The sequence below is a fragment of the Empidonax traillii genome, unplaced genomic scaffold, assembly GCF_003031625.1.
Source record: "Empidonax traillii isolate 1590-97213 ecotype Southwest subspecies unplaced genomic scaffold, ASM303162v1 scaffold386:size1297806, whole genome shotgun sequence".
Lineage (NCBI taxonomy): Eukaryota > Metazoa > Chordata > Aves > Passeriformes > Tyrannidae > Empidonax > Empidonax traillii.
The window spans coordinates 947,164-1,019,252 of record NW_020955579.1 but is presented as its reverse complement, the minus strand read 5'-3'; the positions used below and the strand labels follow the sequence as shown (position 1 = coordinate 1,019,252).

General features: G+C 40.0%; 1 protein-coding gene across 2 annotated transcripts; it reads left to right on the top strand.

Moving 5' to 3' along the window:
* Positions 1-34,868: 34,868 nt before the first annotated feature.
* ENPEP (glutamyl aminopeptidase) lies at positions 34,869-67,888 on the top strand. 2 transcript variants are annotated; one of them, XM_027893359.1, is made up of 21 exons: positions 34,869-35,288; positions 35,319-35,772; positions 39,632-39,773; positions 42,294-42,425; positions 46,526-46,646; positions 48,806-48,960; positions 49,590-49,703; positions 51,349-51,483; positions 54,489-54,554; positions 55,940-56,005; positions 57,299-57,450; positions 60,289-60,368; positions 61,583-61,710; positions 61,827-61,882; positions 62,672-62,822; positions 63,409-63,482; positions 63,583-63,684; positions 63,793-63,963; positions 65,764-65,904; positions 66,722-66,800; positions 67,043-67,888. In XM_027893359.1, the coding sequence occupies exons 1-21, from the start codon at positions 35,111-35,113 to the stop codon at positions 67,178-67,180; spliced, it is 2,835 nt and encodes a 944-aa protein (XP_027749160.1). In that variant the 5' UTR covers positions 34,869-35,110; the 3' UTR covers positions 67,181-67,888. The 2 variants fall into 2 exon arrangements, with proteins under 2 accessions (XP_027749160.1, XP_027749159.1); XM_027893358.1 differs by having other exon boundaries at positions 34,869-35,772.
* Positions 67,889-72,089: the final 4,201 nt, after the last annotated feature.

The following is a 72,089-nucleotide window of genomic DNA, read 5'->3' as shown; positions in this document are numbered from 1 at the left end:
AAAATTTACTGGAAGAAATGATCCAGAATGAGGGTTTTTTTCCCCTAGATTTTATAGAATCTCCTAAAATCTCCTGTTCAAAATAAATCATACGTAGCTCTAGTTGAAGCAGTTGCTTCTGATGGCACCATACATTTGTAAGACGTATTAAACTCCAGCATTTTTTTCTAAGATGAAGCAAAGAACAGAGCAGTATCAAAACTCAGAGGTAATTTCAACTTCTTAATTACATCAGCTCATCTGAGTCAATACAATTGTACTGGGTTGAGAAGGGAAACAGAGACCTAGCAAATGAGATAACATTTTTCACAGTTTCATGATTTTCAGTGTTTTTCTCAGAACAAACAAAAGGCAAGAAGTCCCTAGCCAGACAGAACTGCAGGAGAATATCTCACCACATTTGTCTATAACTGACCTACCTACTGTGTTAAACCTTCCTGGAGTTAAGCAGCAAACACAGACACTACAGAGATTTTCTCTCAGATGGAACATTCCCAGCAAATGCACCATACCTCTATAACTGGAAGACGGACTTTTCTAGTACGGACTCCCATTAAAATTTACTAGTGAGGTATAAGCCTGAGTTTCACTGAGTGCTTATATGTCAATGAAGATAAAAAGTTCCTATTTCTTGTGGAAAATCAGCTAACCTTAAAGGTTTTTAACAAGGGCAACAAGCTGTGACATTCCATAAATGCACCATTCTGACATGTGGGAGTAAACCTATTGATTGAAGGTGCAGAAACCTTAGATTTTGCATCCATTTTCACTGAAAAGATCAACCATGGGCTCTTTTTTTTTTCAAGAGTAGTAGATGCTTCTGGAGTTTTATTTCTTCTCTAATAAACTTTGTGGAGGAAGAAGAAAAGGTCAGGAGCATTGGTGTAGAAAAGGCTACTGCAGCAGACTGAAAAAAGAGCACTGAAGAATGGGAATGAGAGTAGCCTCTGAGTATGTAAATGGTCTTCATCTGCTCCCAGTTCCTCAGAAGCTGCACAAAAGGCACTGAGCTTACACTGATTTAGGAGGATGGACTAGATAACCTCTCAGCCCTCAGCCCTATTATTTTCCATGAATCAGCAGAAAGAGAAACTCCCTTCTTGTACAAATCTCAGTTCTTGAGGCTCCATACTCCCATTTCTCTTTCCAGGTGTCTAAGTTATATAAACACAGGAATCTTATCATTAGACATAAACCAGACCCAACATAATTACAACACACATCAGTTATCAGTAGATTCTTGGTCCTGCCCCTACTGACTTTCTTAGAAGAGAAGTGCAAACGTAAAATATGCATGATGCAAATCTTGTCATACACACAAAAAAAATAGGAGTGATCACTGTGGTGATTCTGCTTGTTGGATTTGATAATCTGTAATTTTGCCAATTTTTTTCATCAAGGAAATTCCATTTTGCTCATACATTACCACTGGGAGCTAGGACACTTTCAAGATATCTAACAACTACTGCAAGTGTTTTGCATTTATTTGATGCCTAACAGCATCTTTATTCATCACAGACTACCCTGTAATTGCACATGTACAGAGACTTTAATAAACAGACCTTTTTCTGCCACAGCCATCTTCACCATAAAACAGATGTTTAGTCAGGCTGGCAAGCTTCCCTTTACTTAGAACTGTTTTTATTGGGTATTGAAAACGAGATCATAGGACATCAAAACCAGGTGAAATGGACTCTTGCTGTACACATATCGAACATAAGGATTTGATCCATTTTTCCTGACATTACCAGCTTTCCTCAGGCTGCATAATGTGATCATTCATGCAAGTCACTTTGTGATCATTTCTGGTAGTCCCAAATTAGTTTCTGCTGTTTGGTGCTGGAAGACAACATGCCAGTTCCTTGGAGAAGTAAACCAGCAGCACTAGAAATTATAAGCTTTCTGAAGTCAGACATATACACATTTCTTGTTTAAGCCTTGTCAGACAAGCTACAGAGATCTTTAACTTCAATTATTTGTAACTGCCTGGAAATCAGCATAAACTGTCCATATGGGAAACTTGACCAAGCTGTCAGTAGTGCCTGTTTCACTGCATATCTATGCCAAAGAACCTTCTGCTCGTACAAAATTAGACAATGGTCCTAATTTTTCATTTCAGTTCCCTACTAAGTATTTTAGGAAGAAAAAAGGAGCCTACAGTTAGGTAAAAATATAAGTCAAGGATGCAGGCCCGAAGAAAGCAGAGACAGCAATAAACGGGCAAGCGCAACGTGGTATCCGCTACTGAGCACATGCCCCCCAGGCACGTATTTGACTGGAGCTGCTTTGGGCAGCTCGCACATTTTTGCACACAATTTATAGTTGAATTACGTGTCACTAGTTTGGGAGTTTAGGCTGATTAAGTTTGGCAGCTGATTTTCTGTAACATGTAGGTAACACTAGAATAATTTACGCTTCTGTAGCATTACTGTACACCCAGAATAGTGCAATTTAAACCAGTAAAGTGTATGAGTTTGCATCTGGAATGCTGACTTAATTGACTGCATAGCTCTGCAGTTGATTTCTGAAGTAAAACTCAGGCTCTGTTGGAATCAATAGGAATTTTACCACCTGCTTCAGCATAGCCCAGATTTCATCCTTATGATACAGGCTTGCACAGCAGAGGGAAAGCAACAGAAAAGAGATCAATAGGATCTTTTCAGTTTCATACTCTTGGCTGAAAGGGTCAGAGCTGGAAAAAGGAGTCTCTATTTGACACTGCTAGTATACAGATTTGGTCAGGAGGTCTAGTTTGGTCCTCTGTGGCTGTGCCTACAGAGGGAGATCCTCTGTGGCCCAGGGAAGCTCCGTCAGCATAGGAAAAGCATTGCTCTCTTGGGAGCAGCTGCTGCAAGGGCTCCTTTGGGCTGTGAAGAGCTCAGCACATCCTACCAAAAGAGGGAGAAGGGAGAAATTGCCAGACAAGACTCATGCATCTTCAGGCCTGGAAGTGGCAGGCTGTGGTGTTTTCCAAGCAGACTGAGGTCTGTTTCTCACCGTGCAGATTTGGCACCAGCAGAGTGTTTTTCCTTGGCAGTGTCCATACTGATTAAGATTACTGAAGCAAACAGGGAAAACAGTCTTGTCCTCCCTGAAAGCAGTGTCTGCAGTGCTAGGGTTAAGCAATGCAGAGAAGCTGGATCCTGTGTGCTTTTGTCTGGGAATTACCAACACAGCTGCCTGAGTCCTGTGCCAATTTGTGCCTTCTAACCAACAAAAAAATAGTTTAAATGATGTGGAAATGCTCCTCTCCATGTGGTCACAGCCATTTTAATCACTGTGATAGAAGCACTTCTATGCAGAAAGCCCTGAAAAAGCTGGTTTTACCCAGAAGTTTTCCAAGCAAAAGTCAGCCATGAGAGCTAAACCACTCACAAATTTTGTCCAGAACTTGATGCATTTTCCTCATGGAGTCTCTCACATCCACTTAAGACCATAGAACATATGCAGTTGTTTCAACTGGACTATTGTACCTCGAGGAGCTTTTGATCCATGCACTGGTTACCCAGAGCAGGCACAGGCACATGCTGTGCTGAGCTGTACCTCACTGTGCTGCAGATATTTCTTGGCCTTTAGGGCTGTTCTGTGCTCCACATATCCCTTAAACCTAAACTTAACTTGTTAATCATAACGGAAGAGCCTGATGGTAACTCTAACCTGCCGCTATCATGATGCCACCAACTCGAAAGGAAGAAGCTTATTTTATTTCTAAGGAAACTCCTGTAAAAACTTCGAAGATCTCAATGCCAGTGAATCTCACCCCTGACAGGAAGTCTGAGCAGCATGTCATGCCCTGCCCATAGGTCAGTCTGATGCCATATCTATCTTGAGTTTCCCAGCATCAGAAGGGACACAAAATTTTATACCTTGCTACCAGCTTCGGTGCTGAACCAGCACTCCTGGTGTAAGACAATGTAGAGAAGTGATTTTACCATCCCTATTTTCTCCTTCTACCCAAATACTCCTGAAGGCCTATTAAGGAAGCCAATTAGTGCTATTCGGCAGAAGCAAGGACAGGAACACTGTAAAACACTAAACACTGCAAAATAAGTTAGCTTCCAAACTGTTTTCTCTCTTTACACCACATTTCCATCTGCTGCTTTGGAAACTTGCATACTTGTATCTAACCAGCCAATAAACCCGCCTTGCACTTTGAGAGCCAAATTTACTGGGTAACTCAGGTATTCAGGTGGCTCATAGTTCACTGAGATCAGGTTTGATACCAAAGCTTTTCGTGGAGTCAGATTGCAGGCTGCAGCTGGGAGAGCTATCCTCTTTTGAAATACATCCCACTGAATTTAGCAATGATACAGAAATACAATGCCAGAATGATAAACTCCTAGTCAACCCTGAACTTGTGTGGGATTTGCTGCTCCGGTTGGAACTCTGTAAGTCTATAGGGCCTGAGCAGATTCATCCAAGAGAATGCAAAGAGCTGGCTTTTGTCATCGCAAGAGCTCTCTCAATGATTTTTGAATGGTCTTGGGAATCTGGACATGTCCAAGTGGACTGGGAGCTGGCAAATATTGTCCCAGTTTTCAAGAAGGCCAAGAGGGATGACCCTGGAAATTATAGGTCTATCATTTGCACCTCAGTGACTGGTAAAATTACGGAGAAGATTATTTTGGGAGGTACTGAAGGGGAAGGCACTGATGTCTTCTCTCTGGTGACCAGTGACAGGACCCAAGGGAATGGCCTGAAGCTGTGTCAGGGGAGGTTTAAGCTGTATATTAGGAAAAAGTTATTCACCCAGAGGGCAGTTTGGCACTGGAACAGATTCCCCTGGGAAGTGGTCACAGCACAAAGCCTGACAGAGTTCGAGCATTTGGTCAATGCTCTCAGACACATGGTGTGATTTTCAAGGTTGTCCTGTGCAGAGCCAGTAGTTGACTTGATGATGCTTCCCACTCAGGATATTCCATGATATTTCCTGTGTCTTATGAAATAGGACTTTCATGCTGAGGAGCACAGACAGAATCCTTTGTGCTTATTGAAGTTGTTACTTGCAATGTAGAGGAGAAATGCCTGTGAGTTCATAAGAAGAAAGGATAAGTCAGAAAAAATACATCAGTACTTGCAAAGTTAACAGTAGACATGCACACATGGTAAACACATATTTTAGAATCATATCATATCCTGAGTTAGAAGGGACCCACTTGAATTTCTGGAAATCTGATTTCACCTCTAGTTTTAGACCATTTTAGTTTGCTGCATTTCAAATACTTCCCTTGTACTTGGAAAGGTTATCTGAGTCCCTAGTTCAGGAAAGAGCCTGAAATATCTTGAGAAGAGAAAGTCTTGATTGCTCATCTGGGCAGCTGAAATGTGGAAATTCAGGCATTTGTAAATGAGTTCCTGTGTTGTACCATCCCTCCAGTCCCTGCAGGCTGTGATCTGGAGAGCTGGCAGGATACTGCAGCTGGCAGAGATCCTGCTCCCTGAGCATGCGAGTGAGCAAGGCACACGCTGTCAGCTTCAACACCTGCTAACTGGGAGCAAAACTCACCACAATGATGCAATATCCATCCTATCACTTGCAAAAATATTCACATCTATATCCACGATAAGGCTGAAGTCTTGGGCTTCTTTTAGTCGGTTTTCCAGTGATAGCTAATGCTGCTTATCATCCCTGTACACCTCATGCCCTAAAAGTTCTCCGAGCAGCAGTGGATGTGAACTGCAAATTCTCTGTTGCAAATGCACTGTGAATAACTCACTGAAGACCTTATTAAAGAATATTACTTATGGTGAGAGTGGTACCAATTTTGAGAAATCTCCTTTGCCATAATGGGTTTTCAGAGGTACTTTCAAGCAGAATCTAAGATTATTACTTCAAAACATATGTGAGTGTATATATATATATGTATATATACACATATTATTACTGCTCGGTTTTTATTTACGCTTTTGGCATGGAAATGCTATGTCACAATCTGCAAAGAATCCTATTTTTCTCAAAAGAGAGCCTGAGCAACAGTTAGCACTTCTCAACAAATAGGCCCATACACCAGTCCTGACTATAAAACCAGCCATGAACAGTAAGCAGTTGGCCTTAGTTTATTGTTCTTCAATAGATTTTATCTTGGAACAAATGGTTTTTCAAAAAGGAAGCGCTTCAGGAAGCTTGAAAATCTTTTAAAGCAGGCATTTCTATTTTACATGTTAAACACAGAACTGCATTCCTGCCCAAAAACTTGTTAGCACAGCTGAGAAAAAAATGCTGATAGAAAGGCATAAGCCATCAGCTCTAAAGATGGGATCAGCTCTTAGCATATGGAACCGAATTCAAAAAAAAAGCTTCCAAAAATATTTGTGGGAGACACTGACTTTCTGTTCCTACTCTTCTTTAAAAGATTATCATGACTCTTTTCTTTCTTGTTAATTTGCATGTCTTTCAGTAAGTAGCTTCTTCCAACATTTTTTTTACTGCTAAGCTCCATATTATTTGGCATTTCCCCGTATTACTCACCTAGTTTTTCTTCTTTGATTTTCACCTTGTCCTTGCATTTTTAAATGTCCTTAATACTCCTTGAGGTTTATTCTTCCAGGCTGCTCACACCTTGAAATGTAAGACCTGACAGTTCAATGTGGTCATCCTTGTCTAAGAGAATATGGCTTTCCTTTCCTTATCATCCCAACTTCCCCACAGATGCAGAACATAGTGATCCTTTTCTTATTCCCCTTCAGAGAAAGAGCAAAACAGGGTGCTTTTTTCTGAGAAAGAGTGAGAGGGCTAACAGGCACTGCTTGGGTTTCTTCTCCTGCAGTGGCTCCAGTAGCCCCAACACTTTGTCATTTCTCCTGTGGTCTCTACTGCCTGGTAAATCTTCCCTCACTTCAGCACTGAGGGAGGAAACACTTCTGTTCACAGATGGTCAGAGGGGAAAAAAAAAAACCAACAAAAAAACCACAGTGGGATTAAATCTACTGCTTCTGACTTAATTATTTTAAGATTTGAGCAGTTGGTGCTGCAAGAAATCAGCCGTATGACCCCTTGCCTCTTGCTTTCAAAAGACTTTCATCTTGGATGCTGAGCACAACTCCATTTTCAAGCAGGAGTCTGAATTGTCAGGTTTCAGTGGAAAAAAAGTACTTTGAAAGTCTACCTCCTGCCTCCTAGACTTTCAGGTAACAGCATTTTGCAGAGGCAGGTGCAGAAACAAGCAAAACAAGCAGACATTGAGTGACTTTGTACTGCGCTGTTGTGGAAGAACAGCTTTTTCTCCAGACTTCCTAATCTATTAGTCTCTCTCGCCACACACAGACACACATTAGAAATACCTGTAGGCTAACATCACTCCTAGTAACACAAGGCAAATGTAATTATGCATTGACTGTTGAACAGTGTGTTATGCAACATGACACCACACACATGCCTGAGAGGAGAGTTCAGAGCAACAAGCATTTTGCTATTGCAGCTTGTTTCAGCTGAAGTGGCGGAGCAGAGAGATCAGCAGAGCAGTGCTGTTGGATGTAGCTGCACAGAGATTAATTGTGACCCCTGTGATTGGCCAGTCAGGCAAACTCCTGCAGCACTTCTCACAGAGGGACAGGCACCACATCCTGTGCAATTCATAGCAAAGAAACATTTTGTTACAGGGACAATGCAGCTCTTTTTGGTACACCATGCTCCCCATCTACTTCGATTACAGACATCATTGGCTGCATTTACATAGATATACATGTTCTCTCCCACTTTGCATTCTACTTAATTTCCCCACTAATATCAACCTGGAGACTTCCTGTTCACAGGCACGTATATTCCAGGTCCAGAAGAAGTCTTAGAGCTAAAACTTTCTTATATACAAGATTAAACCACTGAAGTGATGAGGTTGAGATGAAAGTAACCAGTCCAAAAGTCCTGTATAGCATCTCAACCCAATTTTCAGGTCAATAGGATACTATGAAAAAGACCAGAATTTAACAACACTGTTGTGATGGGAAAGTGCAGGAAAAGTTAAAAGTGGAAGAAGAGCTCAGGGTATAGGCCAGAAAACACACATGCTTATTTTAAAACTATTCCCATCTTAAACATACTGAGATATATGTTACTTAATATAGTGTCATGCAGCTGAATGCACATCTAACTCCTTCCATGCCCTTAGCATCCGGTTGCTAGCTGGTTACTTATCATTAAATCCAAAACACATTAACAGTATTTGCAATGCAATATGATCATGCTCTATTAAATGAGGCAGAGTTCTGGGCTGTTCTGCTGGCTTTGCAGTTGTCACAGTGTCACTGACTCCTCACTGCACCTTTGGTCTAATTGCAGTTGGAGAGTGTTGAGGAAAAGGATGATCCAGGACTTTGTCTCACATCAGTTGCTTTCTATCTAACACAGCATAGGCCATCTCCTACTTGAGAACTCCTGGAGAAAATTGAACAAGAAATATTTATAATTCTAAAAATCTCCAGGCTTCAGGGCTGGTTTTCCTGGATTCAGAACACTGGGATTTAGGCAGACCTACCACGAGAATACTGACTGAGGAGTATGCTTCACATCATCCCTGAAATTGAGTATTATGAAACTGACGGGACAGGGAGATCCCTGGTGTTAAAACTAGGATATTAATGCGCATTTGAAAACCCCATAAAAAGTCTAAGCTTATTATTTCCCTGTTCATCTGTAATGCCTATTGTTTATAAACTATTTTAATTTATTTTCCTGGAAGTGAGGTTGATGTTTTTTCCCTGTGTGATAGATACCAACAATTATCTTTGAGAGAAAGATTGTTTTGTGGTTAAAAGTGTGGTCTGGGACCCTGGAAATCTGCATTTGTATTCTGCTCTACTACAGGTAGAGCATCCTTATGATGTCAGGCAATTAATTTGATCTTGTCTTGGCCCATTTTCCCTTTGCCAAACTGAAGAAAATAATTTTTCCATACTTCATAGAAGAGTTATGGGCATAAATTAATTCATATTTATGAGATCCTAAAGGGATTCTGATGAGTACCATAAAAAGACTGACTTACAAATAAAACCTCTGTGTCCTGCTTTTCCACTGATATAGATGTTTTTCTCTACTTCTTAAAGCAAAGACCTTTCTTTTCAGAGTAATATTTCTTACTTGTGACACTTCTTGATTGTACCTTAGAACAATAAGTACTTGTACATTGCAGTTGCAGCAATTATTTTTATGCATGATATGCTATATATGAAACTTTCAGTGTCCTTTATAGACAAACAGAACAGAGTAGTTTCTTCAAAGATTTATTTTTAAAGCCTGTGAAAGAGCACCAGACTTGCAGCTGACAAGGCAGAAGCATAGCACCTTCACACATAAAGCAGGGGAGGATGGGAAGCAGAGAGAAGAACATCACTTATGATTACCATTCAGTCCTTAGGAGGGCTGACTCATGGGTGAGACAGCAGAATAACATCCAATATGTATAAACTCTGCCTTCCTACTGCCCCTGTAAAGCAGAGGTTTGTACGGCGTCACTCGAGCTATTTTCAAACTTCGTGTGACAACAAAAAAATAAACAAATCAAGTTAAAGTCTCTTGGAAGAAAGAAGAGGAGACTATTCTTCTGGTTTTAACCATTAACAGGTAAACTTGAAACACTTTTTTCATATGAAACCCGGGAAACCTTTAGCAGAATCTATCACACAAATATTAGACCCTGCAGAGAATTTTAACATCAGCTTTGCAAATAAAATCATGTGCATAAATTAAGTTTCTTTTGTTGACTGAATGTACTTATTTCTCTATGTATATTTATGATGTAACCCAAGCGTTATGTAGAAATAAGCTGTGCAGCACTATTCTAAAATTCATGTAGGAAATGCACAGGGAAAGAAATCTTTCTACTTCTACAGAAAACAGCTTTAAAAACTAGAGAAAAGAAAGCAATTCAAAATCTTTTCCTACGCTTGAGCAGCATCAGGAATGATAGGAAGCTGCGTGACACCATTCGGTTCGGACAAACAGGTTGTTTAAAGTCAGCTCCTAGTCAGGGCAATTCAGTCAGTCCTCCAATTGTCCTTCCCTTCGAATGTCATCGAGCTGGAAAGAGCCAATAGAAGAAGGAAGCATTTTAAGCCACATACTGCCACTTGCAGGTCAAAAGAAGTCCATGACAGCTAAATAAAGCAAGGATAGAAGCACACAAATTCATAGCCATGTAATGCAGGGTTTCAGAGGAAGATTTCTTAGAGGCACTCTGGAAGAATTTATTTGACATCCTTGAGAGAGAACAAGTTTGAACAAAGCTAGCTTTGTCACCAAGAAGGAAGTGCCCAGCAGTAATCATATCTCTTAGAGTAACTGGGGTTGTATGTTCAGGTGACTGGTGGCACCGCAGGATGTCCTGGTTTCCACAATACAGGCACAAGTGCATGGAAATGTTAGCATGTTGAGAAAATGCACTTGGACACAGCATGTTGTCAGCTTGGGACTGCACCAGGGTGAGTCCTGGGCTTGGGGAAAGGCAGTGTGCTTTTAAACCATCTCAGTTTCTCTTTAGGGCCTCTCTGGCTCTTGGTGTTAGTCCATGCTGCCTTGGGACTGCACTAACAGCAGCATTTCCTGTGGGGTGGCTCTGCTGGCTTGGTGTTGTGCTCTGTTCTTCCCCTTTGCTGAGGGAGAAGTATAGATTTGACCATTTAGATTTCTGCTCTGAGCTACTTTTCTGTAGAAAAGGTGTCTGTGAGACTACTCATGCCAAGGGCTTGACTCCTCACCAGAAGAAAAAGCAGCAGTTCAGGCTGTGGAATTCTCCAGGCAAGATGTACAGAGGAAGTGAGGAAGGACCAGCAGTCAGGAGGGGAAGGCGGGCGGTAAACCTGCCATTCCCTGCCCACCATGGTGCCTGGAGCCTCAGAAGCAGGCAGAAGGGCTGGGAGGTGGCAGAGCCAGGGTGACACTAGTTCAGTGTGTTTCACTTGGCATGTTCCCCAGGCTGAGGTCCAGCAGAATTTCATCTCAGGTGGCACTTTGAAGCTGCTGGTTGCATTTGAGCAGCCCTCCAGGGCTTCTGTGTCCTTCTGGGCTTGAGAAACAAATACAACAATGGTGGCCTCTGGGTCTACATCACAATTTATATTTGAAGGGAATTCACAGACTTTCTGCTGAGTTTGAAGGAGGCAGGGAGAGAAATAAAAATGAGTTCAACATATATGTAAGAGGTGGCTCTCATCTCACAGCAGGGATGCGTTCCTGCTGACATTTAAAATTAGTAACTTTTCAATGGTACCTCAATTTCTCCATAAATAACATATTCTGGCACATCCGTATTATGTTTGCATGATTACATCACAGCATCATCCTAGCCATAATTTGGGCTGGAGCAAAAAAGTAAAAGTAGTAAGAAGTATGAGATTATGAAAATATTAATTGCTTTCCAGTTAGCAGGGTGATCGAGCACTGGACCACATCAGGGATCTGTGCTCTGGCTCATGTGCTGCTGTACTCTGACCTGCTCAGACAAGTGGGAAAGAGAATATTTTAACTTGTGGAAAAGATGACTGAACCTTCTTGGCTTTGGTTTTTAAGTGCAAGGCCAGCTTATTGAACTGTTTCCCTGAAGTATTTTATATAGATGAGAAGCGAGGTAGCTTACATAATGTTATTCACTAAAAAAAGTTGAAGTAAGAAAAATACTGTGGAATTAACAGGACATACTACTGGATGTAAAACCTAATTTCTCCATTTTACTAATAGATTATACACATTTCACTCATTGACAGAGAGATAATAATCATAAAACTTGACCTCAACATCATTACTAACTATTTTCAGATCATTTCAGTCTTACAATCTTTGTAATCAAGTATTTTGTCTTAAGCATTCTAGAGCAGTTATAAATTGTTTACATTTGTACAGGATTTTCCCTTTGGTGGAAATCTGCTCATTTGTAACATGAGTTAAAATTCTGCTGAAAAGGTCTGAACTTTAATTATTTAAAAAAGAAAATTTGCTTCATGTACAAGCATACAACGTTATTTGAAGACTCAAAGCATTGTGTAGCTCCAGATTTATTTTGTTTGTTTTGTTATTATGAGTGTAGTACAGTATTCAAATGTAAAAGAATTTTGGCAAGTCTATATTAGCACAACTACAACAGCATCTTAGGCAAAAAAAGAGTATACTGGGATTTTCATCATTTTCTATCATTAGTCTTTCCAGAAAAAATACTTACAAGCTTGATATTTAAATGGAATAAATGTGTTAAACTGTTTTTTTAAAAAGTCTTGCGAGAGTGGATGAAAGTTATATTTGAATTTAAAGATTTGCACGCTTTTCAAGCAAGGCCTCACTTCTGCTTCCATCTCAGTCAGCTCCTCAAAGGTATAGACACCTGTCACTCAAGCAATTAATGGAGAGATAAACCACATCCTCACCATCTTTCCTGAAATGCTGTACTTTGCCTGGTTCTTTGTAACTCTCTGGTTAAGAGGGACACAAGCAGCATAAACACATTTGTTCTGCACATCACAAAGTTGCATTAGTGGGCTTCGTTTGCTCTCAGATACCTCAGACCACGTCTGGTTTGATGCCACAGGCATCGGAGAACTGCGTCAGATTTCTGTGACCAAAGGGTGTGGGAAAATAACAACAGTCACTTAAACCAAACCTTGCTCTGGAACCCGAGCATAAATTTGCTTCCCAGAGCGTGGCTAAGCCATTCAGTTCTCTAGAACCTACATTTGACAAAATTGCCTTCCACTTTCCTCATGTTATAATTTAGCTCCTTCCCATATCTTCTGTTTTGAGGTCTGCATATACGATGCCACTAATACTGACCCCACAAATGAAACAGAAAAAACCTTTCCAAGTTAAAAAAAAAAAAAATAAAATCAAGGACTTTGACCCCTACAAAGAAAAGCTAATGGGGAAATTTGGGAAAATAAGAGAGAAGTCCTGAGCACCTGGAATTCTTCTGTCAGGTTCTTAGATTGCTAACACAAATACAGACCAATTGAAACACAGCAGTATTCCTTCTGTTTTTGGACAGCAGTTACCATGTTTTTGAAAAATGTACTGTGTACATCTAAGTCTGGGCCCTGTCCCATTTCATCTGTGCTCAGGTCACGCTCTCAGCTGCCCACCCCAACGGAGAGTCAACTGTTAACCTCCGTGGACACATCAGGGTCCACTGTGCAGAGCTTATCCTCACACTTTCTTCTCCTTTCATGCCTTTCATTCTCCATCTGTAGCTTAGTATGCTGCATTACACATGCAAATATTCTTCTTCAGTGGTCCAACACTCTGTGAGCCAAAGAGGCCAGAGGTTCTTTTTGCGAGGTTAAATTTCACGGGATTTTTGTGCCATGAGGGGAGAGCTTGCTACTGACTAAAGAATTTGAAGTAAATGTACTCTCCACGAAGTAATTGGACAGGTTTTGGCCTTTCCTTGAAGCCCTAAGACAGTGCTGTAAAAATAAGCTGAACCCCCAGAAATATCAATATTCCTTTATCCATTTTCAAGTCAAAGCTGCCACATAGCCTCCTTTGGAGAATTATAGAAATACTGGATTATAGAAATATGTGCCAGCTGATCAAGATGCTTGTCTGGGACGTGAAAGAGGTGAAAACTTGAACCCAGGATTCCTCCATCACACAGGAAGCTGGAAGCTGTCAATTAAATCTTTGGAGGAGAAGGTTTTGTAGAAAAGATGTCTGAGAGTTTACAGTAAAACAGAAAATTAAAGTTAAAAGTTGGACACTTCGCAGAAAGAACAGGAAAAGTTCTCACCCTCTTGCACTGCCCCTGTTGCAGGAAGTACCTGCTTTCAGGTGCCAAATTTCTATAATTACATCTTTTCCTCTCTCATGGAGATTCTAGCTGCCCCCAATCCAGAACTGAGAAATCATTCTGAGTTTTTACACAGGTTAGTAAAAGTCGATTTTTTTTTTTTTAATGGAGGAAATGAAGAGAAGGCCATGAAGTTTCTATTTGAGCTATTGAGGACACAAACCAAAATATTATTACTTCATAAACTCAGACTAAGATATTAAAGGTTATACCAATTTTCCAGCTTAAATGTATGTTCAAGCCCTGGGCCACTGCATCTCTATTAAGAAAACTAAATTGGTTCCAAAGGAAGATTTGAAAAGAACAATAAGACAGGTTCACAGTGTGAATATGGCAACAAATGAGAAATGCCTCAAGCCCAGAAAAGTGGGACCCAGAAAAGTTTCAGGGGCAATTATAATAACCTCATGAAGTTCAGTAATCTCACAACCTAATAATAACCTCATGAAGTCCAACAAAGCCAGGTGCAAGGTCCTGCACCTGGATCACGGCAGTCTCATGCACAAATACAGGCTGGGTGGACAACGGATCAGGACCAGCTCTGGGGACTTGGACCTGGGGGTGTTTGTGGACAAAAAGCTCAATATGACTTGGCAATGAGTGCTCACAGACCAGAAATCCAACCACATTCCAATCCTGGGCTTCATCAAAAGAGGGGTCATGATTTCCCCCTCTACTCTGCTCTTTTAAGACCCCACATGGAGTGTTGCCTTCAGGTCTGGGACTCCCAACAAAAGAAAGATACTGAACTGTTGGAGCAAGTTCAGATGAGGCCACTAAGTTGTCCAGAGGGCTGGAACACCTCTCCTATGAAGATAGACTAAGAGACTTGCGGTTGTTCAGCCTGGAGAAGAGAATGCTTCAGGGAGACTTTATAGCACCTTCCAGTACCTAAATGGGGCCTGAGAAAGCAGGAGAGGGACTTTTTACAAGGTCATGTAGGTCTATGACAAGGGGGAATGGCTTTAAGCTGAAGGAAGGTAGGTTTGGATTGGATATTATGAAGAAATCCTTTACTGTGAGGGTGGTGAGGCACTGAAACAGGTTGCCCAGAGAAGCTGTGGATTCCCCATCCCTAGAGGTGTTCAAGACCAGGCTGGATGGTGCTCTGAGTAACCTGTCCTAGTGGAAGGTTCCCTGCAGGATGATTGGAATTAGATGGTCTTTAAGGTCCCATCCAACCCAAAACATGCTATGATTCTATGATTCTAATTCTTATGAATGATATGCAATTTCATTGGCACCATTTAAAGATAGAAATATAGTGGTGTAGTGTGGCAAGAGTCAAAATCCCTATTAGCCAAGAAAGAAAGAATCAGTTCAGAAGCATGTGGTGCTGGTTTTATTTCAAGTCTCACAGATACTGATGCATTACTTAGCACCCCAGTTCCTGGTAGCAAAACATCGGGTTCTGTTGCATGACAAGGAAACCTGTAGCCTTCCTAGTCTGGAATTCCATCAAGTACACCTGGAAGTTTCCAAAGGCAAGGAGAACCTAACATATCTCAGAACACTAGTCTGAACCCTGATATTTGAACACTTGCCTCTTCAGGCTAATGGTTCGAATTCAGTTTCTTTTTGCAGTTACATAGAGCATCATTTTCCTTCTGCATCCGGCAGGACTCAGCAAGACTGAGTTACAGGCAGTGTTCCACTGCTTCGTTTTTTGGACCGTCAGGGAGCCGAGTCCTCTGACTTTTTCTCCTGTGCAGTTAACACAAGAGCACAGGCCAAAGACACTGAATCTCTCTGAACGAACAACTGAGAGCTCCACTCATGCCGATGTGGCCAGCTCCAACCTAGATGTATCAAATCCATCTGGACTTGTCCTGACTTCTGCAGAGCTCTTTGGCTATAGCTCCACCTTGTTCCCTCAGGTTTAAGATTATGGTCCCTCAAAGCCAGCTTTGGGCCAGTGCTGCTTCATTTGATCTCTACTGAAGTTTAGCTAGTAAGCCCAATGGGACCTGAACTGCTCTACACAGGTTTGTATCCAGTTTTTCAGTCAGTAGTTTAACAGCTACAATGGAGAGCTGAGTGTCCCAGTACTAAATCTGGCCAGGTACTCAGCACCTTCTCTCTCAGATACTGTTTTTGAGGCCCCAAATGTCCAGCCCTTTAAAGAACAGGACAATGTCCCATTTATTTCATTTTTCTAGTTTTAAATCCTGTATTAATGCTGTACTTGTTACTTGGCCAGCCAATTAAAACTGACTATTATAAGTCAATGGCTTGGAAGCCCAGGGTTTAGTACTTCATATAAATTCTGGCACCACTCAATTTCCTCAACAACATGTTCTCAGATTTGACTGAAATTCCAGGGGGGAAAAAAGAGTTTCCCATATATTAATGGGATATGGAAAATGCCAGCTCTGCCTCTGAAAAAGTTTTTTTAACCAGATGTATAATTTTTCCCATCAGCAAACTGAAGAGGTATGCATTTTCTGTTGCAGATGCAAATGTAACATTTGTTTGGATCAGTAAATACTTTTCCACTGCAATGTAAATAGGCTTGACAGTTTGAATCTGCCATGAATTTCAGGGATAATTATGCAAATACCACACAAACCAAAAGTTTCTTAAATATTCATTGTTACGTTACAATTATTATAGCAAGATACATAATATTCAAAGTATACTGACCACAAAATGCCTGTGACAGCTCTATTCTGCATGAACAGTAAGGAATACTCAGTGCCATCCTTCATACTTGTGGCCACAATAATTATTACAAATCATTCTTGTTAATCAGTATCCAGGGGTGTGGCTGTGTAGTCCATCCACACGAGCTCCAGCAGCTAAATATGTACTGCCACGTAGACTTCCAGAATGTGTCACTTTGTATGTGTCACCATTACTGTATGCCATAGAGGGTTGCTTGAGGACATGCTTAATCTGAAGGAAAAGGCATTATCTGTGATAAAAGCATCTTGCATTTTCTGGGCCTTTCAGAGTTCTTGGGAAAATTCTCATCTCCTTTGTATGTTTGCAGATTTCAGACACACAAGCCTCCCACCATTGAAACAGCTTTTGTGCCTTGGGATATAGACCTCTCTGAACAAGACTTTCTTGACTCTTTTTCTTCAATTCAGTATGACTGTTGTAAATGAATTTTTGGCAATCTTGTTTAAAAAAAATCAGCAACAATGCACCATCAGTTTTTGGCTCCTCTTCATTGTTTAGAGGACCTGGTTATTTCCTAGCAAGGTCTCACTGCTGTTTCAATAAGATTCCATTATGAGTCCATCTGGAATGCCCACTAAAGATGTGGAAGTCTAGCAAGTACTAATAACCTCTTTTAAAGTAAGGAGAATGTTTTTCACTGAGGTCCCTGGAAACACAAACAAGAATATTTACCTGTAATTTGTTCCCTGTCTCTTTCACACCCCTGTGATCAGGATTCCAGGATTTTAGATTAACCCACGATTGACTACCAGAAGCCTGGCCTCTACACCAGGCCATTACCACAAAGAAAGTGGCTTTATACCAAGAGTGATGTGAACGAAACTTGTTCAAACCCTGACACTGCAAAATTGGAGACTGGAAAGAAGAAAGTGGATTGAAAAAGAAATAGAGCCTTACCTCAGATAGTTTCGTGCAATCTTCCTCTTTTATCTAAATTAGTCTTCACCAGGGGAACTTGGTTAAAGGTTGTCACATTAGGGAGGAAGAGTAATAAAATATCACATATGTGATATGATCTTTAGTGCACATGAGGGGAAGAGTAATAAAAGATCATATACATGGTATAATCTTTACTGCATTAATCTTGTTAATGATTCTCTCCCTGCCAACTGATGTCAGCACCAAATTACAGTAGAGATGGAATCTCTAATCTCTGATTTGATCTCACTATTCCCTCTGTATTTCAGTATTGCAACAGTAGAGGCTACTCCTGAGATGAACTTCTACACTTCTGTTAAAGTTTTTGTGTCTGTGTTAAATTTGTAAGACTGATCTGTATTAGCAATAATTCTGATCTTTAACACAACAATATCTAAGAAACAGGACATACTCTGACTAAATTAAACATCATGGCATCCTTTCAACCTAGACTATATCTCTTCAAAGTATGAAAGAAGCAAATGGAATTTTCTGATATAAATATGTTCTGTATGAATATTACTTGGTTTAGACAGTACAGAAAAACTGACCTGATGCTATGAATATATATCTTACTTTGTAACATATAGGAAATATCCTTCTGCATCTGCAAACATCTCTGTATTTATTGTGCCGTAAGAGTGTCTAAAGAATCTAACAATAAGCTTTAGCATGGCAACAACTGTACAAATTCAAAGTTCTGCCTCCAGAAGATTTTATTGCTACCCTTACATTTGGATTCAGGGTTAACACCTCCTTCAGCTAGTCTAGTATAAGAGAAGGCAGTGTTCAAGAGGAACATAAAGTACAGACAAGGGCAATGGGATACACTGATCTCTTGAGGGAGCCCTCATTTGACCTTTTACAAAGGAGCACGTTCAGTGCTAGTCCACAACAGTAGTGATAATCAGCAACTGCCAGTTTTGCTAGCAGGAAGCAAAAAGCCTCTGTACCTCTGGCATTCACCTCCCTTGAGAGGTCGTACTCCCCTCTGGACAGTGACCTGCACCAGCAAGGAGTCTCCTCAACACCTTATGAGCCACACAAGCAAACTCAGCACTCATCTTCTGCTATTCAGACTGTCAATAAAGTACCCAATTCAACTCTTCAACTCAGGCAGCAGAGGTCAAAGAAGCACCCTTTGTATCATCCAGGATCTGTTTTTCTCTTCCCACAGCTACTGCTTTTGGGCGTCAGAATCACAGCCCCCACAGAGCTCCTACGAAAGGAATGATCCATATAGTCCTTGCTTCCTGCAGGTACCGAGGGCTGAACCATTCACTCCCCTCCAGATCATGTTGCTAATACTGTGCGTGCAATATAGTTCCCACAAAGGTATTCCCCACCATGGAATTTACCAGGTATTTGGTCCTACTGCACCTGTGCAGCTTTTCTTCCTGTAACCCTGAAGCCTTAAACACACTCTAAAGATTAAAAAGCTTTTTTCTCCCCAGAACAGATGACTTAAGCCACTATTTACATGGTTCACTCACAAAAGCTCTGTGGTGCCTCTGTTTTCCACATGCCTTCAAACATCCTCACAACTTCCAAGGCTCCCAGATGAGGCATACCCTGTGAACAGCTATTCTCCCAGCCAATCCAGACACTTCTGCAGCCCAACAGAAACTGCAATATGCATACACATGCTCTTTCAGCTCCACTGATAGGAAAAGCAAAAAAGGTGGGTACAACAGCCAAGAAGTCGGTTTCTCAGCTATTGTATCCAACTCTTCATTCTTTTCCAGTATCAAAGCAAAAGTACACTTTGTAGTGGTGGTTTCTAGATCTGCAAAGGTGGCAAGGCTACACTGAAGGAATCCTGAATTCTTATTGTCACTGACACATTTCTCCACTGTTGTCCTACTCAGGTGAATAATCAAGGTGGTTCATTTGAAACAGGACAATACAGCATATTAGGTAGGTGACTCTGCCTACCAGGTTATTCAGAACTAGCTTGAGTGTCCCTACGCAGCTGTGTGCAGTGCTGTATAGGCCAGTCCACCACAAATTATCACTCAAGTGGGAATGCAAGGTTCCCCATTCACAGTGTTGTTAAGGAGCTGAATCCTTTTTGGATTCATGTATGTTCCACATATACAACAGCCGTGCAGAATTTTCTATAACAATCATACATTCTTCAAATAGCTATCAAAGTAATTTGCATATTATACCTTTTCCTGCCCTTGCATTTTCTTATCTCTGGTGCATGTTCCATCTGTAATTTAGATCTTGGTAGGTGTTGCCTGGCTAAAGGTACTTTACATTTCTTAAGGGAATCTCTTGCTAAGCACATTCCTATTTGCAACTTGACTTTTTCCTTCCTTGTTTTGAAATCGTTGCTGCTGATCATGGTAATCAGCACTTTGGTGAAGTTTCCCTTTTTATTCCTCCTCAAATTAAGCACTCATTTAAGATTTCTTGACAGTGTCAGAAATGTGGAATCTCACCTACCCTCCCCTGCCTCAATATGTAGTAGCCATTTCAATGCTTTTCAATCAATACAAGCCATTTTTTGACTTTTGAAGGAGGCCTTGAGTGCACTAACTGGTCTTTATGGCCCTGACTAGCCCCACCTGGGACCCCCACCCACATCTCTACCTGTTGGATCCTATATAGGGTCAGGATGGGCTTTTACACCCTTTGTTAAACTCTGTCATAGCCTGTACCTGGCAAAGGACTCTCACACTGTGGACTGACTTCTCCACTAGACCTGAGCCCTGCCTCACCACTGCTAGCACCCGTTTGGTGTCCTGGTTCTCTGTTAGAAATCTCCCTTCTAAGGGTGGGGACTTTCTTCAAGGGGTGGTTAGGCTTTTGCTGCTATGACAAGGAAGTCTATGGCTTCCTCTCTGAGGAATGATAGCTTCTTCCTTGGCATCGAAGCCAGCCAACTATGAAATCCAAAATTGCAGCCAAGGAAGTAATTAGGGTTTGAGGAAAAACCTGCCAGTCCTGAAACACACTAAATATCTCTTGTGTGGCTACATAAAGTTTTACAAACCTTCTACTAGGGATGGAGTAGGGAGAGAGGGAGGATTTCAATCTTAAATCTAAGTTACTTCCAGGATGAAGAAATGTTTTCAGCGACACTTACATGTAGTCAAACTCCAAGGCTATGCTATGTTTTATTGTACAATGTTACTTTTTATTGGTTTGTCTTCAGTTAACACCACTTAGGAATTTGGAGCTGTCATCGGCTCACTTGTTTTTAAGTACCTTGCATGAAAGTATCTAATCTCAGCAGAAACCCTCATATGCTGATCTGTAAGATGCCAGTAATGGGTGTGACATCTCATGATGCTGCCATACATATGCTGTGGAAACAAATATTAATTCAAAAGTCACAATGCTGTACCAATTTTACAACTGGCTCAAAGGATGTTGGCTCTTCTGTTTACAATATTAATGGGAGCTCTAGAACCCTTCTTTCTGATGGCAGGTTAGGCTGTGAAGGGGCTGGGCAGAGGTTAAACCATAGAATCGTAGAACATGCTGAGTTGGAAGGGACCCATCAGGATTATCAAGTCCCACTCCTGGCCCTGTACAGGACACTACAAGAATCACTCCATGTACCTGAGAGTTTTGTCCAAAAAATTTCCGGTCATTGAAACTGAAGCCTTGTAATATCTATCTTGTACCCAGGCATAGCAATAACAAGGTCTTATGGGAGCACTGGATTTGATTTGTTTTAAGATGTTACTGTATTCAGGTTCCTGAATTGTGAATGTTTTTTTAATAACTGTCAACCTACTTATGATAAACTGATTTTTTCTTTTTGCATTTAGACTTCCAAAATACGAAAACTAAGCACTGTACTAATCATTTTTAGCATAACTTTAGAAAAATGCTATGTCAAGTAATTTTATTATTTCTTTAAAACAGTTCAAGACAGGTCTCATGTTGCTCCTATAAAATGCACATTGCCTTTCTTCATAGCACTGTTTCCTTTTGCACATTGCTCAGATCACACTCTCATTCAGTATCCTAGCAGTTGGTCAATATGAACATGAGTCTCTCTTTATTTAACATCCTTCTTTCTCCAGCAGGAAATTAATCTACTTATGATATTTCTGATTTGCTAAGTCAGAGTAGCAGCATGCTTTGGCAGCTTGGAACCCAGCATGTTACCCAGCTGTGCTACCTGCTGTGTTGTCTGATATGAAAAGCCTGCAAGCTTTTCCTGTGAACTCTTCCTAAAGAGTGAGAGTTTTATTATTGTACTGTCCACCATTTCGAAATTGCCACTAAAGACAGCACTTTAACCCTGGGCATGGACAAAGGCTTCTAAGCATCTCTACTAAACAACTCTCTTCTGCAAGTGCTCCCTCCTGAAAGCTCTTTGCAAGATGCATTACTATTGCTTACTGAAAAACACACACAAAAAAGGACAAAATTAAGACCTTGACAAGAATTATTGTACAGGTGTATTGTCGAAAAGGACTCAGAGGTTGAACAAAGGCAGTCATAGCCTAATAGAGTTGAGGAAAACAACCTCAGCTGGCATGAAAAAGCAACTGACATGAGTGTACTTCTCACTGCTTTGGAAAAATGATCACAACAGGAACAGTGTCAGCAAAGTGTGAACTGGAATCGCATAGTCATATTCTAGAAAGTACAGTACTTCTATTAGAAATAACAGAATAACTATTGAGGATCTGAACAGCTAAACTTTTGGGTGCCTATATGTTGTTTTGTAAAAGATTCCTGTGTATGTCAGGATTTTGAGCATTTTAATGGAGTAGGTTCTTTTTTCATTACAGAGAAGTAACTCAACAGCTAGCAGGCACAAGCAATGGAGCAATTTAAGGTATGTAGTAAGTACACAGTCTAGCTCTAGAAATGACTAGGTAAAAAGAACTATCATCGTTCATAAAAAGTACATTTGGGAACTGGAATGATTGAGTGCACCTTAAGTATTAAACATGTAACTTCAGGATGGCAGGGAAACATCATTCTGCTGCTTATGTGAGCAATGTGAGTTACATAAGAGGTCATACAGATGCACTAAGAGCTTGTCCTTTTTAGTCTTTTGGTGCTTTTTTAGCAAAAAACACCACTGACGGAGGTACTTAAAGCACAGAAGTTAACAGTCACAATACTGGGCAATCTCCCCAGTGAAACAGCATTTGAAACTTAGGGCCTTATTTATACAGCTTTGAGGTTATTTAGCTGAAGGTCTCTTTTCAAAATTTTTTGGTGGTAATAAGCATTCATATCAGTCTAGTTTTTATCCTAGCTCCACTTTTCACATGTGAGAACTGTAATGTTCTCAACTTTAGTGAGAAATTCTGTGCAATTTCACAACTACTAGAGCCATTCCTAGTGAAAGAATAAAGTCCAGCTACCTGTAATAAAAGATAGAATCATTTCTAGCATTTCAAAATATACTAGTGAGTCCTGAGTAAACTATTAAGCTGTTTAACTGGAAGACTAATTGCAATACTACAGTACAGGAATCCCTCTGAAAATGAGCACTCAGTTTCCACTTCAGCAATATGTTGTGCTTAGAACCAACAGCTGTGGCTACCTATACTCAAAATACTGCAAATCTATCAGCACAAGTCTAAACCAGGACATAGCCAGGCACATTGATTATGGCTTATTCACTGCCACCTTCATACGGCTTCAAAGTCATCTGTGTTATGCTTCTGGGCAGTGAGGAGAACAGGAGTGTTAAATCCAGATGTTTTCAGGGCAATATGGTTGGTAGGGAGCACAGCCTGGCTGTTCCACTCCAGTCTGAGTGACTGGCCAACAGTGGAGTGGATTATCTTCACAGAGAAGCTAGTGTGAAGAAAGGGAAACAATACTAAATCAGAAGGAAACAATTTTATTCTCTGCACCCATTCTTCATTCGTATATAAGTGAAACATTTGTTCCTATTTATAAATGAGCAATGAAGTTGTCACAGAGGAAGGCAATGGAAGCTTGTCCTCATGAGAATAGCAAAAGTACCTTTTCAAGATAGGCAACTTAGGAAAGCAGCATGGGATTCCATATTCTGGAACAGGAAGGTAAATCATAATCTGATACCAAAATCCCTCAGCATCACATTTCCAATGCTACTGGGTTACTTTAGCTCACAACTTTTGGAATTTGATTGTATAGAGAGAGTGTAGAGATAATCACATAGCTCTGGGGACAGGCATAAACACAGGTCTGTCCTGGCTGCTTTTACATTGATGGGAGATGCACATGAGAGGCTGCATGTGGAAGAGGAAATTGAATCTGAAGTGTTACATATCTGTCATTGAGTCACGCAGGTGCCAAAAATAGACCAACCAAAACCAACGAGGTTGCTTCATTAAGGGCCCAACTAGGCAAATATTTTTACATACATCCATCCTCCACATATATAGGAATCTCAGTCATCAGGCCTCACCTAAGAAAGCAAGTTTCTTTAGCCATCACCTCCTTTGACTACTCTCTTCCCAGTGCTTTTATTCAGAGCAATAGAGGCCATTTCCTCTGCTCCCTGGTCATTGCCTGGCTTCACCTCTTGCTTTCTGGGTGAGGTCGTAAATCCCAGCAGATCAAGGGATTTAGAACTGTATTTAAGAGACTAGTTCATGCTGTTCCCAGGGGGAAGGCGGCTTTAGTGATTTGCTGAATAAATGCACTTTCTTTCCCTTGTTGCAACCATTTCTGACACTCCTAAAACTGTGGACATGGGCTGAAAAATACCCAACAAGCTGAGTTGTATAGTTCACCCCCTGGAAGAAGGCACTGATGTGTGAGGGTCTTTACTGACCCCAAAGGAAGAATGCAAAGGCTTTGAGGAGACATTATATTTAGCATTGCAGAAACTAATCAGGGACAGTAGAAAGGATGGTCTGTGTGAATTGAGCTAGTACCCAAGGTCTTGGTTAGCAGACACTATTGACAGACAGCATCACTTATTGGGACAGACGGCACTCAGTTCAGCTGCTCCAGAGGGGCTATGATACAGGCCTGAATGCGGGATACACCGCTTGGGAGAACCGCTCTAATCTCTGCTACACTGGGTGCTCTGGCCTGGGTGAGGCTGTGGGATTAGTGCTGAATTTTATTTTCCAGAGGAATGATGGAGTCAGATAGCAGAGCTCTCTTCTGAGCCCTGCACTTACAGTCATCAACTAAAAGGCACTAATAGGCCATAGAGAGAATTTGTTTGGACGCCACTACTGACCACATGCATAACCTGAAGCAACAAAACAACTTTCCTGTCAGCAGGACTTCTTCAGTATATTACAGGAGACAGAAAGTCCTGAGTCTTGCTGTATGCTGCAGGGAAGGGCTGACACAAGGGGACTTCAGACAACCAGCACAGTGTGGCAGTGGCAATAATCCAAATGATCAGGGAAGCATAACCAGAATCTTTTTGTTAAAATGAGGCTGTATTTCTGCCTGCAAGACTAGATATAGTCAGGGGTATGATATTGGTTTTGATAGGATTTCAGGAGTGCAGAGCTGCAACATGTAATAATATAAGCTTTCATGATAACCTTCAAAAGCAGCTGCTGACTTTTTTTTCACTACTTATGTTTTATTTCTTTTTCCTCGCAAAAATATTAAATTAAATTGCAATTCTGGTGTTTGGGTTTTTGTGGTTTGTTTGGTTTAGGTATTTTTTTGTTATTCAATTTTTTTCTGGAGATTCAGTGTTAAATTAGATGCTTGAGTTCACTAGGAAGCACATGAAAAACTGGTCTGCTTGTTAAAAGGTTTCATGTGAATCTGGGAGCCTCAGCTGAGTGTGTGCCAAAATATTGCCACAGGACGGTAGGGAACAGCTTGTGCAGCAAGTTAAAGTATAGTGAGTCTGCCTGAAGGCAAGGCTCTGAACTCTTCTTTCTCTTCAGTACTAAACGTGCAGCTTTCTCTCGGAGGAAGATAAGAAGTAAGAGAACCAAACCCCATCCTGGTAAAGCAAAAAAAGGCCTATTTCTGTGCTTAGAACATTTGTGGGGGGTTACCTGGCAGGTAAAACAGCACTGTTAAAATGTTCCTTATGATCAGAAGCAATCCTTTGCAATCTAGGTGAAATACCCCCAGAATACCAGCAACTTGGATATCTGTCCTGGACTGGGACAACTGACAATCAGAAAAGTAAGAAGGAAGGACTGCGGGATGGAAATAGATTTCAGTGTCCTTTTACGTTAACAACTTTGTTACAAAGACAGAATTGTTTTGAGTCACTCCTTAACTTGTGATTAGCTTTAGTTCCTTTTCCCATTTTTTCCCTCCTACAGTCCATGTCTGTACATCTCCATCAATGACAGAGGTATTACAGACCAAACTACAAGGAAGGAAGAGGGTGGCATAGCTTTTGAAAAAAAAAAGCTGACCCTCCAGCTGGAGTAGACAGACTCAGATCTTGTACAGAGATGCCCTTATGTCATAGCCAACTTGATGTACAAATTTTTACGTAAGTTTAAGAAAATTATTAAAGTTCTGTCTCTGAGATGGCTTTTTGTTGATATGCATCCCTGTAGTAATATGTTGTCCTCCAAACATTGTTATTTCCATTTTATAAGTCACGTTGAACTAAAAGGTATGAGAAGGAGTTCAATACATTGCACTTTGTTTTGTTTTAGCATATCCTAAGTATATGCTTCAGAAACAACTTTCTAATCTTGGAAAAGTAAGATATGACGATTGTAAAACTATGCTGAACAGTTTGTCCTTTGACTTTTTAATCTTTAGCCCAACTCATCAGAATCCAAAAACATTGTTGACTGCACCATAGATATGAGTTCTGATAATGCAGTTGGCAATTGCTTTATCTGAGAGTTCAAGAAGTGCTCTTCTCTGCTGAGCAGATATTTTAATGGAATTATTTAATTTAAAAGAAATTCATTTAAAGTCATGTTGTTATGAGAAGGAAGCCAACAGAATGAGAGTCTATCATGTAATATGAATTATATGTAATACAAATTATGTGTGTTGGATTACAAAAATCAAGATGAATAGCATATGCATAGTGGTCCTATCACTTCACTTCATACTCCCCTTCCATCTTTTAGTGACCAACTTTTTTCTTGCATTTAATACTGGTAGATACAGTGTCTGGGCAAGGACCAAGCCTCTGCTCTGTCTAAAACCATTAGGCCACTCTTGAATGTACGTATACAAATAGAAAAAAAGTTCTGTGAGGAAGAAGCATCAAACATCCTATGTCTAAACACTGCCCTCAGATGCAGTATTAAATGTAGGCCTGTGCTTCTTGGTCTCTCTGCAATGAATAGAAGTGGTATTATTGACTTCAGAAGGAACCAGAAATAGCCTGAAAACAGCATCTACAAGTTGTGGTGTGTGTTTCTAAAAGACACCAGGGTATAGGCTGGAAAGAACCTTTTATATTCATATATATCATGGATATATAGCACAGATGTATATCTGTGACTTGTATTGCCAGAAGTTCTTGGAATAAAGTTCTTTTTAGTAAAGGAAGTTTCCTGTTAAAGTTTATCATTATGTTTAAGGAAAAGGAAAATAAAAAAATGAATTAAATTGAGAAAGGAAAGAAGGCTCTACAGGAAAAACCTGGCTGTACAATATCCCATCCTGTAGCTTATCCTGTAAAACATCAGTACTTAAACTTCTCCAAGGACAGCAGAGGCAGTGATCCTACAAAATTAAAATTAAAAGTGAATTGGTGCATAAGATCCAATCTCATTTGACATCTGATTATCAGTGGAGAAGGTTTTGGACAAGGGGTTAAAACCTTGAACTGGATCCAGATAGCCCAAGACACTATTTGATTATTTCCCTAACTGTAAGCCTCTTTGGCTCCATTTGGTGTTGGATATAAAGGATGTGATTCCTTAGTTGGTTTTAGAAGGAAGATGAAATATTGCTTTGATCATCTGTAAGGTCTGAAATTCCTGTGTTTCTTTGATTTTGCCTATGCTGCTTTTTCTTCAGTGCTAAATTTTTCTGTTCATTTACATCCTTCACAACCTGTACTGATGCACACAAGCTCAAAATAACATGTTATATACCTGAAGAGTAAAGACGTCCTCATCCTCGTGTGGCCTGGAAACTCCCATTATTTTCGTTGCTGCTGGTCATAAAAAGAATTAATTTAGATCTGAAGACTGGCTATTGACCAAAAAAATCCTACTCCCAGATCAGCTTGAGCTTGCTAAAATAGGAGAAAATATTTTGTAGTATTATTTCTGTGTGAAAACATTTGGCTGATTCTTGCTCTGAAGGACTGCTTTCTCCTTTAAAAGCAAGGGGTAGTTCGGAAGTCAAAAACGAAAATTAAGTATTATTCGCCCAGTAACAGTGTCTGCTCAGCATGCAGTGAAGGACTCCCAAATAACATCAAATAAATATTGCTCATTTTAGAGCCCTCTTCCCAGCGCAACACCTCTTTCAGTCAAACTTGCTAACTGGTACTTCAGTGCATGTACCTCACCACCCCTCACATACACACCTGTTTCTGAAAGTGTGTGTGGTGAGCAATTTAGGAACTTGCCTGGGAATCAGTCCACTGATCTCTGTCTATCTCTTGCTCTAATCAACCACTGCAGCAGCTGCTGGCAGTGGGTGTGGGAAGGTAAGGACTACTGAAAACAGAGCTAGTCCTCGAAAGAGAGCCATACTGCAAGCAGGGCAAAACAGATGAAGTACTTGTGGTGGAAGTCCCAAAGACATAGCTTCTTCTATTCCTGTTTTGCAGCTGAAGAGATTCAGCTGAGAGGGTAGAAGGGAAGGAAGCCAGACCTATAATTTTTGATTTTTGTTCATTCCCCAATCTCTTGATTAATTTTGAAATGCCTAAATATAACTACAATCCTGTTTGCAAGGGGGTGAGTGGGGGTGGGGGGAGAAGAAGAGGATTTTATAGTAAATGAAAGATTTTATGCAACTGCAATTGTTTTCATTTTTAACAGTTTCATCACCCTGACCAAGAAAATTAAACAGGTAACAGACTTGGAAGTAACCTAAATACACACTGACAGAAAATTGCCCTGAGATTTTGTCTCCAATAGAACAAAAATGTTTAACTGTTGTATCCTCTTCCAGTAATTTGGTTTCATTTAAGAGACTTTTTCACTTTTCTGTGACTTGGAATGATTTCTGATTCACCTTCAGCAGCAAAGGACCACACAAATTTATAGAGTAGAACAGATCAGAAATCTTCTTGGTCCACTGTTTTGCTTCTCAGTGGCTTGCATTAGATGCTTCATGAACAGCATCAATGGCCTCTCACTATGAATGAGATATATGTGAAACTAAGATAAAAGGTTTTTTAATCTGTGCCAAATTTACTGCCTTTGCAAGTCCAATGAGTTTCCTTGATATTACATTATGGTATAGGCAAACTATCTTAACCTAAGCTAATCATTAGTTTCACACTCTTATATCATATGCAGCTGCTCTTTTTTCAGATTCTCTAGCACTTTACTATTGACTCCTGTGAAATTGCTCCCAGTGCACACTGTTTTTAAGAGTGCAAGATCCAGTGCCTTAATCTCTTTTAGTGATTAAAAGGATGATTGATCCTAGCATTCTGTTTGCCTTGCCAGTTAGTTTGATGACTTTTTTATTTCCACTGTGTCTTTTTCAGTAGTATGAGAAACCCAAAATTTACTGTAAGTCAAAACATCCTTCAACTGAAAATACTGCTTTCCACAATCTCTGTTACCTGCTCAATGAAGGTAGTATCATGCTTGGATTTAGTACCATCTGCTGCATGCTGAGCAGACACCACTACTGGGCTGACTAATGATTTGTTTTCACTCACTTGGCTTCTGAAGTTCCCCCTGCTTCTAAAGCAGAAAGCAAATACAAATAAGCCTGCCCTGAAGGTTAAGTTTCGGGCTGGGGCTAGTTAAAGTAGGAAGGAAATTTTACACCTCTCCTCCATCGAAATGCCTTTCTTCTTGTGCTCTGCTATCTAGACATAGAAATGGATCAATATAACTGCATATCAAATGGCACAGCAGTGCTCAAGGGCAGAGGTGGCACCTCAGGGAACTGCAACTCATATCAGGCAGATTAAAAGTTGTGCCCTGGGTTGCAAGTGGAGAGAGGAGGTCTTGTAAGATATCACACTCACTCAAAAAACAAAGTTAAGAGAGTGGAAAGCAAGTTTTTCCATTCTAAGACGAAAAAATGCCTCCAAAAGTTCACCGAGGAATTCCACATGGATTTTCTAAACTGCAGTATTTGGTTTTCCTGTGGGCCAGCTGGTGTTCCAACATATCCTGGAACTAACACTGTAAGAGCTTGTTGCTTTTCTCACTTTTGTTGAGGAAGTTGTTAAATAAGATTTATCTTGAGTGAGTTTGAAAAAAGGGTCTGTATAAGTTAAATTTTATTTGGTCAATACAGTAGAACTATCCTCAGGCATGTTTTTAAAGACAAAAATGAAATTTCACATTGGAAGCTGAAGACTGCAGAGCCATAAACTGTAACTATTTTAATGACCTCTGCTGACAAGTAAAAGGATACGAAAACATAAAAATAATAAAGCATGATAGAACTGGAAAGTTGGAACTCTGTTCACCAGGATCTAGACAATTCTGTTTTTTTTATTAAAGGTTAATGATTATAATGAAAGAACACAAGTATCTTCATAGCACTGCAGTGGAAGATGAAATTGATATGATATGATATGATATAATATGATATGATATGATATGATATGATATGATACGATATGATATCACATCAAACTATATAATCATGAGTAAGCTGCAAAGGAACTTCTTACAAGGGTCTGTAGGGATAGGACAAGGGGTAATGGTTTTAAACTGACAGGATAGGTTTAGATTATATATTAAGAAGAAGTTCTTCACTATGAGGGTGGTGAGACACTCCCCATTCCCAGAACTGTTCAAGGCCAGGTTGTAAGGGCCTTTGAGCAACCTGGTCTAGTGGAAAATGTCCCTGGTCACAGCAGGAGGGTTGCAACTAGATTATCCTTAAGGTCCCTTCCAACTTAAGCTATTCAATGATTTTATTATAAGAGTTCATTTGATATGATATATGATATCATATCATATGGACATGATATAATACAGTACAACAAATGAATACAATTTGTCTTGATTTGTTTACATAAATAGTATACGAGATGACACTCACATTTCAAGGTGAGCAGACACCACTACTGGGCTGACTAATGATTTGTTTTCACTCACTTGGCTTCTGAAGTTCCCCCTGCTTCTAAAGCAGAAAGCAAATACAAATAAGCCTGCCCTGAAGGTTAAGTTTCGGGCTGGGGCTAGAATCTACATCCAGGGACTTGAAATAGAAAAAAAGAAAGGAGGGAAATAATGCCTCTACTACAGGTAACTCACAATACTTCTTTGAGAAAAGGCTTTGAGATAACTCCCTCCTCGACCTACCCTCGACCCTAGTGATAAATAAAACATCTAGCACTGACCTGCTGGGGGAACACAGCAGAACCCAGAATAAGTGGTGGGACTGCACTGCACTTCAACTTGTGTGTTACAGACGGAGCTTGTCAGTCTGCAGCAGGAAATAACACAGTCCTCCCAAGGCACTGCAGCCAATGGCATCCCACAGCTGAGTACAGATTTTAAAGATCTACATGGGTAAACAATTATGACTGAAGAAGTCCTGACTGTCTTTCTCAAATCGATTCAAAACATTTGCACTTCCAAACAAGACAAACCCAAAAGAACTTGTTTTGGAGATAAAAACTGTCATAGAAAAGATTGTGAGCGGAACAAGTACCACTGCAAGCCAGTAATTACTAAGACTTGTGAACTCTAGGGGATTAATGATTCCTAGAGGATGTTCAAAGCCAAAAGATGGAGACAAAATCAGTCATTACAGACATAAGGAAACACTGGACAGGGGAATTTGTTCTGACACCATTCATTTGTGACCTGGTGGAACAACACCCCAATCAGTTTCCTGTTTCTCAAATTAATGTCCTAAAGATTTTTTTTTTTGTAGGGGGACACAGGGGAGAAATCTGCAAGTGCAGCTCTGCCAGAAAATAGTCACTACAGCAGATTGCTTCATGCCTTCTTTTTTTTTTTATTTCTTGCAATGAAAAATCTAACAAGGAGTGTTATTTTAGCATAAAGAGAGACAAATTCCTCCTGATGGAGGCAGAGAGGATCCATTTATTATCCCTAAGTCTTGTTGCAAGGGCAGCTCAGAGAGCAGAAGGGAATCAGATGTCCTTAGACTCTGCCGCCCTCATGTTGCCTTAAAGTCCCTGGACACCGTGAGACAAAGACCTCCTTGGCATAGGCTTGGTAAGTGTTTTATGTTATTCCAATGATGACTTGGCTCATAGGAGTTTCATTTGTTGTGAGTTGCAGCAAAGTTTTTTCTTTTCTTCTCTCTCTCTCTCTTTTTTTTTTTTTTTTAATATACTTCATTTATTTTCATGTCTTTGATGCTTTCCAGAGCAGCTCTTTCCTCACTGTCAGCTTCAATTAAGGATATCCTGGGAGTATGTGACATCTTCCTGCATGCCTAGAGCAGGTCTTTGCTAGTGTTGATCCTGGCTGTCACTTGCAGAAATTTTATTCCATTTTGCATACTTAAATTTGGAAATTATATCAGAAAGGAATGACTGACAATTTGTGAGCAAAAATTAGGATTCATTACACTCCTGGTAGTTATCCGAAAAGATACATGTATTGCTTCTACAGGCATGCCCATGTACCCACCAGCAATGTCATGACAGAAAGGGGTGACTCCATGCCCTCACTCCCTTTTGGGCAGCCAAAGGGGGAGGGTTAAGCCAGCGTGGTAACTTCAGTGCAGATTGAGAACTAAATCCTAACTTCAGGTGAAATTTGCTTCAGTTAAAAATCAACAGCAAACAAGTAATATCAGGTGTTAGCATTGTCCAGGTGACTGCTAAGATTATTTAAATCTCTTGAGTTTTCTAGAAATCAAAGTAAAGCAATCTAAACCCATCCAAGCTTGCCCAGCTCTTGCCTACAGTCATGGTTGTGGTTTGTACTGGAGCAGCTGAGGTGGGTTTTCTTCCGCTTCCCTTCCTTCTGGAGATTCATCAACTTATTCTTGAGGGGAAAGGGAAAGAAGGACCTATATCTTGTTGATGAAGGCCATGCTGCTGTCCTCTCTGGGGAGGTAGATCCTGTTCCCTGCCCCTTTCTACCTGGATAGGGCCAGGTATAGAGCGCTGGCATTGCGTTTGGGAGCTCTGCCCTTCTTCGTTGCTCCTGTGTAGAGGAATTAATAGTTTGATGCCTGCTTATCCTTGAACATATATATGGGTTATTGGCAGCTGGGCCACTTCTTAGCACTGCTTAGTGCCGACTCTATTAGTGTCAGCTAGGAACAAGGCACATTTCTAATTTGGGAGGAGTAAGTCTGTTCATAGCTAACACTATCAGAAATATATCTAGTTTTGGCTGCAACTAGGTTTGAACCTCAGTTATACACAGAAGATCAATGCTAGAGCTTGTGTATAACTACACTACTCCCTTGACTGACACTTCGGAATGGATTTTTCTACTACTGCTATTTCCAAGGCTTAGGATAAGAAATACATGGACATTTGCTCTTTAGGACCAGCTCATCTACATATGTTTTCTAGCTTTTCCTGAAGGAGGTAATTGTTACCAATGAAAAAATCTGCAAGTCTTTTCAAAGCTACAGTAAACAACCTGCTCTGCAGCCTCTCAGCTCAAACGGCATTTTTCATCTTCAGATTAAAAATGTAACAGAAAAGCTCATGGCTAAGGAGAATGCAAATGGAAGTGATGTAAAAAGCATGTCTGAAATCAAGACATATTTACTGTCTCATCAATTATGGTCTGTGCTGGCTAAAGATGTCTTATTTAAAAACTATTGTAGCTCTTTTTCTTTGTCCTGTCCAATCAGAACAAAAGAAAAGATGAAGTGGTTTTAAATGTTAAGATCATGATTTTTCAGTGCTGGCTCTGTTGCTAGAAGTTGAATTCTTACCCAATCCATTAAAGGACACTGGTTTCCCATGTCATATCTAGTTTTGATCACAGCAGAGAAATGGGAAACAATAAAAACAGACATAATGTGAAACAGATTTTTAGCTTTCTGCTTGGTTTTTTTTTTTTTTTTTTGCATCAGTTTCTCACTTTTGAAAATATATGAGTAAGAGTTAACTTGATTCTCTGCAAAAAAAAAGCCCAAAACTTTTCTCAGTTCCTGTAGGAAATCCTTGCTTTTAAAACAAAATGCTATATAAATAGCAGTGTTCTAAAAGAATGCTGATGCAAACTGGGTGACTTAAGTTCCCTGTGGTGGCTGATGATATTTCAAAGTAAGACTTATGAGCAGATCCATTTCTAAACAGACTGGGTGAAGTCTTTTCTAGAAAAGTTCCTTTCCCCAATTCAGTGCACCTCACTTGGAGTATGTGTTAAACAATTCTAAGGCCTAACTTCATCCATCCAGGTAAAACTTCATCCATCTCAAAAAAAAAAAAAAAATTAAAAAGTCAAGACTAACTAGTCAGAGTTGTAACTAATATAAAGAGTGATAATAATCTGTCTCCTTATAAACCGAAACAGGAGGCATGAAGCCAAACTGATGTGCCTGATTAAAAATCTACTCAAGTGGGCTACCTAAGTGGAGTAAAAGGGTTAAGAGATCCAGGGACTAAGGTTTCTATTCTACCCTATTTTCCTTTAGCCCAGTAACAAGAAGGCCAAGACTACTGCTGTGCTCAGTTTCATACTGCATTAGCAACATCTTGCTTGCAGGCTTAGTAAGACCTTACTTACAATAAGTTCCCTCGAGCGGAATCAGGCTCTATTCAATTAATTTGTTTCAATGAAGTGCCACATTGTGATGACAAGCAATAAACGCTAAATTAGATCTTTAGTGCACAAATCATATAATAGCATATTTAGAAGTGTCCCTCACAGCAAGGGTTCACAGGCAGCACTGTAATTGTGCTGACCCACAAAGCAATGCTATCTGAGGCTACCAGCTTGCATGCATGGTTATGATCAATCTCCTGGAAAACTGGCCCTATGAGGGGAAGAGGAATTAGACATCTTTTAAAGTCTGAAGTCAGTGATCAAAATTTATCATTCCAGTGTGCATTCATCTGTCTGTGACTGCCTTGAATTACTTGGCAAAGGTAAATGAGCCAAGAAAAGAGGAGAAACAATTGAAAGATATATGCGATTTTTGCTGGATTTTTGAGAGTTTGAGAGTTTGGTCGTTTTACAACCTCTAGGGTGGAAGTTCAAGAAAATCTTTTTTAGTAAGACCGAAAAAAACCCAACCCAAACCTCAAAAACCTAAACAAGACATAGCAGAGAAAAAAAAAAAAGGAAGAGGTAGTGGTGAAGGCTGAGGATTTAGAGCAGTTACACCTCTATCTGCAAACTCTTTCTGAAAGCTGCTGACAGAGCTTTGGCATCTGATCATGTCCTGACTGCTGATTAACATAGCACTGTTTTATATTTAACTCAGGCCAGAACAGGAGGGGCTGGGGGTGGGGTTGCACTGCTTATAAGGGTAGCACGGCAGGAACAATGTTCTTCTGTGTCAGTTCCCTCCTTCTCTCAGCCCAGCTGCACTTCTTTTGATCATTCACATTTCCTCCAAGTGCATGTTGTCTTTAATTAATTGAGTGTCTCGTGGAAAGCGAGGTGAGGGAGACAGGCAGAGAACAGCTATAGCTACACAATTAAAATACAAACCAAGACTGCTGAGTCTACTGAATGCAAGTGTTGGAGTGACTAATAACCTTTTTTTGTAGTTAATGTTTTGCTCTGAGAGTGGACCTGGGAGCAGAGATGGAGGGCATGGATTTTGAGGATGAGAAGTCCAAGAGGTACTGCATGAAGACAAAGCATGTGGCTATCATCTGTGGTGTTGTGGTCGTTGTAGGTCTTGCCGTGGGGCTTGGTGTGGGACTGAGCAGACCTAAATCTCAGGAAACTCCAGAGGGAACAGATCAACCAACAACAGATCAACCGACAACAAATCAACCAACAACAGAGAAACCAACAACAGATCAGCCTGGTCCCCCAGTGGATTTGGGTCCCTGTCCTCCCAAAGACGAGACTGGAGAGTGGACAGGTTTTAGGCTGCCCACTTATGTCAAGCCTGTCCACTATGATCTGGAAATCAAGCCTGAAATGGAGGCAGACATTTACAGTGGGACAGTCAATATTTCTATTGTTTTGGAAAAACCTACCAGCTCCCTGTGGCTTCACCTGCGAGAGACCAAGATTACAGAAATGCCCACACTCCAGAAATCTTCAGGACAGCAGATTGCTCTGAGTGATTGCTTTGAGTACAACCCACAGGAATACATAGTGATGAAGGCAGCAGCAGAGCTCCCTGTCACTGATCAAAGTGATCCCTATGTGCTCACCCTGAAGTTTCAAGGCTGGCTGAATGGTTCGCTGGTTGGGTTTTATAGGACCACCTATACTGAGAACGGAACGATCAAGTAAAACAGTTTTTCTTTTATTTATTAAACTTTCTTTATTTCTACTTGCTCAGGCCTGTTCTATTCCTGTTTCAGCTTTTCACTCTTGCTTCTCACCATCTTGCTGACATTTCTGGGCTGTTCTTTAGTTTTCTCATTCCCCTAAGGAAAACGCTGTATTCAAACCCCTTTGGCTGCTGACTAGTGAATGTGGCTGGAGAGATGAGGGGTTTGTTATTATTTTTCTGAAAAGCCTTTTCAAATTCTCCTGCTCCCAGATTACCTTTGAACCTTTGAACTTGAATTGCTCCCTCAGAGAGCTGGAAAGTTTGAGGCCTGTTTTTATCTCCGTTGTACAATAAATAGCATACAACTATCAGCACTCTCTTCCTGTCACTCCAAGGTAACAGTTTTGGTGTAAAATACTCTTCTGATAGTTTTCCTGATATGATATCTCCTTGATGTTGTAAGCCTGAGGAATATTCAAACCAGAACTTCTCTGTCCCTCCTGCGGATGGTTTAAATTATGTACAGGAAAATCCAAACAATTAAGATTACCTTTGATTTGGTTTTTTTTTGTGCTCTGTCTCTTTCTTATTAATATACCAATAGTTATTGAAAGATTACAAAGCCTCTGCCAGTTCAGCTAACCCATTCCATTTGCCAGATTAGCACTCCAGCGAAAGCTCGAAAAAGCCATTGCCCACCCTTCAAAGGCTTTTCTTCACAGTTAATGTATAGAGAGGACACTCATCCATTTTCCAGTATTTACATTTCTGAAGTGACTCATTCCAGCCTTTACGGCCTAGAAGATAAACCTAGCTAGACTTCTACAAGGCCCTGTAACAGGAACATGGAGACAAGCACTGATTCGTTGTCATGGCACTTGTTTGCCCTCCTGGGACAATGGTGTCATGAGTGAGAGTTAAATCAGTTTCATTCAACCACTGACAGGCAATGCCAGGAGTAGCAGCGGTGACAGGTACTGACACCAGCAAATCTGAGAGGCAGAGGATAAAGCAAGCACTGATTTTTCCTAGCTAAAAATAGTTATCTGATCTACGAAGAAGCTATGTAGTGAACAGCTCGAACACCAGACAGCTCTTTCCCCCTTGTTTTCCTCCTCCTCTGACTTCAGTATTGCTCTCACTTCAAAGGTGCTTTGGTTTTATACTTTGAGTATCTGACATCTCCACAGCAGTTCTAAAGTGCAACTTCTTATGATACTTCTAAGCTGAGGTGTGTTACTTCCCTTTTATTGGTGAAGGATACCTAGATATTAAAGTAATAGCTCCAGACCTGTCACAACACCAGAAAAGCAGGACCAGAACACAGGTCTCCTGAGTTGCAGAGCAGGAGAGGTGAGTGCCTTTCCCTCAAAGGGAAATGTCAGCGGAAAAGGGGAACTTCACAAACTAAAGAAAATATAAAATGTGAGCTCACTTTGACTGTTCCTCCTTGGCTGGAAGCTACAGTTGCAGGGATGATCCTAGCCAGCAGTCTGAAAACTCTCAATACAGAAAGGAACTTGAGCATGTGAGTTTGTTTGTTAGGCTTGAGAAGGGCTTTAGTAAGAATGAGTGAATGGTGACTTCTGAAATGTTTTGTATGTGGTAGATTGCTTGTGGGGATGGAAGAGGTGATGTACATCATAGTGGTAAGTACAGCTTTGAAATTAATGCAACCACCAAACAAGCTCTGCAGCATGAGGGGAGGTGATAGATGGGGTGAGAAAGGAGGGCAAGGGAAGAGTTTTATTATTCAGTAAAACTGCATTTTCCCCTGGTTTTCTACTGAAAAACAATGCTGACTGGAATTAGCTTTTTTATTTTGTCTTTGCCTGAGGTAGACATCACTCTTGGAAAATTTCAACCCAAATAGTTCCATTCTTATCATGTTGCAAGTAAATACAAATCAGACCAGGTAAGAACGATGACCAAGTCTATTAATAGCGAATATTAAAGAGAAGAGGGCTGAGGTGAAAATGCAATCCAACATGTAATTAACCTACTCAACCTTCCCTTCTGTGCAGTGTTAGAAGCAGCAGGATCTTTTGAGAGAATTAATAACAACTGGAAAGTCAGCTCCCAGAATGAGCTGCTCCCCAGCTGTCTATCTGTGAAGGCAAAGGTTTGCCAAAACATTGCTATAACGCCTTTTGTTTACAAACTGGGCACATATCCAGGCTCTGCTGTTGCTTAAATTCAAATCTACCACTACATTTTGTTGAAAACAGGTAGACATGTACTGAACATGCCTTTAAGTCTGGGATCCTTGAGAGGCTTAGGGAAAAGAACACCTCATTTGGGAATCCTGTTATGCAGTTTGAAAGGAAATTACGATATTTTGAGTTTCTGATGCCACTTCTATGTATGCTGTAGTCTGGAGTTTTCATCATCTAGCCTAAAGGAATGGTAGCTTTAAGGTTTTGCACTCCTAATATCTGTCTGCCTCCACAAGCATACAAGGATAGATGGATTATCACCTTATAAATCAACAGAAATATCACAGTGTTATCAGTCTGTAGGAACAAGACATAAATGTGTCAAAATATATAGCCAATTTTTTAAGCAATAGCTGTGAAGCATTGCCCTGGAGGCTTGGAGTTAATTTAATTGTGAAATAGCTTTCAAATCCTACAAAATAGAGAGTGACAACAAACAATGCACCAAGCAAAAAAAACTCTATCGAGTCTGAAATTATTTTAAGGTGAATGTTCTTTATGCTTTTGAGTTACTATTCCAATGAACATGAATGGAGAGAACCCAGACATATTACCTCCGTCAGACTGGTAAATGACCCTTGCTGCTACAAGTTCCTAATGACCAGTATAGTATTTAACCGTCACAGGGAAATGCCAAGGGCAACAGAAACACTGAAAAATTCATTGTCAAGTGAGCTTGTAGGATTGCTGCAGATTTGTAATTTACGGTGTACACTTTTAATTACTTTTTGGAAAGAAAAACTACCTTAATATAGTTGGAACAGCTGTAGAAGTGCTGTCAGAAAATGCTTGACATTCCAGATTAATTGAAGAAGCATCTGTGATCCCTTTCACCATCAATTACTTGAGAACACATTCTACCACTGTATGGTTTGTTAATGGGAAAGCCCAATGTCACTGCAAGAAGCAAGCACATGATATGAATGTTCACAACCTTCACCTTATGTTTTTACGTGACCCCTATTGTTCAGCTCCTCCAGCTGATTTTGCACAACTGAGATGACTTTCTAAACCCCCAACACAGATTGCGTAGCAGCAGTTATGTACTAGGACGTTCAGCTGAACTTTCCACGCTTTCTCCAGCAGTTTCACTAATGGAGTCAGGGAAGCATAACAGCCCCAACAGAAGGCTGTATGTGGTAAATGCAGGAAAAGAAACGCATAGGCAGGAGGAGATTTTAGTGGCATTTACACAATTTCAAGATGTTGTCTCAGGATATGTTCAGAACTCCAATCCCAAGATATGCTGTAGTGGGTAAATGATGTGTGGAGTGACTTGATTTCCTTTCAGGTGATATCATCAGTATTTTATTTTAGGTGCATAAATCAGTGGAACAGCATATTAGGAGGGTAAACAAAATTTTTACCATCTTACTGCCCGGCTCCTAAAAGTGTTTGATGATAAGCAATTTCCTTTAGCTTTTGCTCTGAAACCTAGAGAATGTTGATTACAGGCTTTGACTTATATGTTACTCTTGCCTATGGGATGTCAGCTTGTATATTTCTGATGTCACCTGGTTTTATGAATGGACAAGTACACACAAACACTTGCAGTTGAATTTAGTTTGTGAAATTGCTAAAAAAATATACTTAGAAATCACAGACAATATTTCAAAGCTATATAATGAAGGCTTGCCAATGTGTTGTTTGTTTAAGGAGCATTGCAGCTACTGATCATGAGCCAACAGATGCACGGAAGTCATTTCCCTGCTTTGACGAGCCAAACAAAAAGGCAACTTACAACATATCTATCATCCATCAAGATACGTACCAAGCACTTTCAAACATGCCTGTACAGGTATGTATTTTGCAGCTCTGCTGCCTAAGTGGAATGGTTCTGCAAAGCCACTGGAATGGTGGTGGGGATAGCAAGGTCCTTGCGTGTTCACAGACTCTGCCGCCTGGACAGTGCAAAACTAAAGGTTAATAAATATTCCATAGAACAGAACTGGTTGGTTGGTTAGGACTCATGGTGGTCTGCCAGGACACAACATGGCAATACAGAGTCAAATCAAAAGCAGAAATAAAACATGTTTCCTGTCTTTAGTTAGCTGATCCTGTATTCAGATATTCTGGGTGAGTGTCCCTTACTAACTATAAATAGCTGATGGCAGGTTCTCCAGTCAAACTGGATGGACTCTGAGAAAGAATACTCTGGAAGACAGCTTCTTCCCAGGTGGAAAGTCTAAAATGATCACTAAAACTAAATAATGGTCCAAAGCGAGGGTCTGCTGATCACAATCTAATGGCAAAGAATCCTTCTAGCAAGGAAGTCTAGGATTATTATTTTTAATGATACAGGATCTGAAATCCCATCTGTCAGTTCATGGATTTGGACACTTGTCATTCCATCATGTCTATAATTTTGTAAATAATCCATTTCTGGACCAAGTGTGTCAAATTCCAAGTTTTGCATGAAATTCAACAGCATCAATTATCTACCTCTGGGTTTTCTGGAAGAAGATTGAATGGCTTTCAGATGAGAGACTTTCTAATGAATAGTTCAACTGAATGTGTAGTCCATTGTGTAATTTCTAATAATATGTTCTGTAGTGGGAGATAAAGTGCCAAGTTAAAAAAAAAAAAAAAAGAGCTTCCAGCCTCCAGGCTTTTGGCATTTTCATCTTCCCAAATTGCTTCCCCACCCAGAAAACAAAGGTCTGCTTTACCGTGTACTATTTTATTTAGTCCCCCAAACTTTTCTCCTAGCAATGCAGCAGAGATAAGTATTACCAACCTAATACAGATGCCTTCCATATCCTTTGCAAATTTAAAGCTCTGACCCATTGTTATTAAAGGCATTTCTGTGATACCTAAAAGAGACCAGGCACTTTGATGAACAACACATGAAAGGAGAGTGCTGTACCTTTCCTCACAGACCTCAGATAAGGGAGGGTACGACCAAGGAAGGTAAGGGGATGAGACTAGATGTTATGAAGATTTAGCGGGTTTTGAGATTTACTTTACATCTTGACATGTGGACCTTGCCTCTAGAATGGACATACAAGAATAAGCTTATTAAGGGCTAGCTACAGCTTCTAAATTAATTTACTAAAAAACCAAGTACAGATAAGAAAATGCGAATTATGCTGAATTCATACTCAAGTTTGACTGGGGATTATAGTGGGGCACTTTTATATCTGGTGTGCTCACAAGATCAGTAGCTCTGGTCCTGGTAGTGAAAGATCTTCGGGAAACATCCTTTCAACAGATTGAAATGTAGTAGTTTGTAAATGCAGGGCATGTTGTGTGTTACATGTTCTGTAGCAGTTTTTGTGGTGTGGAGGTATATAATCAGCATGGCAAAAACAGCTCAGCAAAATCAGAAACTTGTACATTTCATTTGTATTTTTCACTGGATTTGATTTTTAAAAATATTTTTTTCCACTTAAGTCCTGACTTTGTAGAAAGAAAAAAAGATATCAAGATAAGTCAATTAATGGAAAAGGAAACTGTGAATATCTCTGTCAAAAAGGGGTTATGAATATCTGTGAAAAGGGTTTTTTCTCATAGAATCACATTACCTGTAACATTCACCATCTGAGCTTTATTTGTATTGTATTTATAAAAAAAAAATCATGAAGTATTGTATCTCTAGAAAGCTAGTGTCTTTTATATTCTTTTTGCTTTTGTCCTCTTTAAGTTAGTCATCCAGTCAGAAGCGCAAAAAAATATCAGACAATAGCACAAAATGAGTAACAGAAATAGATATTTATGGGATAAATGATATACAACAGGATGAAAGTTTGGCCATATGGATCATTTGAGAGTTAAGGACATTTGGGAAAATCAAGGAAGCACTACATTTTATGTACATTTAAGCCACCCAGCAGTTAACAGTGTTCACTTGTATTTGAATGAATTCAGGATAGATTCATGACTCTGGTCTTTATCCCAGGTAGCATCTCTACAACCCCTGACTCATACATGATGCATATATTTGAGAGGAGAGAATTCAGTTTCTTCTCTGATCTGCCCAAAGTGATGTTATTTTATGCAAGTATTGCAAGAACAAAACACAGCAGTATACATCAGAAAAATTCCTGTTCTTGCAAATGATTTCAAATCCCTGATGAAAATTACAATTAAGTAAACTTATTTAGTGCAGAAAAATGAAGTCCCATTTCATGTATTGCAGTATTGCAGAGGAAAACCATTTCCGTTCTCACACCTGCAGCAATGAGATGCCAGAGGAGGTGAACCTGGAGAGGTGATTTATCATTCCTACATAGTTGCAGCCTTCATACAAATATTGTACCCTCATTGGCATGTGTTTGCAATTCCAAAAATCAAACTGGTTATTTTTCCATTTTTGCAGCAAACTGTACAACTCGGTGATGGCTGGAATCGAACAACTTTCCAGAAGTCAGTTCCCATGAGCACTTACTTGGTATGCTTTGCAGTGCACCAGTTTATCTATGAAGAGAGAATATCCCGTAGTGGGAAACCTGTAAGTCCTACTGCAACCTGAACATGCTTCAGATGACAGATGTACCTTGATTTGCACTTAAAACAAAAAAAATCTTGATTTATAAAAACAGGAACATATTTTTCCATTTCCCGAAGTCTATTTTATACAGCCTGTTTTATCAGATTAGGTGTTCACAGTGGTCCCTCTGACCTTAACTACATAAAGGGTTTTGCAGTCCTTCCCTGCCTCCCATCTTTGTGAGATCTCAGTCAGTGCCTCCCATATGGGCACACAGATGAGGAAGAAGCACTGTTTCTCTGACCTTGTCCCTGACTTGAAGATCAGTGTCTGAAGGATTCTACAAGTCAAGGGGTGCAGCAGAGTCACAGGCCGTGGAAACGGAAACTTTATAGATTTCTGTGGGTTAAAAGATATGAATCGATGCATTTGATATTATCACAGGCATAGAGACGTAGGACTACAGTGCTGTGTGCCATTACGTGTTGGCTTTGATATTCTTTATTTTACAACGGCTGCTACAGGCAACTGCCCAGTGTAAGTCCTTTACAAATAAGTATAGAAGTGATAGTGTCTGCCTAAACAGCTGGATATTTGGTAGGTGCCCTAATGAAGTGCATGGGTTTGAATCCAAATCCATAAAGTTAAAATAGCTCCTTTATTTAGATGCAGAAGGCAGTCCCGTCTAACTCTTGCTCAGATTCAAATCTCCTGAAGATATAGCTGATTAGAGATAAAGAAGTCACAAGACACTACGCTGATTCACAAACTGGAATCCTAAATATAATTTACCCCTCAACATAAACTCCTCATTTAGCCTAAATTTAGACTGGGATGCTCAACATGCTGTTAATTAGGTTTAGTTTATTCCTTCATCTGACACTGAGGATGATCCCAGGGCTCTATGCTATTGCTGCTTCCTCTTCCTTTCCTCTTATGTAAAATGTGGTCTTGTGGTTCATCTGAGCCAGCAGTGCTTTCCTCCTTTTCTGGAGACAGCGACACAAATGGGCAGGGAATCTATAACAAAGCCCCAGCCAGGCCACCATTCCCCTAGCAAGTTAGCTCTTCCTGAGTTTCCCTACCCAAAAAAGCTCAGCCAGTCCTTCCCTACTTGAGGCTGTCCACTGATGTGAAAATCTGCCTCATAAAATCTCCAAAGTTCTGATTCAGTTCTTAGCAAAGACTTCCTAGCACAGTGCTGTGCTGAGGCATCCCTCCTCTGTGCCCTAAACACTATCATGCTGTATGCTTACATTATTTCTTGACAAATAGCTACAGTTAAATTACACTTAGACAAGCAAATGGAGCTTGGTTTGAGATAGAGATGTAATATGCTTAGTTTTCTGCTGTTTGGCTGAATAATTTGCAGAACAGGAGCACATTTTTAAGCTACCCAATCACACAATTTTGTTAACCAGTTGTTCTTCAACAAAACTGATCCACTCACTATCAGGGACAGGACTTGAACTATTTGGCCTCAATAGATATTCTCTAGAGTTTAGTTATTTTAAGAAGCAGAATTTTGTAGCTTTTTGTGCAGAAAATAATGTGGTAGGGGGAAAAAATAGTACTGAAGAAGTGTGTAACACTATTTTCTAGTTGCAAAAGTTAACTTTTTCTGCTTGTCCGTGCCACGCTCCAGAGTACAGCGCTGAGGTCAATATTTGTTTTTTTTCCCCAAGCAAAACAGTAAAGCCCACAATGTTCCTGACTGCTTGTAGCTTTTCTAAATAGAAGGGAGCATTCACTGAAACATGGTAATTAAAGTGTGTGTGTGTGTAGAAGCAGGGGTATTCATGTCAGTACAGAGGTTGCCTGAAGAAATATCTTCTAATTCAGGCCTTGGTTACTACATATTTTATTAATGCTGTTCACTAAACAACGCCTCAGGACTTGCCTGCACTAGAAACCCTGGGGTTTAAACGAGGTTAAAATCATAACTGTTTCCTTTCTCTTCACATGGACATAGTTTTACCAATAAAACATACATGTATAAGATTGTTTTTAATAAAGGGAATCACATAAACTCTAAAGGGAATCACATAAACTCTATCAAGAAAAAGTACCTTTTACCTAGGAAAACCAGACAATCCTTACAGTTTTAAATCAGATATTTAGAAAGTCATTCTTCTAACCTTTCCAAGGTTCCCTAAACACCTTTCCAAGGTGTCCAAGAACTTTGAGGTTCAGCTGAACAATGAGGTATTTAGATTCACGAGCAGTTGAAAAGAAAAATCCATAGTTGTCTCGTAAATTTCTAGCAACAGAAAGTCCAACAGAAAGTATCCATGCGATCCTTAAATTACTTTCATAAACAACAGCAAGAACATACAGCTCACAAGGCAAGGTAAATTATTTAAAAACTCTGCCATTCACTCTGAAAGCCCTAAAGAAGACATTAATGGAATTGATGGTGGGAGATGTGCCTACAGCTGGAAACAATGCTCCTGAGCTGATTACCTGTCAGGTACCAAATGTCTGGTTTAGAAAATCACAGAGGAGATTATACAAATGAGACCCATAGTCAGTTTTAGTGGATGCTGAAGGTTTTGGAAACCATTAATATGGATCAGCTAGGGGACTGAAGGCTGCTAAATTGGGTAAAGAGCTTACAGAAGTGGAAATTGCAGATTGTAATTGCAAACTGACCCTGGGGGAAATCCCTTGGCTAGAATGGATTCCCGGTTGAATCTCATAAGCTTTTTTTGGGGTTGTTTTTTTCATTCCAGCTTTATTTCTAACCGCTTTCCCATCCTCCTCTCTCATTGGAGGAAGTGTAATTTCATGGTATTGAGATCAATGCGTAGTCAGACTCTGAGGGAGCTCCTAAAATAGACCAGCTCCTTTGCTCAGCTTGGGCCCTAAATGCCTGGCTGTAAGACAGCACTGAGGAGTAAACAAGCCACACCGACATAGCCAGATGAATGTGTTCCATTCATAAGAGTCATACAGCTGCAAAATGAGATGGTTCATTTTTCCTAAAACCAGAAAATTCTCTCCATATAGAGATCTCTTACTTTCCAAGGTGGAAATATTTAGGATCAGTGAAGAGAACAGCCTACAGCTCCCATAAGCTTTGGGACAAAGAGATTGAGGGAAAGACCCTCAGGAGATTCCATAATTCTGAATTCAAACTTTTTCTTCAGAATGTGGAGATAATGTCCCAAAAGGTTTTTTCAAGCTGTAGGCCTCCTCCTCATGGATATGGATGCCATAAGGTCTCTAGTTCTACAGAGCTTGAGTTTTTCTATTGCTTGACAGTACCAGCCAAAGTAGTTCCAGGCACCAAGCCTCACGGATACATCCAACACACCATTTTTTTGCATTCAGATATGCAAGAGGAGAACAGAAATGGTCTCTCATCACACACAGGACTACCAAACATGCCAGTTTTCCTGGATTTGCCTGGTGGGAAAAGAAAGAGCTGATTTTCGGCTGTGATTTCCTGGGGCACAGCAACCCAGCAGGCAGCATAGCTGTGACTGGGGGGTTGTTTGGCCCAAGGTCCTGCATGGGCCAGAATCTGGGAAGAGTGACAGGTCTGGTAAATGCACTGTCTTCAGAGGGTTTGAGATCTTCAAACATACAAGGCCAAGAGGAATCTGTGATGATAGTAGGTACAAAAGATAGGAAGAAGTTGAAAAACTGAAGTGTTATGGGCTTCAGATGCACTTCAATACAGGTGTGCTCCTAAAGATTGATCTGATGGGATCAGTCAAGATCAATTAAGTGCTCAGAACAAGTGGATCCCTATTTAGTGTGCTTGCCCAGGTTTCCTTCTGGAGAAAACCAGTCCTTGGGGAAGTGGGGTTGGTATGCATCCGGGCCCTGCTCCAAGCTTGGCCGCTGTGATCTCCTGGACATGCGTCTTTCCAGTTTTACAGTTTAGGTATACTGTGGAAAGTGTGCACAGATTATGTTGGCTTGGCCTCTCTTATGTACAATATTTGAAAAACTCTGTTGAATAAATGTTTTAGGGAACAGGATTCAGCATTTAGGCCATGTCTTTTAGAGAACACCTCCTGTGTTATAGGTAGGTACACTAAATGCCTTTTCAATGCTTGACACCTTCTGATTTCTTTTAACTGAAAACTGCTCTAATTGTCTCTATTTTACAGCTGAGAGTTTATGCCCAGCCACAGCAAATACACACGGCACGATATGCAGCAGATGTAACAAAAGCTGTATTCGACTTCTTTGAAGACTACTTTAATTTGAGCTATTCCCTTCCCAAACTAGGTAATTATTAATATTTATATTTTTCATTTTGTTAATGCAGTGTCATGGTTATGTTGCTCCTACAGGTCTCTGTGCTCTAGTGGAAAACAGAATGAAAGCATTATGTTGCTAACTGCTGATATTATGTCAGGATATTTTCAAACTGTGCCATTGTAGTTCAAGATATTCCTAAATGTCACGGTGGGAGAGTTGGTCTCAGTAACGGTTTAGTTACCAGTTTTCATGGTTTGGTTTGCTGAACTGAAGCACTGGTCTTGGCATGGTTATTTCAAAGTGTCTTGTGGAAAAACAGGGCAGGCACTGGTGTCATCAGCAAAGGAACATCATGAGTTAAAACAGAAACAGAAATTTCATAAAAATATGTACAACTTCCATGGGAACCTCTGGACAAAAGTCAGCAGTGAGATAAGTGAAGATGTAAACTGCCAGAGAGTATGTCATATTATTTATTAACCTTAGTGCAAAGTGGGTGTGTATTGACTTCTTAGAAAGATGAATGTGGTCCAGAGTTTAATTTGTAGTTTCTACTGCTGGGCTAAATAAAGACCCAGAAATAAACAAGACCAGGCACACTCTCAAATTTTGCCCATGGTTACAAAACAAGCATAGAGGAAGTAGTGTATTTGGGCATCCTTTATCTTGGAATATCTGGACTATGGATCTGATTTGTGCAATTTGAACTAATAAAGTTGGGAATGTAATCAGCGTTTTGGAAATGCCCCCTCCTAAGACCTTAAAAGATATAATTCAGCTAGGCTCACAAACTTAAAAGGATGGAAAAACACTAACTGCAAACAAATCAAAGCAATGTTAATGGGGGAAAAAAAATACCCAAAACTTTGAAGACAAGTAATAGTGCTTTGCAAACTTTTTATTGGCTATTTGTGTTTGTACCATCAGGCTAACCTATATTAGTTTAACAAAAGATTTTTACCTCCTCCTTTCAAAATATCATCTGAGTTTACTGCAAATATCTTTTTGCATTTCAGTGACAACTGAATAGGGAAACCAATACAACATGTTCTTTCACACACTGGTCCAGAATAATTATGGGGACTATATCTCACCTGTGCTTCATATTCAAACTTTCATTTCCATGAAAGCCTGATGGCTTTGCCAGGCACAGTATGTATAAGAGCCTGTCTGCACTACAAGGTGGACTGATATCCCCAGATCAGCAGTATCAGAAGTATCAGCAGATAGATACCTTTGTAGATTTTACACTGGTTTTCTCAGTGTCTATTTCCTGGATCACAAATCTTGACTTACCATGTTATTTGCTCATTATTAGAAGTCACCTAGGTCAAAATTGATGAAGCAAATATGTTTCTGCATAATGTTTCATTTAAATATTGTATTTCACATTGATTTATTGTTTCGGGCATTGCTATTCTCCTTGTGATCCCCATTTTGACTATCACTGAAGCCATTGCCAGACTATCAGTTCTGATTGTGTAATCAAGTTGTTTAATTTATAGTAAGTAATTCCTGTCTTCTCTTAGGGTGGAGTGAGAGTTGTTCATTCTATTCAGTTTTAAATCCACATGTACTTTTTCACTAACCCACCTAGAAAGGCTGTGGTCATTATTTGCAGAAGAAAATACCAGTCCGGTTAAGTCTGCAATTCTCATTTAAATCTCTATTGATTACTGTCCATAAATGAGTGACCCCTACAAATTAACAGGCATAGAAAGAGATGCTGTTCACAACATGGGGGATTTACTTCAGTTAGAATGTCAATAAATACTTTTAATACAACAGTATGACAATGTCCTGCCTCATTATGCAACAAATAGTTCTGGGAGATCTACTGCCTGCAGCACATCCCCAGACACTAGTATGATTTCTGGAGCTAAAATTCAGTAATATATGATGCACATGTTCACAGAAGGTGGCATAGCATCACCTTACAGGACAGATCCTCAGCTAGGGCAACTGATCCCAGCTCTACAAATCTCAGCAGAGCCAGGGCACTTGCTATCATCCATCTACTGTAGGCCAGTTCCTTGCTTCTGAAACACAAACTGTAGCCTACAGTCCACAGTAGTAAGCTAAAATAAGAAATGATAAGCAACACAGGCTGTAAATACACAGAGAGAAGACAAGCTAAGTGGCTTAAAGGATACAGTGGTAATCATGTTATCTTTCTTTCAATGCAGATAAAATAGCTATTCCAGATTTTGGGACAGGTGCTATGGAGAACTGGGGGCTGATCACATACAGAGAAACAAACCTGCTGTATGATCCAGAGGAGTCAGCCACTTCCAACAAACAGAGAGTAGCTGCTGTGATAGCCCATGAGCTTGTCCATCAGGTACATTTTAGGACATGATTAATTTTTAAAATGTTTCAAATATGTAGTCACAATATTTTAATCTTGAAAATACTGTTAGTAACTCCATCAAGGATCTTCTCTGTGTGCTCACAATCTGATTGCAAACTATCATGTTAAAACAGCTCCCCATTAGAACTTTAAAATACCATGACTACTGCCTTGGAATTTTTTTTCGGGAAGTTAGATGTTTGGGGCTGGACTGTCAGCCAGCTTATGAAAATCTGTCTGAAATATCTTAAAGGAACTCATTTACATGTGCAGATGTCTCTTTTGGGCAAGCAAGTAGGGACAGCTATACACTGTGGAGGCTGTCTGAAAACATATCCTTACAAGCACAAATCATCAAATCAAGAGGAAAAAAACTAAAAATATATTTTCTGTTGCACATGAATCATTAGCAATCTCCTCAGTAATATGCAATTTTATAATAAAAGTGATGTTTTAACACAAGGCAAGGCTTTAATTCCTATTTAAGCCCCAGAGTTATGATAATTTTCATCTGGCAACACAAAAAAGTAAGCAAATGACTAATGTATGTGGAGATGTGAGATACTGAAATGTACATTTATTATTTAGCTAACACTATATATTTATGTTTATAATTGTAGTGGTTTGGAAATATCGTAACCATGGACTGGTGGGATGACTTGTGGTTAAATGAAGGATTTGCCAGTTATTTTGAGTTCCTGGGAGCAGATGCAGCAGAACCAGATTGGCAAATGGTAATTATTTCTGTCTTGTAGAGGGTTGGCGGGACTGGGAGGAGCATTTCAGAAGGGAATAAAAATTACACAAGGACGAGGAAGACTCAAAGTGTATTTGTAGAAAACTAACACAGTGCAGTGCAACATAAAGAAAATGTTGGTTTAAGCTTTTTCCTCTACCTAGTCAAGGTAAACCTAGTAAAGTTTTAGTCCGCAAGGGAGAGTAATTCTTTTTTAACAAGTGAGTCAAGTGTTTGGTTATGATTATGGCAAATAACATCTAGATGGATTCTGGAGCCTTAGCAACTTTGCAAGGTTGTTTAAAAGTCTAACTCTGAAAGAAGGAGATTGAGTTATACTCTCTTCATGGGGCTTATGATTGTTATCTGGTCTGGTCAGGGTTGGGAACCTGGGCCTGTCTCCACAGCTTGGGCTACTTGTCAAGGAAAATATCAGACTCCCCTTCAGCTTCTGCCAGCATTTTGTCATTTCAAATGCTCCAACTCAGACATATCTCTATTCTGTGCAGTGCAAAAGTAGGTAGTGACAGTGGATGGCCTACAGTCACACTGCGCAGCAAAACCAACTCCAGACACTTTAAGGGAGTTGCAAAGAGAGCAGCCTTAAACATGCATTAGATTCTAAGGAGGTTTCTTGCTCTTTCCTTCCTCCTCTCCCAAACAGATGTGATAGCACATAGCATGCCTATTTCCCCCAGGTGTCCAGGTGTAATGAGATTCTGCCTACTAAGAAATATACACCATATGCCTGTGGAAGGAACAGGGAAGGTTTTGCATAGGTTGGGCCTGTTGTTGGAATCTACTGTCCCCTTAGCCTAGTGACTTCAGAAGCAGGCAGTGCCTACTTGGTGCTTTCCCTGCCTCCCTTGCTGCTCCCCATAAATATCTCCTCTGATCCATGTCATATAAGGCTGAGAAAAAAAATCATTCCTGGGTCACTTTATACTTTGAAGTAGAGGATCTGCTATTCTAACTACATGAGAAAAATTTTAATTACTGAGTTTAAAATTTAAAATCCCTTTTTTGTATCTGGATACTGTAATCATTTAAGATCTAGTGACATTTCAATATTATCATCCTAATGAGTATTGGAAGAGGAAAACTAAATTGAAATTTAGCCTTTTTTGGTCAATATTTATTAGAATGTGCAGGGATTTTGACTGCTGACCACCTAATATTAAAAAAAAAATTAAACTTACTTTAAAAAATATGTAAACTTTGGGATGGGGAACCCTACCTCCTTCTTTCCTCCTACCTTCCTACCTAGCTCCATTTTTGCAAGAGAAGCCCATAATGCTTTACAAATACTGTCACCCTGCTGAAATTGGTAACACAGCCTAATGTTTTTGCTTACTGGGGTTGAAGGGAAAGTGTGCTGGATGTGTTTGTGTTGTGTGTGTTCCCTGCGTTGATACACACAGGAAAACAGGATTTGTAAAAGGCAGTTTATCTTAGCTAGGGAAAAACTTTATCCTCCCCACTCATGTAAAGTAGGAGTCTGCAAGTCCCTCTTTAGAGGGCATGAAATCTCATTTTATTTCCAAATGCCTCTTCCTAGAAAAGTTGCAGTTCAAGCTACGTATTTGAGAAGTTAGGCATATACTCCTGCCTTTGTTTCTATTCTAATGTCTTCTCTTTCTCAGCTTGAACAGGTTTTAATTGAAGATGTGCTTCCTGTGATGAAGGATGACTCTTTGCTGTCTTCCCACCCAATTGTGGTTGATGTGTCATCTCCAGCTGAAATCACCTCTGTGTTTGATGGGATATCCTACAGTAAGGTAGGATATCCTCCTATTGTGACTTTGGATGTAAAAGAAAGTGGAGGCTCTGAAGAGGAGACAAAAGTCAGGGGTGCTTGGAATCATGAATCCCGATTCACTTGAGCTGTGTCTGTGCAAACCTTTCTTCTGGGACATTCCCAGCTGTTGTCAGTGATGATGCAGTTAAAAGTGACTTTTGAGAGGAGTAGCTCAGCCAGAGCCTTGGTCAGCCACTGTGCATCGTGCAGACCTGCTCACAGCATGCAGAGTTGCAGGGAAATCACAGTATCAGTAGCTTCTGCCACTAGAGTTGTTGGGTTTAAAATGAAACTAAACCAGCTTGTTGCTTTCCCTCCAAGCTAAACATAGAGTATATATTGCACTGACTTTCACTTCAGCTGTGTTACAGTCTGTAAATGTAGTTACTACTTTTATTAACTATATTTGATCCATCCATTTCCATCAGTTTTATGTTTTCAGTTGTTAAATCCTCTATCCAACAATACAGCCAGTATTTATTGCATCATAAATGCTTCGCAGTCAGATCATAAACCATGTGAAAACCTGCATTGTGTAACACTGTTTTTAAATCAAACTAACAAAAGTCATGAAACATACAGAGCTAAATCAAATATTCTGGACCAAAATGTATGTCGGTGGTGAGCTAAGCAAGAGACATACTTTTGCAGGGTCTGAAAAAACAATGGAGAAAAAAAAATCCTAGCTTTTACTCATCTCATTGTGCCTAGATAATTGCTACATGAACTCATTTTTTTTTAACCGAAAACACTTGAGGACTTGTGCATTGTTTGGGAACAGTTTGCTTGGGATATAATTTGGCTTGGGATATAATTTGGCTTGAAAGAGAAAGTATTTGCGTAGATTTAGCTCAAATTACTGCTGGTATTTATATATAAATGCGTGACAAAATTAACTTGTTTCTTTTTAGCTTTATTTTGGCTTCTCTTTTGCATTTTTCTTATAAAAACAATCTTCTCTTGATAATATTCATCACTAAACAAATAAAGAATAATTTGGAATGCTCTCTGTTAGTCTTACCAGAACAATTACAGGGCTCATACAATCCTAAAACTCTAATGAATTGCCTAAGGGTCTATGGAGCCATTGCAGTATATTCTGTAACAGAGCCTCTGACTGTTGTATGATCCATAGAGCATCGTATGCCTAGGAAAGCTCTACTAGAGTAGACCTGGTGACTAAACAATTGATGTATACAATTTTTTTAATCTGCTCTTACAAAATAATTGCATCTCACTTCTTTTCCAGTCTAATCCTCTCTCTTAGTTTCAAAGATTTTATTGAAGTAAAAGTGAGAATTTCTGTCTTTGGAGTTCAAACTTTGCAAATCTTTTCAGAAAACAGATACTTAAGTTCTACTAGAAGTTTAGTCTTGGACTCCCACATTTTCAGAGTCTCCCAGCTAAAGAAGTTTAGGATTCATGTTCCATATTTCTGCCAAAAACAAATCTTGTCATATACTTGGCAATGACTATGACTCTCTATAAGTTATATAGATGTTAATAAAGACTTGCCCCCACATCCCCATCAGAGTAGGTCACTTTCCTGAGCCTCCCCAAATAGTTGAAAGAAAGGAAAGTTATTAAAACACTGGAGTTCCTGTAATCAGTGATTCTGTTAGGACGAATTTTTCTCAAACACACTCCATCATGGACTACAGAGGAATGAAAAGAGGAGGGGAAAGACAGGATGAAAGAAAAAAAGGAATGACAGTAGTAGAAGATGCAAGGAACTAACTATACATTACAATCTGAAGCAAAAGAAATCTCCACTGTTTCCAAATGCATAAATAAGTGTGTATTTCTACTCTAACTTTTATTATAAATGGGAGGGTATGGTTTATGAGAAGTGATTTCAGATAAGAAGTGGTTGATAGACAAAGCTGAGGAACTGAGGTAACCTAGTATGTATACATGGCCTTATGATCACCATTAATCATAAGCAGCCTTATAATTACCAGTAATGGATATCTGTTCTAAATTTTACTGAATTGTTTTTGAACATGTTCTGTGGCAAACACATTAAATTTCTGTATCAGAAAACAGTCATCTGCAGACCACCTTGACTCTGCAACAATAGCCTGGAAAGCAGTTTGAGGCATATCTGTTCAAACAGTCCCTCTGCCATGACTTGTGCAGTCGTTATTCTCAGACATGTAAAGAGAGGAAACAGAATTTACTGAGAATTCAGATAACATTCTTGTTTTCACGGGACAACTAAATTTTTAAACATAAGGTCTCAGCTGCCCTTTGATTTAGTTTAAAAAATGAAAACATGCTAATCCTAAAATCATATTTTGCATTTTAGACAGGGTTTACACTGCTTTTTTTATTATTTTATGCCTACTCTGTTCTTTGTTCTACATGACTCTTCTACTTCCCTTTCCTGTCTTCGTTTTCTTTCAAGACCCTAATTGTTTCGGAGGTATTTTCTGTGACATCCAAGTAACTTCTCTGATCCCAATTCTACCCTGCCTAAGAGGCGAAAGCTCTTGCACCAGTCCTCAGCAAATCTCAATCTTGAGATGGCATCCCCAGTGGGTAAAGCCTCAGAATTGCAGCATTTTTGGAGTTCTCTACTTGTTGGATGTCCAGCAGAAGCGACTGCCTCTGTCAGGCTGTTCCCCTGACAGGGCTACTTCCCCAGCTGCCCTCACCCCTGTCCTGTTCAAAATGCAACAGGGAGCCCTGCTCACACAAACTGGTGGAGCAGCAGGACTCGGGAGCCCTCCCACCAAACATAGCTGAACTTAGAAACAAGTGTCTGATCACAACTGAAGACCAATTCCCACATCCAGAATTAAACTCCACCAGGCAGGCACATGCCACGCCACAAAGGAATTAGAAAAAACGCTTCTTTAGGGTGATGGATGGTTTCTATTTTTGCCTTATAGAATACTCATTCACATGTTGCTTTTTAGGTGAACGGAAATCCAGTGTTAGAGCAGTGTGGAATAACCTCCTCCCCTTTGCATTTGTCTTTAGGGTGCATCTATCCTCAGGATGATTCAAGACTGGATTACACCAGAGCTCTTCCGGGAAGGCTGTCGGGTAAGGCTGCCACCAAAACCCACCGGACATACAGCCCATCCTCAGTAGCAAAGCCATTATTCAAAAACTGAGTATCAGAGATCCTGGTATTAGTAGCAAAAGTATTTAATGCATTTCAGTACTGAGTACATGGAGGGGAAGAAGTTCAATGCTCCCCCAGAAGCTGGAATGTGAACTGCATTAGGATTTAGTAGCCTGCCAGTGAGGACCTAAATTCATGACAGCTTTTAATGGAGAAACCTACTCCACCCCACTGTTACCCTGTTTTCAGCTAGGATCCCCTCATTCAGCTGTAAAGCACGTCTGCAGCTTCATATAGCCAGTATCCTCCAACCCACACAAGCCTGTTATGTAGGGAAACATTACAGGTAAGCTGATCTGTGCCCTGATGCAGGGACGCTACTAGCCCTAGAAAGCCAAGGTAATAGGGAGTAGAAAAGGGTTACACAGTTCATAGTCTTTTCTTGTGGAGACAAAAATGTGGTGCTACAAAATTATGGAATGAAAAAATGGGAGAAAGGAGCCCTCCCAGAAGGAGAAAGTTTATCTGTCCTTTCCTCTGAACCAGCATCAGTCGTCTCCACGGAGTTTTGCATGTTTACCACATTTGTTCTTACTTCCCTCCCTTCTGGGCAGCATCTTTATAGGCTGCTACAAGACAGCTGTACTTTCCTTTATTTCTGCTTTTATATATTCAATCGAGACAGTTACACGGGATGGGAAAATACAGCCACCTTGTCCCCAAGAACCCTAGCACTTCCCTTCTACTCAGAGCCTTCACGAGCATCAACGTAGGCAGCTGTGGCTACAAGCGAAACTAACAGCACCATCTACTGACTGAACTTCGCCAGGGTCAGGTAACAGAGTAGGAAAACTAAGAGGCAGGTGAGACCTAGGACAGGAACAGCATGTAGGTGGTGCAAATACTTTGCTGGATACCGTTGTTCCTTGTAGTAGTCGTTTCGATCACAACTTTAAGGTGACTAGACTTTTGTACTTCCACTCTGAGTCCACAGCTAGGTAAATCTCCTGCAATAGCTTCGTGCTGCTAAACAACCTCTTGCATTAGACAGAAATATGCAACAGGGTATGTTTGTGTCCCTTCAAACAAAATACAAACAGCTCTTCAAGTACAAATTTATTTTGTATTAACAAGTCACACCGGAAAAGGCTGACTTTTAGCGTTATGGGATGCATTGGAGAGCAAAGGACCTTCAGCAGCTGAATATTAATCCATTTAACATTCTACTCACAACACTACCACCCATGGGTAGATACTCTGTGCAACTGATTGGAGCTCTCTGTACAACTGAATACGTGTACTGTTTTCATAGCCAAAAAGAAAGACCTTGCAACATTTTTCACAGTATTCTACCTCTCTCTAGGCGTATTTGAAGAAACACCATTTCCAGAATGCCAAGACACAACAATTTTGGGAAGCTCTGGAAGAGGTATGTTTTACATCAATCCAAACCCTTGCTAGTAAATGTTGTGTATCACACCCTCTGATTAAATGTTTTTTATCACACCCACTGATTTCAGTTTCTCTAACTTTTTGTATTCTGTAGCTTTCCTGTCAATAAGAGATCACAAGATAGGCAGCCTCCCAGTGTATAACTTAGTTCCACCAAATATTTTTTTTTCTTTCTTTCTTTTTTTTTTTTCATAAGGCCATGGGAGTGGAATATGAAACAAGAAAAGAGGCCTGGTTTATAAACAGCCTGAAACATAAAAATTTCCCCCACAACTTGAACTCATTTCATTTTGTGAAAACACCTCTCATCCACCACACACACGCACCCCATAATCTCCCTTATCTCTAACCAGATTCAGATTCTTGAAAGCTCTCGATAGTATCAATTCCCAAGTAATTTTGGTGCTTATCTGCCTCTCTAGCTTCTGAGTCCCAGCTGGGTCATTGTCTATGCCACCATTTTCTGATTGTTGCTTTTCTTTGAGGCTTGGCTATTTCTTTCCATCTGTCTCATTACCCCCAAAACTCCACTTACATACTACCAGGTTCTTTCTTAATATTATTTCCTTTTCTTCCACCACTGTGGACACTCACATCACCCAAGTCATGCTTTTGTGTTTCTTTTCTAGTTCCCATCTTCTCCTTAGTCCCAGACTTCTTCCTACTCAGCAGGACTTCTTCCTACTTTCTCTCTGGTGCTCTGCATCTCCGTACCTCATCTGGAGAAGGAAACAGTAACCTAGCTCCCTTTCCTCACAGGTGGTATCCTGAAGAAACAGTGGCAGCTTTCTCCAGGTGCAGTTTCTAGGACAGACGTTCACAGTCCACATAATGAATCAAATTTTACATTAGTGCAGTGGTTAATACTGGCTGTTCTTTCACGCTGAAAACAGGGCACACTGCAAAGAGACTTCTGGCTTTGAAAAGTCTAGCTGTGTCTTTTTTGTCCTGTTCAGTTATTCCCTCAGAAAAAATTGAGAAATCTTAGAGCGTGCAAGGGGCCTCAAAGGTTCCTCAGTATTTCTTGTCCATGTTATTGGCCAGTCTTCTGTCCACACACCTCTCATTTTTTGTCTGTGTTTAAGTTTCCAACTCATTCTTTCAATGACAGGCACCATCAAAGGATTTAATGGAGCATTTTTTTGTACTAAACCTGCTCTTTCCTCTGCCCCTTTCTGCTCTTCTTTTTCTCAATACCAGAGATATTTAATTTTTTTCTTCTTTGTACTGAATTTGCATTTTCACTGCAACCTTCTTCCTTCATTTATAGGCAAGTAATAAACCTGTGAAGGAAGTCATGGACACATGGACTAGGCAGATGGGCTACCCTGTTTTGGAAATGGGGGATAATTCAGTACTTAAACAGAAACGCTTTCTCTTGGATCCCAGTGCAAATGCTTCTCATCCTCCATCTGATCTTGGGTAAGTTCCTGGTGTAAATGTCTGTTCCAAACAGGTAGAAATACTGTGCATATACCCTTTTCATCTGACATACATCTAGGTTGTGTTTTACCCATTCTTGCTAAACTTGCTCTCAGCATTTATTTTAAAAGAAAGACAGGAGGAAGTTAGATACAAATATTTCGAATTTAGGACAACATCAGCCCTTTGTCTCAGGGTTTCTTTTTGAAATGCAAAAGAGTACAATTGGACAGGATCTCTCAGAGAACCTTATTTGCACACAGACAGCTCAAATTATTGCAAGTCATCTGTTGAATCCCTGCAAATGATAGTCTCACAGACTAAGAAAACTAAGACAAAATTATCTCTGTACAGAAATCAGATACTGTGACCCAAGTATTTTACACAATAGTGGTTTATTGCCTTTCCTAGGATTTATAATGTATCATGGGATCTTCACATACAGTACAGGGTCTTCTCTGCATGTCTTAAAAACATGAATTAATGTGAAGTAGCTGGTCATGTATAAATTTCATTAATCCTCATCAAGAGCTATTTTTTCCCTATTTTTCCTTAGGATTGTATTGCTTAATTCTACCCATTTAAAATATAGTTCTCTAGTCAAAGTTAGCCATCTTGGGCTCTTAAGTGACCAGACAGCCATCTGCAGACATTCATCTATCTGTTCAAGACAGGTGGGATACTGTATTAGAGCATATTTGTTAAATAACAGATGACTGACCTGAAGGGAAATGAACTCTACCTGTGGGTTGGTGGACCTGCACAGAAAAATGTGCAGCACCACGGTATCAACCAGATGAATAATTTTTCAGATGTGCCATTGAGTAGTTTCTTAGCCAGCCCCTGTTCCAAGGCACTACAACTTCATTAACCTTTCAGTGAAAGACATTCAAACTAATCCATGTTAGGAAGGTTTTGTTCCTTGAACTGGACCCTGGACCAATCAATTAAATCAGTAAAACTGGCCAGTATGAAGCACAACTAAATCCACACAAATGTATTTTTCCATTAACTTCTACTACCTCTTTTAATTCAAAGGGCAAGAACAAGGACCCTGAGATTAGCTCAGCTGGTTAGAGCATGGTGCTAATAACACCAAGGTTATGGATTTGATTCCTGTATGGGCCAGTCATTTAAGAGCTGAACTTGATGATCCTTGTGGATCCCTTCCAACTCAGAATATTCCGTGATTCTGTGAAGGAGAAAATGAAGAAACAGAAAAACCAGTTGTGACCTCTCTATTTCCTTCTGATTAAAAAGAAAAAAACTTGAGCAATGAGAAGGCCCATGCTATTGGCAGTTTTGGATGGGTGTCCAAAGAGTGGGAAAGAGATAACTACCCATGTATTTGCAACATTGCATTTCTCCCAACCTAAGCAGAAGATTTCATAGACTCAAAGTACAGCACTATGCCATCTGAAGGGTGTTGTTACAGACTATTCAGGCAAAACTACTTCCTTGTATTAAAAAATTTGACTTACTGCACTATGCTCTGAGATAGCAGACTCCAGAATCCTACTTTTGCTTGACTTCAGCATTTACACTACATTACGATTTGTCATTTCTAAAGTAGAAATCCTAGCACTGTTCCTAACCTAATCTGTTCAGAAACTGTGTATTGGCCCTGCTATCCCCAAAGTGAAAGGGGAAGTTTTTTTCTGAATATGCAGTTTTTATAAATGAATTAAAAAAAGCCCCATAATATATATTATAATGCTGATATTATCTAGGCTGTGACAGACTTACTCCCCTGCCTAAAGTCAATGCACCAAAAATAAAAACCTCCTACTTCCACCATCACAGATGGGGATGAGAAGCTCCTAGAGAGATCCTACCCCAGATGGAACTGGCCTGTTTCACGTGCAGGTGCAGGGTTTCATTTAAGCAGAGAAAACTCCACGTCCTGAGTATGCTTTATTCTGTGAACCCTGCAGGAATAATATTCTGAGCTGCTGGCTTGTTCCAAGCTTGCTTGGCTTGAAAGAGTCCTCTCCTGCATGTTGGCACTCCAAAGAAATGGATGCTCAAAAACTGGTACTCTTAAACTAGTGCTGCTGGGCAAATACATAGCTTTGGCACTGCGTGTTAGGAACACAGAAGGACACAGCTAACATATCTTATGCTCAGGAAAAGTCCTTACGTATGTAATCTCAGGAACACGAAAAATAAATAAAATCCTTCTCATTAAGGGTGGGTCATCACACACCCTCATTAAATGCATTTACAAAAATTTGGTTATGTATCAAAAAAAATCACGTATGGGCTTTCTCTTGAGGAAACAGTACTGGAGCTTCTGGCCAAACAATGACAACTCTAAATTTCATCGCAGTTAGCTCCACAAGAGAACTAGTAAAACCTAGAAGTGTATTAAATCTGTTAACATATTTTGTTTAGCAGATACAAAACAATAGATCTTTCTATCAAGAGGAGACACCATAACCTTCATTTTTGTATTTTCTGGGAGTTAATGACCATTCGCTTAACCCAGGGTTGTTAAGATGACTTAGATTTTCCCATAGCACTTGTCACTAAGGGGTTTAAGATGGAAGAAAAATCTCCCTGGGTTTGAACTATACGTTAACATGGAACAGCAGCTGACTGCTCAACAGGGCTCAATAATTTTAGCAGGCCTGTGCAGATGGCTTGTGCAGGTATGCTCACAGCCTGCTCTGCTGTTCCACTTCCCTGACTCTGCTGCCCCACTTCCCTGACTGCCAGGCCACAGTCTTGGCCAGGCTGTGCTGTGGCTCCATCCCACATACTGGACATATTGGAGAGGGTTTTTTACCATTTGGTTTCAAATGTCATTTGATTTTCTTTCCCTTTAAATAATTTCAGTTACAAATGGAATATACCAGTGAAATGGAGACTTGGGACTTCAACAAATTACACGTTATATAATGCATCAGATTCTACAGGTAAACTTCCTATTCTCTTTTAAGGATAATGAATGGATAAAACTTTCCAGTGTCTTTACAAGAAATGTAACACAGGATTAGCTTTCATACTTTTCAGTTTTCAGATCCAAGAACCATCACATATTGGAATTTCAGAAACATAATCAGTTTGTCTTTTCTTCCTTTTTTTTTGAATGTTACTTATTTAAAATATTAATTGGTTTTGTTCTGTTATTTTGTTTTGGTTTGTTTGTTTTTTCACCTAGCTGCTTTTATTATCCACGCAAAAGCAAACAAAAAAAAGTTTTATGTCATGATACAAGTCAGAACTTTGCACAAAGGAATTTTCTTTCTCCAGTTTCCCCTTGACATTATAGTGGGCTGCAAGGGGCTATTAACCTGACAAAGTCTGCAAAGGCATGATTACACGCTTACTTCTACATCCATAAAATTCTTGGCTAGTAAGGCAAACGGCAACTGTAAGGAAAAAATGCCTTTAGAAATACTTTGTATAAGTCACCCAAACAGAAATGTGCTTTTAACTACAGCCACCCTCAAGCCACAGATTGAAGACCACTGCTTTCAATGGGCAATAGAAGAACTTGCGTAACTACCATCACAAACTGGACTAGTCCAAGATTCTGAGGAAGGAACATTTTTCAAGTATTCATTTTAAAAAGGAAAATCCTTAAACATGAGTGCTTGAGGAATGTCTCAACCTAATTTGTAATTCCTTTATCTGTAACTACAAAAAATGAATTAGCAAAGAATACAGAGAAGAAAACCCTTAAAAAGTTAGTTGAAGCAAACTTAAAAATGAAACTAATGGAGGATAAAATATGATAACTTTAATAGTAAACATGAGGATGAAACACTTTTTAAAAATACATTTGCAAAAACTGTTTATTTGCAATTTTTTACTTCTTGCAATGACACTAAATCTCACCATCCTCACCCTAGTCACAATGATCTCCATTTTAAATTTAACAGAATAGCTGGCCCAAGTAATTACCACAATTCATTGCTCTAAGACAAGTGCTGGCATTCACTAGTCTATAATAACTCATCTTTCCTCATAGCCATTTAAAAATAAGCAAATAGATAAAATTAATGTTTGGATCTTATTTTGATATTAATAAAAACCAAATAATACTCTTGGAGTCAGGGAATCTCTAGTGAGTTCTGTGTCATATAAGATGCACAAACTCATCCCTATTTGTTGGTTTGTTTTGCAGGAATTGCAATACCAGCTTCTCCTGATACTTTTTTAAACATCAATCCAGACCACATTGGATTCTATCGGGTGAATTACAATGATCAAAACTGGGACAAGCTAACCTCTCTTCTGCTCCTAGACCACGAAGTGAGTATCGTAATGTTAACCTATCTGGTGGGTCTCTTAGAAAAGGTCTGTAAACGCTGTTTTTATCCTGCAAATAATCTATATACTCTTGATCCCTCTTTCCTCTTTTCACATAGAACTTCTCAGCTGCTGATCGTGCAGGGATGTTGGATGATGCCTTTTCTTTAGCAAGGTAAACTAATTCCCTGCAGAGATTTCAATACAAATTTTTCACTTTCCATTGCCTAATAATTAGAATTAACATGAGTGTTTGAAAGAAGTTTTCTGAAGTTGTTACAGGACTTATTTCTTTGTTGCTTTACCTTGTCCTCCAAAAGGGGTGACTTTAAATATACATTGGCAACTTGCATTACCAAAGCAATCAAGAGAGAAGCAGGCTTTAACTGCACAGGTCTTAGAAGGGGGTGTTTTTATCATGTAAATAGCAATAATAGGAGCACTCCAGAAGAAGTTAGGTATCCAGAAAGCCAGAGACATGCCCACAATGCATACCACAGCATTAGCTACCTACCACCTCAGCTATCTTGTTCAGAAACTTGATCAGAAACTTCTAGCTCTTGTATGCAGCCACGCTGACACACATAAATTTTAAGCAACATTCTTTAACAGCCTCTAAGTCCAAGTCTCCTCAGCCTTTCAGGATGTCTACAGTTAGCAATTCCTTTTTGTGTGGTGCTAATGTAGTCAGTTAAGAGCTACCCACTTCTGGGCACACTGGACTGCTGCACAATGTGAGCAGTCTCCTCACAACAGTGACAATTCCTACAGTCTGGCTTTGATCAACACCGATCCTGGGTATCTCTTTGGAAAATACCTTCTAAGTTACATTCCAGACTACTTTTCCCTGCACAAACTTTACTATTTCAGGCCTTCTAGAGTAAATAGTAAATCTAATATCTTTGAAGGAGCAAGTTCTTCAAATTCATTAAAATAACAGATGTTATGTTTTTTCTTTCCACAGACCTGGACTCGTGAATTACTCTGTTCCCCTGAACCTCACAAAATACCTAACAAATGAAAGAGAGTATTTGCCTTGGAATAGAGCTATATCAGCTGTAACGTACCTTGCAAACATGCTTGAAGATGATACAAGTCTCTATCCTGTCTTTCAGGTGATGAAACAATAAAAAAAACATTCCTACATGAGACCACTGAATCTGACAGTTCAGGATTTGTAACAAAAATAATGTTGAAGTTCAAGTGATTTTCAGTGTTCCTGAATTATCAGTATTTACTTTTAGTCACTGTATTCATAAAAAAAAAAAAAAAAGCTAAAAAGTGCTCAGTAGTGATATCTGAATTATCTGGATTCTGCATTCAGGACTATGCACCTCGAGAAAAGAAATTATGCCTAAGTATTTTTATAATCCATCACCGTAAGGTATAGTACAGACATTTATTAGTCAAGACATTCAATAAAGAAGGATGTATAGGGCAGCAAAATCTCTGACACCTGTCCTCAGCACAAAAGATAGCTATACCTTAATGTGGCAGGGAGCAGGTTTGGTAGTTGACCTAACATCCTGAACATGATTTAATGGTCATTAAAACAATTATGCCCTGAACTCAGCATCATCTGTGGAAAACAATTGTGGCAGTGTGTCTTTCCTGTACCCCAGGAGAATAAACTGTGAACACATATATATTATTCTTTAGAGGAATCTACAAAAGTAACCAAATCCCTTTTTTCTACCTCAGCATTATTTTCGCTCTCTGGTAAAACCCACTGTGGATGAACTGAACTGGAATGATTCCGGAAGCCATTTGGAAAGGTGCAACAATCTTATTTTTATCTTCTCACATTATTGATGGATTCAAAGAATGGTAAGCAGTAGGAAAACGTCTCTTTCTCCCTCTCTCTCTCTTTTCAAGGCTTCTTCGTGCTTCTGTTCTAGACTTTGCCTGCAGTATGGGTGACATAGACTCCTTGAACAATGCTTCTGAACTCTTCAATAAATGGTTACAAGGAGAAACGTGAGTGCTCACAGCTTTTGTCATGGTGAAGAACACAGCATGTGACTTTGTCACTGATTTCAAGCAGGAAAGGGAGAAGAATATTTAAGCACTGTTTCTTTATTTTAGTATTGCTGCAAATCTCCGACTCATAGTATATCGTTATGGGATGCAGAACTCAGGCAATGAGTCATCATGGAATTACATGTTCAGGAAATATCAAGAAACTACATTAGCCCAAGAAAAAGAAAAGCTGCTATATGGCCTGGCATCAGTGAAGAACATCACCCTTTTGGACAGGTGATTTAAACACACAAAAATTTCTCTTTTCCTACAGAAGCAACTGGTTTGCTCTTTCCCCTCTCCTCTCCTCTGTCCTGTCATTTTTGTCAGATTGCAGCATGGGGAATTGCAACACATTTTCAAGACCAGTTATCTAACACCCCCCTCTGAGACTGTAATATAGCAGAAAAAAAGCTTTGTTCATTAAGTGGAAAGATACTGAATACATGGTAGGTTCCTGCACACAGTCAACAGGCTTCAGCTCGTCCACCTTCCCTTTGCGCAATTTTAGCTACCTAATAGTAAAGCATCAGGAGAAAATTAGACACCTGTTTCCTGTATAGTCAGTAAAGGGAGGAAGGACCTCCAGAGCACTGCTTATCCCAGACCAGGAAAGGTGCTTAAAATCAATGGGAAGAATTGCATTTGGATGTTGTCAGCCACCCTCCACTGACTCCAGAGGGAGTTTGCTTAGCCTAGATGTCTACCTTCTCAGTAGCCAAAATTAAGCAAACAACCTTGAATAATTTTTACTAACTGTCCTATGAATGCATCCATGTGAACTTGCAATGCTCCCTGAGGTGCTGTGCAGAGGTGCTTGAGCTAGAACAAAAAATATCGTATTCATGCTGCCATAGCAGTGATGAGGAGGAGTCTGGATACTGCTCCAGGCCAGTCCAGCTGTCAGGCTGGGCAAGTATCTCACCAGGCTGTTGCTGGTGCAGTGCTTAGGCACACCAGCTACTTTCAGCTTATGTGATAACTTTGCATGTAGTTGTATAATGTCACTGAGATGCGGGCAAACATCTTCACCAGGGCCGTTCACCACTGTGTTGGAGCCCTGTCTAAATAAGATGGAGCAGTCTCTGCCTAAAAATGTTCCAAGTTTAAATGAGATGAAACCAGGAAGTATTGGAGGTTCAGGAACAGTAAATATAAGAGTTAGAGTAATTAAAATAGTGATAGGAAGCAGGTGTATTCCTGAATTCTTTTGATCACAACAGCCATAATCTAAAGCCATTCAATACATAATAACTGACATGATTAAGACATTAATTAATTAGCTAGATCAGCCTGTATTTGTGGAAAATAAAAAATCCCCCCTAAACCAGGGAAAAATTGTCACTTAATTTACTATTAAAATAACAAGTAAGGAGAAAAGAGCAAACAGATCGAACAAAATTGCCCCTTACACATAGGAAAAAAAGAAGACAATTCTTAATCCCATCACACAACTGTTTAAAAAGTGTTATTCTTCTGCAGCTGCTGCTGTGAAGCCATGACCAGGTTATTCATTTCCCTGCAAACGTGCATGCTGGGGGAATCCCTCCAATTTGTCAGTCAAAAACATTCGTGCTGTAACTGGAAGTATAACTGCAGCACTTGCAGGCATGCTCTGCCCAAATAAATTTTAATTTTGTATGGATAAAAGTATCCAAACAAACAGCACAGATGTCAGTGTGAGCAAGCCACCTGTGTATGTGCTCACGGTCCTGCAAGATCATTATAGCCTGGACTACTGCTTTTTAAGCTCTTGGCTGCCCAAACAGGCTGAACTACTGACTGATCCAATCTTGTTTTCCCTACTTGATTAAAATATAGAAAAAATAATGGCACTTGATTATTTGCAAATAGAAACATAAACCTTACCTACTTTCTAAAGAGACACCTAACTGCCTAGATTTCTTTCAATATAATTATCTCTTGACACAATTATATTTTAGATTCATGTACTTCACCTTTAAAATGCTGTTGAAAAAAACCCTAATATTCCTGTTTGGAAATGGCTCTTATCAATTCTTATGGTGTTTCCTTTAGGTATCTGAAATATATTTACAACACTAGCCTCATCAAAAGCCAAGATGTGTTCACAGTCCTGAGATACATCTCATACAACACCTATGGGAAAACAATGGCCTGGGACTGGATACGACTGAACTGGCAATACTTAGTCGACAGGTACTGAACTGGAAACTACATCCATCTGTAAATCTTGTTACATGCCATGCTTTTCTCTGTTTTCACTATACACCTATAATCATTGGCCTTTGCAAAATGCAAACTGAAAGCACATTCAACACAATTATATCCATCTGCTGTGAAAAAGTACTTTGTTGCTAACTCGAAAACCATTCTTTCCCTAAGTGATCTCTACTAGTAAATTGTGATGAAGAAGTATAGAAAGTTCTACCAGGGCCATAGAAATCTGGGTATTGCATGGAAATTAGTCAGTCAGTCTTGTCTTCACTCTTGCTGCTGATTTCATAACAAGATGACAGTGTATAGAATTTTTTATTTAAATTTTCATCTAATGGTAACAGCAGGCAGCAGACGTACAGATGAGGCAGTGGAAGTTATAGCAAACCTTTTAGCTTTGCTCCTCTCTATTTGAGTGACTCAACTTTCCTTAGGTTTTCTTTCTAAGTGCTCGGTGGGGGCATAGAAACAGCACACACCGGCAAGCCTAGAGCCATGAACTGGACAGTATTTGTATTGCTGGGCAGCAATATACCTAATTTACAGCTTGAGACAATTAGTAATTATTTAAAAAAGAAAAAAATCCACCGTAAGAGATCACTCCATTAGTAAACATTTTAAAGTACAGCACAAATATTTTGTAGGAATACTATTTTTCAAGAATTTCAAAAATTACCAAAATTTCAATATATCTGTTTTATTGTAGCACAGTTGTGACTTTAAGCTTCAGATAATTACTTGTGTCTTTTCTCTTTCAATAGTTTTGCATCAAGCATCATTTATTAAATTATTTTTCTAGATTCACTATCAATGACAGAACCCTTGGCCGAATAGTAACTATTACCCAAACCTTCAACACTGAGCTCCAGCTTTGGCAGGTATGATGACAGCACTTTTCTTGGTTTCAAGTCAATATATTTAACAATCTCCTGGCCCAGAAACGCGACTTTTTATCCACTGTGTAAAGCAGCAGGAGTTACTGTAAAACTATTTCAGTGCTACTAACGTGAACTTGAATATCTCTCCCAGCCAAAATTTCCCTTGACCATGTCCCTGTAAAGAGCCACTAATCCAATAACAGAATTATTTACTTCACATCAACTATTTTTCTCTTTTCCAGATGGAAAATTTCTTTGAAAAATATCCTAATGCTGGGGCAGGAGAAATGCCCAGGAGTCAGTCACTTGAGCAGGTGAAGAGCAACATTGAATGGCTAAAAGAAAACAAGGAGGAAATACGAGCGTGGCTAGGAGAATAGTATGACTCTAATGTCTTACTTTGTTAAAAAGACCAGGCAGTCAGATCTTCAAAGATGTTTAGCAGTGTGGATCTCTCACCTAGGTACCTTAGAGGACCAAGACCTAGTATTTTTTTCTCCAAAACTCAGCAGACCACTGCCAGAGCAATATTTGTGTAGTTGCTTAGCACAAATAGCTTTATATTCTGAGAGCTGATTTTGCCTCAACAAACGGGACAAGCATTTAAAATTACTCGAGGCAGATGTGATGGCAGAACTGAGGTCCTTGCTGATCGTTCTGGTCTCACTCCTTACACATACCACTCTGAAAACCTACTCTTGGTTCACAAAGAAGTATATCTAGTACTCTCAGGGATCCCTTTCCAAGTGCACCTCATAGGAGCTTTCTCCTGAAGGAAAGGGAATTAAGCAGTAATTTTAACATTGTCTGAAAATCATCCTCTATATTTATAGCTGTAAAAATTTTACATTTGGGATTTAGATTTGCTTTCTGACAGACCCTTCAGAAAGGCCAGTTAAGCTTTCCTCTCCATTGATTTTTTAAGTTTAACTACCATTACACAAGGGATCAATATTACCAGCTTCTTTTTCAATGTTATTAGTTGGGATTCTGTAGCTTAGGGTAAGGGTTGTCTTGGTTATTTTTGTCTTATTTCTAAATCTTCTCAAAAAAAAAAAAAAAAAAAAAAAAAAAGAACAGGGGGTAGCCAATACTGCAAACAACATATACTTTACTCACTGTCTCTTTTCTTATGGAAAAATAAAATTAAAAAATCTACCTGAAGTCTCAGCCTTTTTCTAATGAAGTTATAAAATGACATGACATTTAGGAAAGCAGCTGTTACATAGCCCAGCTATGCTGTACATACAGCCTCAGGGACTTTTGAGGGGGAAAAAATCTGTTATCTCCTCTGAGAAAACAGAAAAAAATGGTAAAGGCAGTCAGAGGGAGCAGACAAGTCCCACTGCTGCAATTCAGTCTATTGCAGAAGTACCAACACAAAGAAACAACTCTCAATCCCAAATCCCTGTGCTGTTGTGATGCTGGAGAAGGGCATGGGGCTGCTCTGTCTATCCCTCCCACGCTGGAAGCCAGGGTGTTTTGGAGCTCCCAGATTTCCATGTGCTGTGTCCTCACATTGTATGGGCGGCCAAAGTAAGCGTCTCCTTGCCTTCTCCCAGGTCTCCTGAGTGGAAAGGTACAGCACAACATAACCAGCTAGAGCCAGTGTCTGGATGTCCTGGGAGCAGGATAGCAGAGCATCTTAAAAGTAGGTAGCCCTACTGGGAGAGATTAGGCACAGCTGTCAGGAAACTCTGCAGTTGGATGGGAGGACAGAAGTGTGGAAAAACAGTTCTCTTCATCCTGCAGTGCTATTCAGAGGGAAGAGGAGACAGTCTTAAGGTACAGAAATTCCAGGGTACAGGCTTTGCCTGCATCTGAGCCTTGGTACAACACAGAAGGCTCCAGAGAAGCTTATACACTCCTAGATGGAAACGCTTTACCCCACTCCCACAGAAGACTCAGGGCTGGTACTGTTTTGGGTCTCTCCTAGACAACCAATTAGCAGTGAGAAGTGCAGACAAACCTGGTGACCAAGTCCTGTTGTGCTGGTTTGGGCTGCGATGGAGTTAAGTTTCTTCACAGTAGCTGTTATGGGCTATTTTCTGGACTTGCTCTGGAAACAGTATTGATAAAACTGATGTTTTCCTTATTGCGTAGCAGTGCTTATACAGAGTTAAGGCCTTTTGTGCCTCTCATCCAACTCCACCAGTGAGGAAGCTGGGGGTGCACAAGCTGGGACAGCAGACCTGAGCTCACCCAAGGGATAGTCCATGCCATATGGTGTCATGAAGAAGGGAGGGACTTTCAGAGAGATGGCATTTGTGTTCCCTAGTAACCATTATATGTGATGGATCCCTGCTTTCCTGAGGATGGCTGAACACCTGCTGGCCCACGGGAAGTGGTGAAGGAATTACTTATTTTGCTTTGCTTGCATGTATGGCCTTTGCTTTAGTTATTAAACTGTTTTTATCTCAACCCACAAATTCTTTCAATTTTACTTTTTCAATTCTCTCCCCCATCCCAACCAAGGAATAGTGAGCAAGTTGCTGTGTGGGGCTGAGTTGCCGATGAGTTAAAACACAAGACCTTCCAAAGAAAAAGGCCAGTCATTTGCCTTCTGCAAACAAAATACAACAAGATTTTGACTAACAGTGGTTACAACTTGCTAGAGATAGCAGCTGCTCTTTAAGGTCAGGAGATGGCAAAGGGACACGCAATTTCTTCCAGCCTTTGTTGTTGCTCAGATTCTCACAGAGAGGACAGTGAATGTGAAGCAGTGTCAGCACACAGGGACCAGACTGTCCTTGGGCAGCTGCCTACTCAGTACAACACATGACAACTCACCCTCACTATTTTACAGTTTTGATGAGTGAATCGAAGGAGTAGAAGCCAAACAACAACTCTCTTGGTTTCAAGGTCAAAAAATGGTTTGGTAGCATCACACTGTAATACTATCAGCACACTGTATCACTTCGACTATACAATAGTACATCATTTCAGAAAAATTTTCGTTGCACTGTCAGTATGTTTGGATTGAAAGTTTTTAACTCCAGGTGGCCATGGTGTGCAACAGCACAAAACCAATATGAAGATATCCAGGCATATAGCTCAGTTGTTTTCCCTTTCAGAGATGATCTAAGGAAATTTGGCAAAAAGAACTGATTTTTTAATTATTCATGCACATCTGCTATAATTTGCCACAGAAAGAAAAGTATGAGTAGTATGGGAGTGATACAAGATTAGGTAGTTACCTCAAGAGATTTTTATCCTTTGTTACATGTAGTCCCTACTACCACTGAGTGGGCCCAGGCTGGCCGATATTGTTGGCTACAGTAGTAGGCTTTCATCAAAGAAACAGAGCTAGTAATGAAGATCTATGATGCTGGAAAGCCATAGCTAAAACAGCCTTCATCCAAATCATGCAGATGTACCACTGTTTCAGACAAGACACATTCTGGTAGCACTGTGTATCGCTGTAGTAGAAAAAAGAAAAAGGTCAACTGGAGAGAGAGAACAGAAATATACCACTGAGGCGAACAGAGGATGAGAAGCAGAGGGCAAGCCTGAACAACTGCAGGACTCATGATCCTGGGTAAATGGGGTAGAGAAAGGGATTTAAATGGTGAATCAAGCAATCGCCTCTTGTCATTTGATTTTCATTCTATTAAAGAAGGTGGGACCAAGTGCAGTCTCTGGGCATGAGCCACACTGGATGAGAGACACTTGGCTAGTTCTTTTGATATGACAGAAGGGTTAGCTGGATTTCCACACTGATCTTAAGTGGGTAGGTGGACGTGGAAAAAAGTCCAAAAGCCCCAGAAGGCAGCTGCTTTTATGGTAGGGTAAAGGTTCTGTCAATTTTAAATAATGTCCTCTAGATTGTGCAGTGCTCTTGCTACCTTTAAATGGCTCATGGAGAATGTACCGTATGGCATGTGCCTCTTTCAGACTGTTTGTCCTAGACGGATAACAAATCTGGTACATGCTAAATCTTTCGGTCAGGAACTAGTGCATTTACAAATGGTCTGTGATAAGCTTAAGAATGACAATTTGAAACTGAATCCAAAGAAATGTGAACTGTTTTAAAAAGAGATAATTTTCCCTCGGTCATTCGATCAGCGAGGAAAGAATTTCTACTGATAAAGCCAAGCGAGGGAGTGCAGAACCAGCTGGCCCCTTAGATCCACACAGCTTTTTGAGGCTCTGCTGTTCCTATTGTACCACAGCTAAAGTTATAGCACGCAGTGAGGCAGAGAAACACTTTGAGTAATTGAAGTGCAATGTGGTGAAGTTAGAGGGGCCACTTCTAACCGTAGCAGTGTTGCCTTACACCAGCTCTGTAAATCCTTCTCATATCAGCCACAGCTGTGCGCCCTATGGAGCCTGAGCCCATGGGCCTCAGGAGGCTGTAAGCCTGATAGGCACATGAAAATGCTTTATCTTGATAATTCAGGTAAAGAAACAACTGAAAACATTGTATTACTGCACAGGGCAAAAAATTAATAGCATCAAGGCGTCTACAACTCCCCAGCTAACTCAGTTCCTGGAACAGCACTTAAGATCCCTACACAATATGCAGGCATAAGAAATGACCCCTACCTTATACATATGGTATGTCTGTTGTTGAAATAAGACATGAAAAAGTACCTCACAATAACCAGTGCCATTTCTTGGCATTTTGGGTGACAGCATCTTCCAGCAGCTTTTTGGGACTCAAGGTGAAAGAGAAAAAGCTAGCCTGTGATGGGCACAGGAAAGCCTATGTAAACAGGGTCTGAAGGATAGGACCTTATCCTATTGCTAGCAGCAGCAATACCATACTGCCAGATGAAAAATTTGTCTTCTGCTATATGTATCCAATTATGAAAATTAGTCAAATTAGATAGCCTTTGCTTTCCCAAGTGTTTAGACAGAAGCAAGTTGACCTGGAGGTATTTCGATTTCAGATCCACACCTACGGCAGCCGAATGCAGACCTGTATGTAGAAAACTGGTACAGAAAGATATAGCTACATGAGACAAAGGAAATGTTCTCCAGCTCACAGGGACTACTCCAGCTCACAGTGGTTTGTAAGGCTGCCCAAATACCTGAACTTTTCCAGGACGCATTTCAGAAAAGTACTCCACAAGTATATTTATAAAAGCATCTAAAATGTACATGGTTCAGATAAGTCTGAGAGTTTCTGGCTTCCCAGTGTATATTCTAAAGAGTCATGAGGGAAGAGCAAATTCTGAAAAATTTAACCATGACATAGTATCTGAGAGACACTATTTCTAAGTAGCAATCACAATTTCTTTCAGTAATCCCTCACATGCAGAAAACCTTTTCATACTAACCCTCTCT

Coding starts and splice junctions, on each gene's coding strand:
- ENPEP (XM_027893358.1), top strand. CDS start 35,111: ATGGAGGGCATGGATTTTGAGGATGAGAAGTCCAAGAGGTACTGCATG. Junction 54,555..55,939: donor TCTTCCGGGAAGGCTGTCGG/GTAAGGCTGCCA, acceptor ACCTCTCTCTAG/GCGTATTTGAAGAAACACCA. Junction 65,905..66,721: donor TGGCAATACTTAGTCGACAG/GTACTGAACTGG, acceptor TTATTTTTCTAG/ATTCACTATCAATGACAGAA.